Here is a 72,089-nt window from a genome sequence, read left to right as displayed (position 1 = left end):
CGTTATGGGAGAAAGAAGAAAACTATCGGTCAACTCCACCGAGGGAGGACAGACAGAGGTCTTTTTTAGGGGGACGGAGACATCATATCTCCCACAGATAGCACAATGTCCACGCCCCAGGGGAAAGAGGGCAGGTTGCCCCAAAAATAGGAAGCGGAAAAAGAAACACCCCAAAAAATCTAAGAGAGACAAAACAAAATCACCTATTCCCACACAAACGGAAGGTAATATTAAAATACCCATGGTGAAGATTTTCAATTTAAGCTCCCATATCCTCACACAAGACGAACAGTCTCTGTTACAAAGGGGCTTAAAATACGCCCCCACTAACCACATTGATCCTTTTGATATATTCGTAGATATTCAAAAATTCATTCGTAAACTTACTCTAAAAAAGTTTTTTCATCTTCAGAATGAATCAAATGACACACAGACGCAAATAACACCAGGCACCCCATTTCGACCGAAATCAATCTTTTTCCCACAACACTGCAAGGGCCCTTTAATAGAAACCTTCAGTACGGTGGTCATTGATGATTTAAACAAATTGGAAATTGATTATAGATCTCCTAATTTAACAAAGAGGGAAAAAAAAGCTTTAAAGGATCTCAAACAAAATAAGGAAATAATCATCAAGCCTGCAGACAAGGGGGGGGGGCATAGTGATTTTAGACTGTCATAAGTATGAAGCTGAGGTAATGCGACAGCTATCGGACCTCAATACATATATAAGGTTAAGGAAAGATCCTTCAGAGCAAATGCAGGCAAAACTCACTGCTCTGGTTAAACAGGCGGTTGAAAAAAATACGATTACAGAAAAAGAAGCCAAATTTATAATTAATGATGATCCTAGAACCCCAGTACTGTATATTCTCCCTAAAATACACAAGTGTATGGTAAACCCTCCCGGGAGACCAATAATTTCTGGGGTTTCCTCAATTTCCGCAAATCTGTCAAGATTCATCGATTTTTATCTGCAGCCTTTGGTTGTGTTAAACCAGTCACATCTTAAGGATACTGGAGATTTTTTAAAACTGGTGAAAACCCTTAAATGGGAAGATGGACTCCTACTGGTAACAGCAGATGTCGGTTCCCTCTACACCATCATCGAACATGGTGATGGTGTGGAGGCAGTAAAACATTTTTTAGATTCATCAGATATGGCACGAAATTTAAAAGAATTCTTGATAGAAGGAATCTTATTTATCTTGCAGAACAATTTTTTCCTTTTCAAGGATGATTATTTCTTACAGAAGAGAGGCACGGCAATGGGCACCAGGTTCGCTCCAAGTTATGCTAATCTTTTTTTAGGGTTGTGGGAGCTCAACAACATCTGGTCCAACAACCCTTTTGGAGCGAACCTGGTGTCCTATGCAAGATATATTGATGACGTCTTTTTTGTGTGGAAAGGGGGGAAAGAGATGCTTGAGTCTTTTTGTGAATTGCTTAACAGGAATACTAAGGGCATCGTCTTAACTTTTGATATACAGGAGACTGAAATCAACTTCTTAGATATTACGATATATGTAGAGGAAGGGAATATCCAATTTAAAAATTATACCAAACCTACGGACTCCGGGGGTTATATTCCCGTTTCCAGCTGTCATCATGACAACTGGATAAACTCCATCCCAAATGGACAGTTTAAACGTCTGCGGAGAAACTGCTCTAAGGATGCAACCTTCTCGACACAAGCAGAAGAAATGAGGGATCAATTCCTCGCTAGTGGATATGACAAAAGCCAGATTTTGAAAGCAGTTGAGTCCGCTAATACAATCAAATCCACAAATCCTCCAATTAATCAGTTGAGGAATGAGTCAAAAGGCAATTATGAGTTTGCATTCGTTACCCAGTATTCTAGGGAACATAAAGATGTAGAAAAGGTGTTACGGAAACATTGGCATATTTTAAAAAAAGATACCATTTTGGGACAGTTACTACCAGACAAGCCTAAATGTATATATAGGAAGGCTCCCAATCTAAAATCTGCATTGGTATCCAGTTTATATACTCCCACCCCCCAGATATCAACCATTAAGTCCATTGGTTTTTATCGATGCAGTAACTGCATTGGATGTAGAAACATCTCGGGAGATGGTTGTAAAAGATAGAACAGATCAATATTAATGGGATAGAAATAAAGGTGAAGGAATTTATAACCTGTAACACTAAAAACGTGATTTATGCAATTAAGTGTGAATGCAATAAGTATTATATAGGAAGAACTTCACGCCCTTTAAAAATTCGTTTAGGCGAACATCTCCGGAATATCAAGAATGGCGTGGAGACTCATGCCCTTTCAGCGCACTTTAAAAAAGAACATAATTGCGCAGTCTCTAAAATATCTGGTTTCTTTGGTATAAAAGCTGTAAGGGAAAATATAAGAAACAGAAATGTAGCCACATTACTTGCTAAAACTGAAATGAATTATATTTACAAGTGCAAAACTCTTATCCCTGGAGGGCTGAACAGTGACTTTGAACTGAAATGGTTCCTTTGATCCGATTGGTCCAGAGTCACTGTTCTACGTAAGAAATGAATGTGCAAAACAAAGATACACAAATGCACGTTATTTTGTTTTCCTTTTTCTCTTTCCCTTTCCCTGCTCTCCCCTTATTATGTTTAAACATTAATCATCCTTTTTAGGGCAGATGGAATGGGAGAAAAACGGAGGAGTTGGTAGCGGTTCGTTGCCATGGCTACACCAACCGGACCAATGGGAACATGGCAATACAGGCGAGCCTATGATCCCTTGTCACTTCCGCCCGTTTGCGGTCCACTGACACATGGGTGACACGCAAACACTTCCCTACTCACGTCACCTCCGCCTGTGGATAGCCGTCAGACGTACGGCTTGAATTCACCCACTTCCTCCTAACGGAGTTCACACTTCCGGGTCGAGTAACCATAACAACAGGTCCGTCCGGACAGTAGCATGAATTTACAGCATAATTCCCCTTTTCTTACATCTAGGGGAATTATAGGAGGACGGAAGCGCACAGAACATAATGACTCTGCGGGTTAAATTACTGGCTTTAACATCGAGGACGGATGTAGCCATGGCAACGGATTGGCATAAACTATTCACAATGGTTATAAAATCATGACAAGTGCAATGAAATGTTCTATCTTTGCTGTGAATATGATGGATTACATGTAATAGGACCTAATTTTAAGTTTTTATATGTATTTACCAGTTGTAAAATGAGATGTTTAGGATTATATAATTATGATGTCATTTCCTTTTAATGATGATTGGCTGTTCATCATTTAAATACTGGGTGTTTCACACTCCACCCATGTCTTGATAAAGGTCAGTTGGTGACCGAAATGCATTGACGACAGAAGGAGTGTGAACAGCCAGCATTTTTCCACACCATCTCTACACGCAAGACTATCTCTGGAAAAAGGTAATCCAAATTCTTTTTCAAAAGGAACATTTTAATTACCTCAGAGGTTAGTCTGGATGGTTGTGGTCTTTTTTTCACCTGGATTTTTTTAAAAGTTTTATACTTATGGTTTTTTTTATTTTATTTTATCCACCCATATATGCCATTTTGTGGAGTGTATCCTGTATTTTTATCATCCATCTTTCCCCCATTTTGTTTGGGGTTTTTGTACAATAAAACATTTTTATTCAACACACATACATTGGACATTATCCTTTTTTCTTGGAATATATGAAATAACCATTCAAGCCGAAGTATCTGGATAAAGACCTATCAGGCAAAAGATACCTTGATGTGTTTAACAACAGAAACAACATTGTGAGTTGGGGTACGCAAACCATAAGCATGTTTTAAAAGATACCTTGATGCACTTCCATTGTCCCGATTTCTAGTAAGTCGGGTACGTTTACATCACAACTGTCTAGCGGCAATATTTTGGAATAAAAAACACACACGTCTATAGTTGGGAAATTAATCCATGACCGACTGTACTACACATTTGCATTTTCCCTCCCCCCCTTTTTTTCTATGCATGAACTCTGAGGACAAGGTCCAAGTTATCTGAAGTGGTGCAGGGGAACATATAAAAGAAACCTTGATGTGCTTGATAACTTCCAGTGACATTGTGAGTTGGGTACGCTGATTTCTTACGGCTAAAAGATACCTTTATGAGTTTGATTCATCCTTTATCTATAGTGAGTGTGGTACGCACCATCTTGTTCATACACTAAATTACGGCGGACACGCCTGGTAGAATTAAACATTGTTCAGAAATTATGTTTATATAAAATGACTTTATGAAACTGTGTTACACTATATATCTTTCTTTTGTTTGAAAATTCCCTTACATATTCCATTATCCCGAGTGAAAAACAAGCATAGATTGGAACAAGAGAGAGAAACACGAAGACATCTAGTGAAAAGGAATGTAATTTTCCATATAAGGACTTTATGTTTAGTATTTCAAGCGCCTAAGGTTGTATATCCCCCATTTGTATTATAAATTGTGTATTTTCTTGGATGTTTGGTGACATTCTGGGGTGGTAAATTATCTAGGGCAGCTTCTAATAGCGCCGGTGCAGTTGAATTTTCCATTTTTTCCTTATTCATAAGTTTCTTTCACCAGAGGAAAATTCTAGTCATAGGCAGCTCTGTAAATTTAAAACAAAATATCCCCCGGACTCAATATGTTCTCCCTGAGGGATCAAAGATTGTCTACTTTTGAAAGAGCCTTCAGAGAGAATCTAGAGTCAATTGAACTAATTGATGGGGATTTGGAAGGTATGATGTCTAAATTGGAGGGTATTTTGTTGAAAGAAAGTAAATTATGGTGGGAGGTAGTAAGCTTGGAGAGATACCTAGCTCATAAATTAATTCCTAGAGGTCTAAAAATTAATAAAACCTCCACCTTCTCCACTGAAAATGAAAATTTTAAGATACAGTGGGATGAAATTGTTAAGAACTGCTCATTTTCCTTAATGGAGCTAATTGTCCAGGAAAGGAAAAGAGAACTCAACAAATTGGATGAGCAAATCAAGGAATACAAGTCCCTGATTCAACCCTATTCCAACTTAGAGGACTATAAAGAAATGGAGGGCTCCATAGAATCTAAACTAAAAAGAACAGAGAAATTATTGATTCAAAAGAAAATTAAGAAATTTAATAGAGATAAGGAAGAACCCCCAAGTTCTCTCCCAAAATCTAATAATGCTCTAAGATCATCAACAAATGAAAGGAGGACATCAGAAACAAACCCCAAAAATTTGAAAAAGGTTAGAAACAATAGATCTAATGACCAATTAGGAAAATATAAATATGATAGGAATTTGAGAACAAATAATAGAATGTACACAAAGGGACAATCTAGAGATCAAATATCCAAATGGAAGGAAAGAGAGAGTACTATCCGAAGATATCGAGGAAGAAATAATTATGAGGATGAGATACCAGAATGGAGAGTTCCTCCGTATAGACAGAGGAGAACGGCCATAAATAGAGACGATAGGGAGTGGGACATTCGGCCAATTTTTCATAATAGATACTCACCGTTATGGGAGAAAGAAGAAAACTATCGGTCAACTCCACCGAGGGAGGACAGACAGAGGTCTTTTTTAGGGGGACGGAGACATCATATCTCCCACAGATAGCACAATGTCCACGCCCCAGGGGAAAGAGGGCAGGTTGCCCCAAAAATAGGAAGCGGAAAAAGAAACACCCCAAAAAATCTAAGAGAGACAAAACAAAATCACCTATTCCCACACAAACGGAAGGTAATATTAAAATACCCATGGTGAAGATTTTCAATTTAAGCTCCCATATCCTCACACAAGATGAACAGTCTCTGTTACAAAGGGGCTTAAAATACGCCCCCACTAACCACATTGATCCTTTTGATATATTCGTAGATATTCAAAAATTCATTCGTAAACTTACTCTAAAAAAGTTTTTTCATCTTCAGAATGAATCAAATGACACACAGACGCAAATAACACCAGGCACCCCATTTCGGACGAAATCAATCTTTTTCCCACAACACTGCAAGGGCCCTTTAATAGAAACCTTCAATACGGTGGTCATTGATGATTTAAACAAATTGGAAATTGATTATAGATCTCCTAATTTAACAAAGAGGGAAAAAAAAGCTTTAAAGGATCTCAAACAAAATAAGGAAATAATCATCAAGCCTGCAGACAAGGGGGGGGGGGCATAGTGATTTTAGACTGTCATAAGTATGAAGCTGAGGTAATGCGACAGCTATCGGACCTCAATACATATATAAGGTTAAGGAAAGATCCTTCAGAGCAAATGCAGGCAAAACTTACTGCTCTGGTTAAACAGGCGGTTGAAAAAAATACGATTACAGAAAAAGAAGCCAAATTTATAATTAATGATGATCCTAGAACCCCAGTACTGTATATTCTCCCTAAAATACACAAGTGTATGGTAAACCCTCCCGGGAGACCAATAATTTCTGGGGTTTCCTCAATTTCCGCAAATCTGTCAAGATTCATCGATTTTTATCTGCAGCCTTTGGTTGTGTTAAACCAGTCACATCTTAAGGATACTGGAGATTTTTTAAAACTGGTGAAAACCCTTAAATGGGAAGATGGACTCCTACTGGTAACAGCAGATGTCGGTTCCCTCTACACCATCATCGAACATGGTGATGGTGTGGAGGCAGTAAAACATTTTTTAGATTCATCAGATATGGCACGAAATTTAAAAGAATTCTTGATAGAAGGAATCTTATTTATCTTGCAGAACAATTTTTTCCTTTTCAAGGATGATTATTTCTTACAGAAGAGAGGCACGGCAATGGGCACCAGGTTCGCTCCAAGTTATGCTAATCTTTTTTTAGGGTTGTGGGAGCTCAACAACATCTGGTCCAACAACCCTTTTGGAGCGAACCTGGTGTCCTATGCAAGATATATTGATGACGTCTTTTTTGTGTGGAAAGGGGGGAAAGAGATGCTTGAGTCTTTTTGTGAATTGCTTAACAGGAATACTAAGGGCATCGTCTTAACTTTTGATATACAGGAGACTGAAATCAACTTCTTAGATATTACGATATATGTAGAGGAAGGGAATATCCAATTTAAAAATTATACCAAACCTACGGACTCCGGGGGTTATATTCCCGTTTCCAGCTGTCATCATGACAACTGGATAAACTCCATCCCAAATGGACAGTTTAAACGTCTGCGGAGAAACTGCTCTAAGGATGCAACCTTCTCGACACAAGCAGAAGAAATGAGGGATCAATTCCTCGCTAGTGGATATGACAAAAGCCAGATTTTGAAAGCAGTTGAGTCCGCTAATACAATCAAATCCACAAATCCTCCAATTAATCAGTTGAGGAATGAGTCAAAAGGCAATTATGAGTTTGCATTCGTTACCCAGTATTCTAGGGAACATAAAGATGTAGAAAAGGTGTTACGGAAACATTGGCATATTTTAAAAAAAGATACCATTTTGGGACCGTTACTACCAGACAAGCCTAAATGTATATATAGGAAGGCTCCCAATCTAAAATCTGCATTGGTATCCAGTTTATATACTCCCACCCCCCAGATATCAACCATTAAGTCCATTGGTTTTTATCGATGCAGTAACTGCATTGGATGTAGAAACATCTCGGGAGATGGTTGTAAAAAGATAGAACAGATCAATATTAATGGGATAGAAATAAAGGTGAAGGAATTTATAACCTGTAACACTAAAAACGTGAATTATGCAATTAAGTGTGAATGCAATAAGTATTATATAGGAAGAACTTCACGCCCTTTAAAAATTCGTTTAGGCGAACATCTCCGGAATATCAAGAAGGGCGTGGAGACTCATGCCCTTTCAGCGCACTTTAAAAAAGAACATAATTGCGCAGTCTCTAAAATATCTGGTTTCTTTGGTATAAAAGCTGTAAGGGAAAATATAAGAAACAGAAATGTAGCCACATTACTTGCTAAAACTGAAATGAATTATATTTACAAGTGCAAAACTCTTTTCCCTGGAGGGCTGAACAGTGACTTTGAACTGAAATGGTTCCTTTGATCCGATTGGTCCAGAGTCACTGTTCTACGTAAGAAATGAATGTGCAAAACAAAGATACACAAATGCACGTTATTTTGTTTTCCTTTTTCTCTTTCCCTTTCCCTGCTCTCCCCTTATTATGTTTAAACATTAATCATCCTTTTTAGGGCAGATGGAATGGGAGAAAAACGGAGGTGTTGGTAGCGGTTCGTTGCCATGGCTACACCAACCGGACCAATGGGAACATGGCAATACAGGCGAGCCTATGATCCCTTGTCACTTCCGCCCGTTTGCGGTCCACTGACACATGGGTGACACGCAAACACTTCCCTACTCACGTCACCTCCGCCTGTGGATAGCCGTCAGACGTACGGCTTGAATTCACCCACTTCCTCCTAACGGAGTTCACACTTCCGGGTCGAGTAACCATAACAACAGGTCCGTCCGGACAGTAGCATGAATTTACAGCATAATTCCCCTTTTTTTACATCTAGGGGAATTATAGGAGGACGGAAGCGCACAGAACATAATGACTCTGCGGGTTAAATTACTGGCTTTAACATCGAGGACGGATGTAGCCATGGCAACGGATTGGCATAAACTATTCACAATGGTTATAAAATCATGACAAGTGCAATGAAATGTTCTATCTTTGCTGTGAATATGATGGATTACATGTAATAGGACCTAATTTTAAGTTTTTATATGTATTTACCAGTTGTAAAATGAGATGTTTAGGATTATATAATTATGATGTCATTTCCTTTTAATGATGATTGGCTGTTCATCATTTAAATACTGGGTGTTTCACACTCCACCCATGTCTTGATAAAGGTCAGTTGGTGACCGAAATGCATTGACGACAGAAGGAGTGTGAACAGCCAGCATTTTTCCACACCATCTCAACACGCAAGACTATCTCTGGAAAAAGGTAATCCAAATTCTTTTTCAAAAGGAACATTTTAATTACCTCAGAGGTTAGTCTGGATGGTTGTGGTCTTTTTTTCACCTGGATTTTTTTTAAAGTTTTATACTTATGGTTTTTTTTTTTTTTTTTTATCCACCCATATATGCCATTTTGTGGAGTGTATCCTGTATTTTTATCATCCATCTTTCCCCCATTTTGTTTGGGGTTTTTGTACAATAAAACATTTTTATTCAACACACATACATTGGACATTATCCTTTTTTCTTGGAATATATGAAATAACCATTCAAGCCGAAGTATCTGGATAAAGACCTATCAGGCAAAAGATACCTTGATGTGTTTAACAACAGAAACAACATTGTGAGTTGGGGTACGCAAACCATAAGCATGTTTTAAAAGATACCTTGATGCACTTCCATTGTCCCGATTTCTAGTAAGTCGGGTACGTTTACATCACAACTGTCTAGCGGCAATATTTTGGAATAAAAAACACACACGTCTATAGTTGGGAAATTAATCCATGACCGACTGTACTACACATTTGCATTTTCCCTCCCCCCCTTTTTTTCTATGCATGAACTCTGAGGACAAGGTCCAAGTTATCTGAAGTGGTGCAGGGGAACATATAAAAGAAACCTTGATGTGCTTGATAACTTCCAGTGACATTGTGAGTTGGGTACGCTGATTTCTTACGGCTAAAAGATACCTTTATGAGTTTGATTCATCCTTTATCTATAGTGAGTGTGGTACGCACCATCTTGTTCATACACTAAATTACGGCGGACACGCCTGGTAGAATTAAACATTGTTCAGAAATTATGTTTATATAAAATGACTTTATGAAACTGTGTTACACTATATATCTTTCTTTTGTTTGAAAATTCCCTTACATATTCCATTATCCCGAGTGGAAAACAAGCATAGATTGGAACAAGAGAGAGAAACACGAAGACATCTAGTGAAAAGGAATGTAATTTTCCATATAAGGACTTTATGTTTAGTATTTCAAGCGCCTAAGGTTGTATATCCCCCATTTGTATTATAAATTGTGTATTTTCTTGGATGTTTGGTGACATTCTGGGGTGGTAAATTATCTAGGGCAGCTTCTAATAGCGCCGGTGCAGTTGAATTTTCCATTTTTTCCTTATTCATAAGTTTCTTTCACCAGAGGAAAATTCTAGTCATAGGCAGCTCTGTAAATTTAAAACAAAATATCCCCCGGACTCAATATGTTCTCCCTGAGGGATCAAAGATTGTCTACTTTTGAAAGAGCCTTCAGAGAGAATCTAGAGTCAATTGAACTAATTGATGGGGATTTGGAAGGTATGATGTCTAAATTGGAGGGTATTTTGTTGAAAGAAAGTAAATTATGGTGGGAGGTAGTAAGCTTGGAGAGATACCTAGCTCATAAATTAATTCCTAGAGGTCTAAAAATTAATAAAACCTCCACCTTCTCCACTGAAAATGAAAATTTTAAGATACAGTGGGATGAAATTGTTAAGAACTGCTCATTTTCCTTAATGGAGCTAATTGTCCAGGAAAGGAAAAGAGAACTCAACAAATTGGATGAGCAAATCAAGGAATACAAGTCCCTGATTCAACCCTATTCCAACTTAGAGGACTATAAAGAAATGGAGGGCTCCATAGAATCTAAACTAAAAAGAACAGAGAAATTATTGATTCAAAAGAAAATTAAGAAATTTAATAGAGATAAGGAAGAACCCCCAAGTTCTCTCCCAAAATCTAATAATGCTCTAAGATCATCAACAAATGAAAGGAGGACATCAGAAACAAACCCCAAAAATTTGAAAAAGGTTAGAAACAATAGATATAATGACCAATTAGGAAAATATAAATATGATAGGAATTTGAGAACAAATAATAGAATGTACACAAAGGGACAATCTAGAGATCAAATATCCAAATGGAAGGAAAGAGAGAGTACTATCCGAAGATATCGAGGAAGAAATAATTATGAGGATGAGATACCAGAATGGAGAGTTCCTCCGTATAGACAGAGGAGAACGGCCATAAATAGAGACGATAGGGAGTGGGACATTCAGCCAATTTTTCATAATAGATACTCACCGTTATGGGAGAAAGAAGAAAACTATCGGTCAACTCCACCGAGGGAGGACAGACAGAGGTCTTTTTTAGGGGGACGGAGACATCATATCTCCCACAGATAGCACAATGTCCACGCCCCAGGGGAAAGAGGGCAGGTTGCCCCAAAAATAGGAAGCGGAAAAAGAAACACCCCAAAAAATCTAAGAGAGACAAAACAAAATCACCTATTCCCACACAAACGGAAGGTAATATTAAAATACCCATGGTGAAGATTTTCAATTTAAGCTCCCATATCCTCACACAAGATGAACAGTCTCTGTTACAAAGGGGCTTAAAATACGCCCCCACTAACCACATTGATCCTTTTGATATATTCGTAGATATTCAAAAATTCATTCGTAAACTTACTCTAAAAAAGTTTTTTCATCTTCAGAATGAATCAAATGACACACAGACGCAAATAACACCAGGCACCCCATTTCGGCCGAAATCAATCTTTTTCCCACAACACTGCAAGGGCCCTTTAATAGAAACCTTCAATACGGTGGTCATTGATGATTTAAACAAATTGGAAATTGATTATAGATCTCCTAATTTAACAAAGAGGGAAAAAAAAGCTTTAAAGGATCTCAAACAAAATAAGGAAATAATCATCAAGCCTGCAGACAAGGGGGGGGGCATAGTGATTTTAGACTGTCATAAGTATGAAGCTGAGGTAATGCGACAGCTATCGGACCTCAATACATATATAAGGTTAAGGAAAGATCCTTCAGAGCAAATGCAGGCAAAACTTACTGCTCTGGTTAAACAGGCGGTTGAAAAAAATACGATTACAGAAAAAGAAGCCAAATTTATAATTAATGATGATCCTAGAACCCCAGTACTGTATATTCTCCCTAAAATACACAAGTGTATGGTAAACCCTCCCGGGAGACCAATAATTTCTGGGGTTTCCTCAATTTCCGCAAATCTGTCAAGATTCATCGATTTTTATCTGCAGCCTTTGGTTGTGTTAAACCAGTCACATCTTAAGGATACTGGAGATTTTTTAAAACTGGTGAAAACCCTTAAATGGGAAGATGGACTCCTACTGGTAACAGCAGATGTCGGTTCCCTCTACACCATCATCGAACATGGTGATGGTGTGGAGGCAGTAAAACATTTTTTAGATTCATCAGATATGGCACGAAATTTAAAAGAATTCTTGATAGAAGGAATCTTATTTATCTTGCAGAACAATTTTTTCCTTTTCAAGGATGATTATTTCTTACAGAAGAGAGGCACGGCAATGGGCACCAGGTTCGCTCCAAGTTATGCTAATCTTTTTTTAGGGTTGTGGGAGCTCAACAACATCTGGTCCAACAACCCTTTTGGAGCGAACCTGGTGTCCTATGCAAGATATATTGATGACGTCTTTTTTGTGTGGAAAGGGGGGAAAGAGATGCTTGAGTCTTTTTGTGAATTGCTTAACAGGAATACTAAGGGCATCGTCTTAACTTTTGATATACAGGAGACTGAAATCAACTTCTTAGATATTACGATATATGTAGAGGAAGGGAATATCCAATTTAAAAATTGTACCAAACCTACGGACTCCGGGGGTTATATTCCCGTTTCCAGCTGTCATCATGACAACTGGATAAACTCCATCCCAAATGGACAGTTTAAACGTCTGCGGAGAAACTGCTCTAAGGATGCAACCTTCTCGACACAAGCAGAAGAAATGAGGGATCAATTCCTCGCTAGTGGATATGACAAAAGCCAGATTTTGAAAGCAGTTGAGTCCGCTAATACAATCAAATCCACAAATCCTCCAATTAATCAGTTGAGGAATGAGTCAAAAGGCAATTATGAGTTTGCATTCGTTACCCAGTATTCTAGGGAACATAAAGATGTAGAAAAGGTGTTACGGAAACATTGGCATATTTTAAAAAAAGATACCATTTTGGGACCGTTACTACCAGACAAGCCTAAATGTATATATAGGAAGGCTCCCAATCTAAAATCTGCATTGGTATCCAGTTTATATACTCCCACCCCCCAGATATCAACCATTAAGTCCATTGGTTTTTATCGATGCAGTAACTGCATTGGATGTAGAAACATCTCGGGAGATGGTTGTAAAAAGATAGAACAGATCAATATTAATGGGATAGAAATAAAGGTGAAGGAATTTATAACCTGTAACACTAAAAACGTGAATTATGCAATTAAGTGTGAATGCAATAAGTATTATATAGGAAGAACTTCACGCCCTTTAAAAATTCGTTTAGGCGAACATCTCCGGAATATCAAGAAGGGCGTGGAGACTCATGCCCTTTCAGCGCACTTTAAAAAAGAACATAATTGCGCAGTCTCTAAAATATCTGGTTTCTTTGGTATAAAAGCTGTAAGGGAAAATATAAGAAACAGAAATGTAGCCACATTACTTGCTAAAACTGAAATGAATTATATTTACAAGTGCAAAACTCTTTTCCCTGGAGGGCTGAACAGTGACTTTGAACTGAAATGGTTCCTTTGATCCGATTGGTCCAGAGTCACTGTTCTACGTAAGAAATGAATGTGCAAAACAAAGATACACAAATGCACGTTATTTTGTTTTCCTTTTTCTCTTTCCCTTTCCCTGCTCTCCCCTTATTATGTTTAAACATTAATCATCCTTTTTAGGGCAGATGGAATGGGAGAAAAACGGAGGTGTTGGTAGCGGTTCGTTGCCATGGCTACACCAACCGGACCAATGGGAACATGGCAATACAGGCGAGCCTATGATCCCTTGTCACTTCCGCCCGTTTGCGGTCCACTGACACATGGGTGACACGCAAACACTTCCCTACTCACGTCACCTCCGCCTGTGGATAGCCGTCAGACGTACGGCTTGAATTCACCCACTTCCTCCTAACGGAGTTCACACTTCCGGGTCGAGTAACCATAACAACAGGTCCGTCCGGACAGTAGCATGAATTTACAGCATAATTCCCCTTTTTTTACATCTAGGGGAATTATAGGAGGACGGAAGCGCACAGAACATAATGACTCTGCGGGTTAAATTACTGGCTTTAACATCGAGGACGGATGTAGCCATGGCAACGGATTGGCATAAACTATTCACAATGGTTATAAAATCATGACAAGTGCAATGAAATGTTCTATCTTTGCTGTGAATATGATGGATTACATGTAATAGGACCTAATTTTAAGTTTTTATATGTATTTACCAGTTGTAAAATGAGATGTTTAGGATTATATAATTATGATGTAATTTCCTTTTAATGATGATTGGCTGTTCATCATTTAAATACTGGGTGTTTCACACTCCACCCATGTCTTGATAAAGGTCAGTTGGTGACCGAAATGCATTGACGACAGAAGGAGTGTGAACAGCCAGCATTTTTCCACACCATCTCAACACGCAAGACTATCTCTGGAAAAAGGTAATCCAAATTCTTTTTCAAAAGGAACATTTTAATTACCTCAGAGGTTAGTCTGGATGGTTGTGGTCTTTTTTTCACCTGGATTTTTTTTAAAGTTTTATACTTATGGTTTTTTTTTTTTTTTTTATCCACCCATATATGCCATTTTGTGGAGTGTATCCTGTATTTTTATCATCCATCTTTCCCCCATTTTGTTTGGGGTTTTTGTACAATAAAACATTTTTATTCAACACACATACATTGGACATTATCCTTTTTTCTTGGAATATATGAAATAACCATTCAAGCCGAAGTATCTGGATAAAGACCTATCAGGCAAAAGATACCTTGATGTGTTTAACAACAGAAACAACATTGTGAGTTGGGGTACGCAAACCATAAGCATGTTTTAAAAGATACCTTGATGCACTTCCATTGTCCCGATTTTTAGTAAGTCGGGTACGTTTACATCACAACTGTCTAGCGGCAATATTTTGGAATAAAAAACACACACGTCTATAGTTGGGAAATTAATCCATGACCGACTGTACTACACATTTGCATTTTCCCTCCCCCCCTTTTTTTCTATGCATGAACTCTGAGGACAAGGTCCAAGTTATCTGAAGTGGTGCAGGGGAACATATAAAAGAAACCTTGATGTGCTTGATAACTTCCAGTGACATTGTGAGTTGGGTACGCTGATTTCTTACGGCTAAAAGATACCTTTATGAGTTTGATTCATCCTTTATCTATAGTGAGTGTGGTACGCACCATCTTGTTCATACACTAAATTACGGCGGACACGCCTGGTAGAATTAAACATTGTTCAGAAATTATGTTTATATAAAATGACTTTATGAAACTGTGTTACACTATATATCTTTCTTTTGTTTGAAAATTCCCTTACATATTCCATTATCCCGAGTGGAAAACAAGCATAGATTGGAACAAGAGAGAGAAACACGAAGACATCTAGTGAAAAGGAATGTAATTTTCCATATAAGGACTTTATGTTTAGTATTTCAAGCGCCTAAGGTTGTATATCCCCCATTTGTATTATAAATTGTGTATTTTCTTGGATGTTTGGTGACATTCTGGGGTGGTAAATTATCTAGGGCAGCTTCTAATAGCGCCGGTGCAGTTGAATTTTCCATTTTTTCCTTATTGCCAGAAAAATTGTTCGGGATTCAAAGAAAAATCCACAAATAACTTCAGCTGAAATACAGGACTCTGAAAAAAAGTGGTGTGGTTGTTTCAAGGTGAATTGGCTGCATGGTCAAGTCCCCAGAATAAAGCCATTACTACGCAAATGCCACAAAGCATCCCGCTTACAATACTCCAAACAGCACAGAGACAAGCCTCAAAACTTCTGGAACAAAGTCATTTGGAGTTATGAGACCAAAATTTAACTTTTTGGCCAGAACCATAAACGATACATTTGGAGAGGAGTCAACAAGGCCTATGATGAAAGGTACACCATTCCTACTGTGAAACACGGATGTGGATCGCTGATGTTTTGGTGATGTGTGAGCTACAAAGACACTGGAAACTTGGTCAAAATTGATGGCAAGATGAATGCAGCATGTTATCAGAAAATACTGGAGGAAAATTTGCACTCATCAGCCCGGAAGCTGCGCATGGGACGTACTTGGACATTCCAACATGACAATGATCCAAAACACAAGGCCAAGTCGACCTGTCATCGGCTACAGCAGAATAAAGTGAAGGTTCTGGAGTGGCCATCTCAGTCTCCTGACCTCAATATCATTGAGCCACTCTGGGGAGATCTCAAACGTGCAGTTCATGCAAGACAGCCCAAGAATTTACAGGAACTGTAGGCTTTTTGCCAAGAAGAATGGGCAGCTTTACCATCTGAGAAAATAAAGAGCCTCATCCACAACTACCACAAAAGACTTCAAGCTGTCATTGATGTTAAAGGGGGCAATACATATTAAGAACTGGGGTATGTAAACTTTTGATCAGGGTCATTTGGGTAGTTTCTGTTGTCATTATGATTTAAAAAGAGTAAACACAGTTGTTTGACAATAAATGGCTTCACCCAACCACTAACCATGAGTGAAAGAAAAGTTTGTGAGTTATCATTAATATTCTCTGACAAAATGGCTAGAAAATCACAAATTCTGCTAGGGTATGTAAGCTTATGAGCACAACTGTACATTGTCATACGTATATATATATATACATATATCAATTGAATTACATACACTATCACTCTATACTTTAGCCAGGAGACAAGCGCAGTGTGACGCACTTTCTTTTTCCACAGTTTAAAATAAACTTGAATGAAACTCCAAAGTATCAACATGAAATAAAAATTTTAAACAATCAGCTAGGTGGAGGTTTGTAAAAAAAACAACAAAGTATAGGAATCTCCTTGAAATAAATTAAAAAAAAGGAAGCATTTTTTTCTGGATGCAGAAGCTGTAATATCTGTGTAGGAGCTTCCTATATGTAGATAGACCTCATAATAGTCAGCAGTTAGTTATTCATGGGTAGTGAGCCACTATACAGTAGAAAACATCTTAATAAGATACAGTACCTCTCAAATAACATTCATACTGGCAGATGTATTAACCTGGAGAAGGCATAAGGAAGTGATAAACCAGTGATATGTGCAAGGTGATAAAGGCACCAGCCAATCAGCTCCAATATGTAAATTAACAGTTAGGATCTGATTGGCTGGTGCCTTTATCACCTTGCACATATCACTGGTTTATCACTTCCTTATGCCTTCTCCAGGTTAATACATCTGCCCCATATCACCAAAATAAATATGGTGCCAGTTACGTCAAAGGCTGAATGAAAAGGATACACATATACAGAACAATGGATGTACATTAACGTTCTTTTCTGGAAGATGTATATTATTACCAATTCAATGGAATAAATATATTAATTAGTAAGTAATGTTGCCCCTTTTGTTTATTATTACCCACAATGATTGAGTGAACTAATATCATAGACTTAGGAAAGGGAAGAGAACATTTATTATTTACTATGATTGAGTTAAAACAACAATGATGCAAGAAGTGCAGGTATGGATCATAGGAACAAGTGCAAAAGCAGTTAATCACGCTGTATATTACTTTAGGTAAACATAACATACTGTAGGTAATCCCCTTGACTCATACCATGATGGGCTGGTGGTTTCTGAAAATGATGTAGATTAGCCAGACCCTGGAATGCAGGCAGATTTAACAACACACCACGCAGTTTAGCCTTTAAGTCCACAGTAAGGGGTCCAGTCAGCAAGGCAAGGTGTCCACACAACGCATTTCACATTATCTCAGTAACCTTTTTCAAGCACGGGTGAAAGGAGACAATGAGATGCAAAGTATTTTATTGAAGGGGTAACCAAAAATAGGTAAATGGGTCCCTTCAGTGTTCCTCAAATCCATCCTATATAACAAAAGGTTAACACTGCTCCTCACCTCTATGGGGGAATTCAAGTGTTGTGAGCACCAGCGGCCACTAGATGGTTCCCAATGGAGCAATTAAATTGTTGCTCCATTTGGGTACGCACAGCCACCGGTGCTGAGATTACTGTTATGTTGTTCCATCATTTTGATGGGCTAGTAACTAGTTAGTAGTAAAGGCTGTGACTCGGATCACTCACATAGTACGCAGCGGTTTGTGCCAGTGCAGATAAGGGCTTTTTGTTTGTTGAGCATTGTCTATCTGTTTTTGCCTAGTCTTGTTTTATTATTGTTTTGAATTTCTAAAGCGCAGCGGAATTTGTTGGTGCTATATAGGTAAATGTTAATTTAAAAAAAAAAAAAATTATGTACAATATTGACTGTTATTTTAAATAAATAGATATTTAAAAAAAAATGTAGGTGATAGTATAAACTCTAACTCTATGCTGAAAATTTACTTCCGCACCCACAAAGCTATACAGTTCATCTGAGTTTAGTTCACAGAACAAGAAACTAATTGATGACATCATGATTGTGTCCTCAGCCGTCACCATGTTAGCTCTTGCACGCCAGAATACAATAATATTTAAAACGGCCATTCAGCAGAGTAGAATCAGCATTTTTCCCCAGTATTTCTCGAAACCTGTAAGAAAAGAATTAATTCAGGAAAAGTATTACAATACCAGGCTATGGAATTGCTAATCATTCCAAGTGAAGCTGCCGCCCAGAAAAGAAGATATACACCCACTAGAGTCTTAGCAAAGTGCTCAGCAACTGTGTACACATACGTAGCTCAATGCAATAATGGGGAACATCAACTCTTCTAGTGAGTCTATGGTCATGCAGACTGGCCATGGCAGTAGCGACGCTGACACCATGTTTCTCTACGTTCATGATCGCAGCTGAAGGCAGATACATGCCCCAAAAATGTGCGTGACTTATCTCCTCCAAAAGGTCACTTCTTGTCAATCACTCTTCATTAAAAATCTCACTGCAAACGGCATTGCAAAGGCACCTTGGCTTATGCATGGTGCTATGGTGGCACGTGCACAGTCTGCTGATGATCACCCAGTTGGCATTGCGTACAAACATGAATTGGGCCCAATTACAAGATCGCATCTACTTTTACAGAGCAGTGCAGACATGACATTTATGTTTGGAAATTAAAATTTTTGGAATAACAGGCCACATTTTTCCTTCATGAGACTAAACCGTATATATTTAGGTGAAAAACAGAGAAACTTTATTTTATGGAAGGTGTGGTTCTAAAGATGTAGATGCTCGGATATGATGATTACACCTCTTTAGGTTTTCCCATCACTTCTGCACACTTAGGTTCATTTCTAGTTTGTGGTTCTGCTGTCTCCTGGAACTACAGAGCAGCCAGGGACAAATGCAGGATTTCTACAGGGGAATTTACAAATGCATTCAACAATCTCCCACTCTGCGGAACATTGGATCATGTGAGGTAACATGGTAGAGTGGTAGAAGAACCCATACACACCCTAAACATATATATATATATATATATATATATATATATATAATAGAGAATGTGCAAGCGCCACAAGTGTTACAGATACACCCGACTAAAAAACACTCCCAATAATTTTGGGCGTCTGCCGTCCCTTAAGTATGCAGTAGTGGTGAGTTACTGTTGTAATTGTTTATGGAAAAAATGGTATAAGGGTACCGGCGACCACTGGTGTAAAAAAATGTTTCAAACCATGTATATAATAAAATAAAATATACAAATTTATTTGGTACAGATAAAATACAATTAGTATGAAGGTAAAAATAGAGGGGGGAGGGGTTGTGTTTTGTTAAAAACACTCACGCAATGTTCTAAGACCAAGAATTTTTGCATAAAAATGATAGTAAAAATAATAATAATAATTAACTAATAATGTTCTAAAATTAGAATAAATAAGAATAAAGGAGAGTCTTAACTTTGTAGGTAGAGGGTCACAGAGGGAGAGCCCAACGCGTTTCGTCCTCAGTTAAGACTCAGTTAAGACTCTCCTTTATTCTTATTTATTCTAATTTTAGAATTTTAGAATTTTAGAACATTATTAGTTAATTATTATTTTTACTATCATTTTTATGCAAAAATTCTTGGTCTTAGAACATTGCGTGTGTGTTTTTAACAAAACACAACCCCTCCCCCCTCTATTTTTAAATTTTTACCTTCATACTAATTGTATTTTATCTGTACCAAATAAATTTGTATATTTTATTTTATTATACACATGGTTTGAAACATTTTTTTACACCAGTGGTCGCCGGTACTCTTATACCATTTTTTCTATATATATATATATATATATATATATAAAACAGATACTCTCCCTTTTGCGCTATTAAACAGAAAGTGAGAAAGGATTGGGTTAAGGCTGCCAAATTCCACTAAGTCCCTTGTTAGGAGGGACTAAAAAGATACAAATATGTGCCAATAGAGGAATGGGCGCACTTGGGTTGTTTTTCCACCCAATATTCAACGGGGAAAAACAGCAGTCTCCCTAAGATATTTACTCCTAATTTGTGAGCATAAAACCACATTTAAGATGTTCCATGTAAAATTTATTACAACATAAAAGCAATGATACAAAACGGTATAGTATCTCTTCTTGCAGATAACACCATATAGTACAGAGGACCAGTTGAAATAACTTTGATAGATTCCTCCTTCTCCTTTGACAATTCGGAGATTTGATGTTTATGAACAAATAACCCGACGCGTTTCGTCTTACTCTAAGACTTCATCAGGGGTATGTCTCTAGTGCTTGATAAATACTGTTAGTGCATCAATAAAATGGCAATTACGTATTCTGGATACTTGAAAAAACCACACACCGGTGGGGTACACAGGTGAAAGTTAGATTAAGCCTTATGGTTAAGTGCTTGAATAACAAGTTCAAACGCATAGGCCTGAACGCAAGTTCAAATAGGTATGTGACCTTATGATTCAGGGATTTGGATAACAAGTTCAAATACACAGGTCTACCACAATTTCATATGCGTGTGTAACCTTGCCAGCAGCTACAATAGCTTCAAGTCACAACCACTGGAAATTGTGGTAGACCTGTGTATTTGAACTTGTTATCCAAATCCCTGAATCATAAGGTCACATACCTATTTGAACTTGCGTTCAGGCCTATGCGTTTGAACTTGTTATTCAAGCACTTAACCATAAGGCTTAATCTAACTTTCACCTGTGTACCCCACCGGTGTGTGGTTTTTTCAAGTATCCAGAATACGTAATTGCCATTTTATTGATGCACTAACAGTATTTACACTGATCCTATATTTAAATGTTTTAAATTTGTTTTAAATTTATAATGTCGATCACACTATGGTAACAATAGGATCTTAAGTCCTCCGGGCGGAAGTGACATCACTTCCGGGAACCTGATAGCCATCAATTTCCTGTTTGATTGAAAGATTGATATGGGTATAAATATAGGATCAGTGTAGCATGTATCACTATACTCCTGAGGAAGTCCAGGCCGTGGGCAAAGGACGAAACGCGTTGAGTGTTTTATCGTATGGACGACTAATAACAGATAAGCTGTCTTTTATCTTTCATATTGTATGGGCAACCACTTTTATTTATGACCAATTTTTTGAAATAAATGTGTTTTTATTTGTTATGAAACATATTGCACTATTGGTCCCTTTTTGCTTTTATCCTGTTTTATGTGAGATACAAACTTGGGAAAAGCACCACCAGGATTATCGTGATGAAAAATATCCCCATTACACACTGAAATACATGGTATTTTGCGATTCATTTAGGTGGTTGGAATTCCACCATACAAGGTACACCTTGAATTCACCAGGGTGTTATTTAAGGTGGAGGTCACATGTTTATGTGAGTTAATGCACTAGGAGGCGCCTATTCTCATCTTTTGTTATATATATATATATATATATATATATATAAATATACACACATTGCATTGCTATTAATTACAACTATAGGTGGTCTACAGAGTATAGGCTTTATAAAACATCTTTAAGTAATACAAATAACACAAGTGGTCAGGAAAACGTTAAACATCCCATGATAAATGCACAAACATAATATAACCAATAAAAGATAGAACTGCATTTTCTAAGCACACATTCTCCCACCTCATGGTAAGGCAACTGTCTCTTCTTCCTGACAGCTACTCTCTGGTCCAGTGCACTGACTGAGCGCTCTTATCCACACACAGCAAACTTGGTAGAAGAAGCTACATTGACTGGGCATGTCCAGCAGTTCTACTCTGCCTCTTAAACTGCATGTTGTGGTGGCAATTCTAGTAATCATATTATAAACTATTGATATAGTGGTCATAATTTGAGCTGCTGGCCAAGTGAAGGGGGATTTCCGGGCAACCGGAACACCCCCCCCCCCTTACCCCCCTGCGTTTGCCTGTGGCAGTGGTGCATATTTCAAATTTTATTAAATGTTACATTCTTCATAGTTCTGATTTATACACAGTTCCCATAAGTTTACAGCAGCCTTGCGATGTTTAACGTTTTCCTGACCACTTGCAGTATAAATCTCCCATTTCTCTCACAGCTTTCATCACAATCTGGGGGGAGGGTCTCTGAGTAGGACTACCTATCACAAGTTGCAAAGAAGATTATGCACATTGTGATTTTTCCCACTACATGAAATTAATAAAATAAATTTGCTGTTTTTGTAGTACAATCTAGAGGAAGGGGCATCCCCAAGTTGCAAGCAATTTGCAACTTGGGGATGCATCTTTATCCGGTACAGTATATTTGTTAAAACGTATTAACTGCAGTGAAACACATTTTTGTTGTATGAATTAATAGTCAGTCCGTCCACTATCTTTTATTATGACTATTTAATTGTAAGTCCTAAAATTGAATTCATTGATATTGGCTATTAGTGAAACCAGAAAGACTCCGGTAATAATAGAGCTTGGATTGTTGCTGACAAATTGAAGTGGAGGGGGAATGCTTCTTCCCCGGTCACAAATTAGTGATACTCTCTGAAGACGTTACGTCCTCTTTTTTTACTGCTATGAGCCCCAGTAATACTAGTTACAAGCTGGACCTGATGCTGTTTTCTACTCCACACAGTTGTAAAAGGAAAGACAAGAAGTCCTGGAATGGAAACCATGTACTGCGGCTGAGAGGAAATTCCATGCCCAAGCGCGTAGGAGAGGAAATTCCATACCCAACAAAGGAGGGGGTTCTTCACAGTAAGGACAGTAAGGATTTGAAATTCTTTGCCAGCAAAGGTAGTAATAGTGGAATCAGCCAATAAGTTTTGAAATGGGTTAGATACATTTCTAACCGAAAAAGATATCCAAAGATATAGCATCTAAAATGAATGTATCTGAATGTATAGAAAAAGCATGCATTCTATTCATCAACTATACTAAAAACGATCTCCACTTGAGTCATTATGGGTAAATCTATGGTTATATACAGAATAGTATAGGATCAAAAAATAAAGGTTGAACTCGATGGACAACTTGTTTTTTTTCAACCTCACTAACTATCAGATGTATTAACCTGGAGAAGGCATAAGGAAGTGATAAACCAGTGATATGTGCAAGGTCATAAAGGCACCAGCCAATCAGATCCTAAGTGTTAATTTACATATTGGAGCTGATTGGCTGGTGCGTTTATCACCTTGCACATATCACTGGTTTATCACTTCCTTATGCCTTCACCAGGTTAATACATCTGCCCCAAAGTGAAGACGGATAAAGAGTGATAAATGACCAGCCAACCAGCTCCCAACTGTCATTTTTCAAACACAGCCTGTGACATGACAGTTATGAGCTGATTGGCTGATACTTTATCACTCTTTATCCATCTCTACTTTATCTCTTGTTAAGACTTAATACATGTTGGCCACTGTTACTTACAGTGGGATGCGGTTATCATCCCAGCAGTCAGAACACCGACCGCCAACACCCCGAAGATATGTTCCACTTGTCACTGTTAGGGTTAGGACCCGGGGGGTGGGGGGAAGGGGGGTTAGGCATACCTTCCAACTGTCCTGATTCCAGCAGGACAGTCCCACTATTCGGAAACTGTCTCACTGTCCCATCAATGGACCACACTGTCCCACAGGCGGGGCAGTTTGGGAGACCCTGTTATTACTGCTGCTCTGCTCTGCAAAGCAGCTGGTGATCACTGAATAGATTCCATGCGCACGTGCATTGCACCTAACAGTGCAGGGAGGTGAGACGGGGGCTATCCAGCTGCTTAGGGAGTGTTGGGCAAACCCCCAAATTATGATTACGGGGGTCATGACGTGAGGCCCCACCCCTTCACCCGAGGCCCCACCCCCTTTTGAGGCACAGATGCGCCAGGTCCTGAATTTTGAGTTGTTAAAGTTGGGAGGTATGGGTTAGGGAGGGGGGGATTAGCCATAGCAACCCAACCCCCCTCCGAGTCTGAGCCCTAGCCGCCCCCCAGTGGACTCTTAGCACTAGCCTCCTCCCCAAGTAGGTTAGGGCTAGGGACAGGGGAGGGGTAAGATAAGTACCCCAACTCCTGTCAACATTCACATTGTCGGGATACTGGTGTCAGTCATGTGACCACCGAAATCCCGACTGCTGGTAAAATGTATCACACCGCTAACAGTAATTGCAGATGCATTTCCATCCCTCCTAAACACTAGAGGTGAGTGGAAAAGGATAGGGGTTATGCAGTGGCTGTGGTTAGCACTGAAAAGCAATAAACTACCCCTTATCTGTCTTCAGTACTTCTTCCATCATCCTCTAAAGGCCACATACAGACCTGCAACCAGTGCCTCCTAAATTGCCTGACAATCCTGACAATGAAGAGCTGACTGCATTAGCAGGTCAGAACCCTCAAATCGCAACTGTCTCACTGAAACTGGAACAGTTATGACTCATCAGGTGTAAGACAACTACTTGCTGGCAGGATTCTAAAGCCTCAGTTTCTGTCAATTTTTTAATTATTGCAAATAGAAGTTTTGGAGTTACACATGCTAATTCATTATCAGTGCCCTTGTATACACTTAAATTATTATTATTACGCTCATTTTACATAAAACTTATGTTTATACTGTACTTCTGCTCAGTCTTTATCAGAAATTCCGATGCTCCAGCTGGATCTTTTTCCGCAAACACCTGATACATGTATACTGCCTGTATAAAGCCCATAGTGTCTAATATGGACATCTGAACTGTGACTGGTATGTCCGTGATCCTGTAAGAGAAGAATCAAGAATGCATGCAATGTATTATTAACTGTGAGAGTGAGCAATGGCAGTTTTAGAGTAAGGAGCAAGGTCGGAACTGGCCCACAGAGGTACAGGAGGAAACCCTTGGTGTGCCCTACCAGGGTTTCAGGTTCCAGACTGTGCACTTGGATTATACATTATACATATGTTACATAATACTGCACAGGACTATGGTGTATTTTCTGCAGCGCATTCATCTGGTAAATTATTATGCATGGAATATATTTATAAAGGGGCCTAGACCATACATTCTCTAATGGTTAGCCAATCCTCTGTGTTGGCTGACCACACCCCCTCTGGAGACTGACCAAACCCCTAAGCATGGGCCCCTGCCACTACATTCCCCCGATGGGCCCTTCATGAACCAGTCCAACACCGGTAAGGAGCACAATTTAACTTCAGTGGCTCATGTAGAGTTGGACGAATGTTTGTGCCAAAAACACATGCCTAAAAGGCGGAAGAAAAAATGACATATTTTGTGCTTCTTGTAGAAATGGAGGAATATCAAGACATGTCCAGCGCTGGATAGTAGGAGAGAACAGTAGTGTATGCACCAGATCAGGCATGTCAACTCATGGTCATCCAGCTGTTGTGAAACTACAAATCCCAGCATGCTTTACCAGCTGATCAGTGGAAGGTATGCTGGCAAAGCATGCTGGGACTTGTAGTCTCACAACAGCAGGAGGGCCACGAGTTTGACATGCCTGCACCAGATTGACGCCAAAAGAAACCTGTTCTACTGTATATGTGCTTACTTCACACCAAGCCACTTGAAAATGGCAGTAATAAATGCTAAAGTATACAGTACTTTAATGAAATATTATATACATAAATCAATCAATCTTTACTGTATGTATGTCGGCAGAGTTATTCATAAATATTAAACAAATTAAATGCAGATACAAATATAAGATAAAAGATACTAATTTTTTCCACACGTGTCCCCAATATTGGCGATTTTTTTCATAAGTGCTATTTAAACCAAAATCCGTATAATTTTATTAACTAATATGTAGTTGTTATGTGGACTACTCAACTGGATGTTGAGTAGGATGTTTTTTAAGAATGAAGTTAGAACCGGAACTGAAAACCGTCTCTCCTTTCTTCACAGGTAAAAACACCATCCTCATGCTTGTATATCTGAGTCTATCATCTCTCTCTGGCTACACTTTTCACACCCCAAAAAAGTTTGTCTGCAAATGTCTGTGATCTGTTTTCAATGCAAAATCCCCTCTGTTAATTAGCTCAACTTCTGATTGCACACCTCCCCCACAGGGGTACAGGGGAAATCACCAGTGGACCCCACTGACTTGGGTCCCACCTCCTGCTCTAAGGATCAGGTTCCAGACTGTGCACTTGAATTATATACATTATACATATGTTACCTTATGGTGTATTTTCTACAGTGCATTGCTGTTATGAATCTGTTATTAATCTGGTACATTATCATGCATGCAGCAGCTGAATTTACTGTATATATTTATGAAGGGGCCCAGACATTGCACTCTCTAATGGTTAGTCAAACCAATGAGGTGGCAGGCCACACCCCCTCTGCAGTTTGGCCACACCCCTAACATAGGCCCCTACCACTGCATCCCCCCGGTGGGCCCTACATGCCCCAGTCCGACACTGCCTCCCCCTTTGCCAACTGATATAGTGTGTAGCATTTAAGAGCAATATTATCAAGGCCTGCAGTCAGGACTTGGCCTGCTTGCATTTGTGAAGTATGCATTTGTTAAAGATTTATTTTAAGGATGAAGTTAGAACCAGAGTTTGAACTGGATTTGGACTACGCTAGAATCTCTAAATAAACTAGTTCTCCAAACACTGCAACTCAGGACCACTATGTGGCCTCTCCTGACCTCTGCCATGAGAACACCAGGACCAATGCCTACTACTCCTCTGTCCAAGAACATTATGACTGCCCCTGGGACTACCCCTTAAGCTGAGCAGGGAACTGAGGGGCGTGCGCACCAGAACCAGACTTTCCAATGGAAATGACCCAACACATTAGTGTGCTCCCCACATTCTCATACCCACCCGCACTGCTCTCATGAGACCAGGACATTTATAATTTTCGCAAAATAATGTTAGTACAGTTTTCCTGCAAATGTGTTTTTCTCTTCTCTTTCTTCTTACAGTGTACTTCCACCCCACTGTGTGCTATTCCTCTAATGTTTACCTCCATTGGTTGCACACCCTACCAGCAGTAACCTATGCAGTGCGCCCCACATGGCTGCCTCAGATGGTTCCTTCGTGTGCAGGGTGTGCTTCATTTGGATATTTTCATGCAGGGCATAGCATACTCCTACACACGTGTCATTTTTCCCATACATGCATTTGGCCCTTGTATGGCTCATCTCCCACTGTGTAACCTTCGTAGTGCACCCAACATGGCTGCCTTATCTGGTGTGCTTGTGGATGGGATGAAAAATACATGGACCTGATGGTTTTGTTGGAACCCTACTCTGAACTTTAGGACTCTGTAATTTCCCATTTTGTGTTATCTCTTCTAGGTAATCCTACGCAGTGCCCCTAAAATGGGTGCTGCACCTGGTACCTTGTGAGGGTGGAATACACAACCCTTGGAGGTTATTACCCAAAATGCCTACACCAATCATGCATTATGTTTTCTGTGTGCTTAAGCTCTTTTTATGTCTGTGTGGTTTATCTTTTGATGTATTACTTAAATATTCTGTATTATGTGCATAGTTTGAGTTCAAGTTGGCGCCGGCGATGGCTGCCTCGGTGCAGCTCTGCCAAGCAGCCTTCGTTTTTAGTCTTACATGTATAATATGTCTAATATGTCGAGTCTATCGTACAGTTGCAATGTGCAGTATGAACTCATACGTGTAATGTTTGTAATGTATGCTACATTTTTCCCCCTTCTTATGCTATGTATTCCCCCTTCATGTTGCTGCTTGGCAATGCATTGTACCACAAAAAAATCTTAGTGTACATGAGTACACCTGGCCAATAAAGCTGATTCTGATTAAGAGGGTTACCAGGTGGTACTTGGTGACGCTCACGCAATTACCCTTGCCCCGCAGTCTTTTTAAGCCTCCTGCGATGCTAGGCTTCACCTTTAGCAGCTGCCTTTCCGGGGTGAATTAGATCCACCCCAAACTCAGATGCCCCCAGGTCTTATGTAAGGACAAGACGACTATTGGAGGCTGGGCAAGAGTAAATGCAGTACAGTAAGACGTTCACTGGACACAACCTTAGTAACCCTGCTAAATGCACAGATGGAGATAACAGAATGCACGTGAGTGCAACAATGCACAGGGTGAAATAAAAATCAGACACAGATGGTATGTAAATGAAACAATGCACAGGATGATATAAGTAAACAAATAAAAGAGGTAACTCAGACTCTGAAAATAACCAATTCAAAATCCCAGGACTTAGTTTAAACTGTCTGATGTGGATTCTGAAGAAGCCCGGAAATTGGAATTGGAACAGAACCCCCTAAAGGAGAGCAGAGATCCAGAGACACTGAGACTGGCTTCAGAGCAGGATTACACTGCATGCAGTGATAGCAGGCTTGGCAACAGGAACAGACAGCATTCTCAGCTTGTAACAGCAGTTTTGTTAATACAATTATACTGAATAAGGGTTAATTAGCTCGTATTTACAAAATTTGAACTTTAAAAAAATCAAATTGGGGCCATTTTTAGAAAAAAAAATGATGCCGTTAAAAATACATACAGTATATATATATTTATATATGTATTAAACATACATACTGTAAAGTTTATGTTTTTTTTAACTATATAAAACATAACTCATGCACTTTATTCAAGAACACCGAAGTGAAACGTGCATTGTGTGTCTTCCCGGGAGGGGGGGTACCTTTGTGCAAAATTATCCTACCACAAATTCAAGACTGTGTAGAGATACTTTGCTGCTCTTTATTTTGTGGCTCTCTTATCATTTGCTTGTCCTTTACACAATCCTGCACTGCTTATGCTTAATAACATCAGGACGTCTGATAGAGATTACAGCATTGGCACAGAATCCACATCAACTTCCTTCACTGTGCCCTTGCCTATGCATTTGCAAAATGGAGGAAGCAAATTCCAGTAGAGGTAAGTACACAGAGACTTATGTATCAAAGCTTGGAGAGAGATAAAGCACCAACCATTCAGCTCTTAACTGTCATTTCTCAAACCTTTTTACCCTATAACTCACTGTTGGCTGGGAGGGAAAGAGATCAGGGGAAGACGAGGCTGCGACAGTGCAGCCAGCCCAGGCTGGTAGGTGATGCTATCCTATTAGGATCACCTTCCACAGCCGTCCCCTGCAGCCGGGGGAGAGAAGGAAAGCTACAGAGGGGGTGTCTGTTAGGTTGACAGTTCTAATTGCATAAGGTCAACATGATAATGTCAGCTGGCAGCATGTCTACACAGATGACATGTCTACATGAAAGAATGTCCCTTATGGCCTATTCGTCACTTACCTAATCCCAGTGGCAGCTGCGCCTTCTATGTCCCAGCAGTCACGTGAGCAGCTCTTCCTGTGCAGACGTCGGACGAGCAGTGATTCTGGTAAGCATTTATCCCCTATCCCTAACATCTAACCTCCAAACCCTTCCTCTAATGCCTAACCCTAGTCTCCATTGGGCAAGTGTGAAAGGAAGAAAGGGGGGGATTGTAGAAGTGGGGTGAAGGGTCCATGATGTCGTTGTAAAGTGTATTATGTTTATGCAATATACAATATAGTACTACGCTATATTGCTTCCTTATTTACACTTTAAATGCATTCTGGATGACAACTACAGATGAGCCTTTCTGTTTTGCTGAAAACCAAACACACCAAAACTTTGGGGGTTCCTAAATGAATTAAGTCCTGGCTTGGGTCACTTTGGGGGTTCCATGTCAATCTGAGTCCTAGCTCAGGCCATCCCGACAAGTTTGGCTCTTAGATCCTGCCAAGTTTGGCTCTTGTCAGCCAGACTCCACTGTCAGCCCAAAGCTAACCTTGAAGAATGCACCTAACATGTTAACCCAGGGGCCATACAATCACTATGTATACCTGCAGAAATATGATTCCTTTGGTGAGATATATTGTTGAAGCCTGTAATCTGCAAAGACCGTAGAGCTGTCTCCAGCAGGGAGAGACTCAGTCCCCTTGTAACCCCCCGAAGATATAACCCCATAATTGTAACATAAATAGAACTTTGTACCCTACACTAAGAACTATCACAGTGAGTTAACTTGCAGCAGGGTCCCAGATGTCCAGCTTCAATTGTGATATAACCCTTTGTCCTTCCCAAGAGATATTCTTTGATCTCCCATGGCTCCCTCAGACTGCTCTGAGACAACCAACCCAGGCCTGCAATAATGTGCCAGACAAGGTGGGGCAACTCGAGAAAACTTCATTAAGCATGTACCCAATCATGTTGGGGATCATTATCTGAACTCAGACCTGTCAAAGCAACATCACTGGGCTGCTGGACTGAGGTTAAATGGTGACCTCTCCCTGCCTAGAGCCGACTAGAGATCATGGCTTCTGCTGGTCTGGTCTAAGACTGCAACAAGGATCAGATATATGAAGCTTCTGCAGACCTTTTCACTTTGTGCAACCACCAAAATGGGAGACAATATTAGACTTGGTCTCTCCTCTGGTGGTAATGGAGCAGAACATAGGATATCAGAACATGGACAAGGGACTTGGTGAATATAGCTCTGTTGGGAAGAGTAGTTTAGTAGGTTGTTAACCTTTTGGTGAGTGTTAGCTCTTTTAAGTGTTTTATCCTCTGTGTGCATTTTGCAAAAATAAAAATGTACATTCCGAACCCACAGAGGTACTGTGAGTCTCAGATATCACATAAGGCTGCCCTTGGGCTGATCAGTTAAGTTGAACAGTAAAGGAGTTAAATATTAATAATGGAAATTTTGATCTTGGGCCCACCTGAAACTAAAACACGTTTGGTTCAACCAGAGCTGCCATCAAGGGGGAACTACTGGGACTCCAGTCCCAGGCTCTGACATGGCAGCGGTGTATGGATTGGAGCAAACCTGAGGCTGCTATAGAGGGGCAACTCCGGCAGCATTTTGAAATTGCAACTGCAGCATCTGATTGGCTGCTGGTCCGTGAGCTCCTAATTGTCTCATCCCCTGATGTGATGAGGTACCTAAAGAAAAGGATACCTGTGCTCACATTATGGGTAACCCTATCTCAAACCAGGGAAGCTTCAGAACTGCTAGGCAGGTGGTCCAAAGAGTATTACATGCAGGGAGACTCCCTGCACCTTTTTAATACTGTCAGCCATGTGGTTCCTTAGCTATGTTAGCGGTTCTCCTGCCACTGTAGGGGTCAGTTTGCTATCTGAAACTGATATTGTTTCCATTACCTGGATATTGTCATTCTTTGATGCTCTGACCTAAAGGCTACTAGAACCCATTACAGCCTTAGTTTCAGCATACTACTGTTTTTTAGGATTCAGTATGTTTTACTTATTAGTGCCTCTAAGGGGTACAGACTGCTCCTGTTAATAACTAAATTCACAACAGGGTATTTTTGGAAACTTGCTCACTGCTTACCACTTCTTGTCATGTAGTGGCACAGCCTCATATATATGTTGATATTGATGTAGCATGTATTCAGTGGACTTTACAGAATACTTGAATAAAGAATCCCATACCTGCAAAGTTGGAAAAATCAGTTCAGTTAAAAAGATAAATTGGCTTATACAGACTTAGGAGCACATTTGCAACTTGGTCAAAACTATTTTGGACCGCAGGTGGGGCAAATGTAATATAAGTAGACAGTAGGGAAGCTGCCCAGTATTTGTTGGCTACAGAAAACATCACAGTTAGACACTTTGGGGCTTGTGTGGTATTACAATAGGCTAAATTTTGTACATTTTTTAACCACTTGCCTGGCATGGTTGCATCAGATGCCACCACACCAGGCTGGGCTTTCTCTGACATGGTCATATCTGATGCAACCTAGTCATAAATGCCAACTGGATGGCTGCTGGAAGATAAACTTCTAGCAGCCACCAATCTCAGAGGTACTTCCCAGTCTAGATCCCCCCTCAAGTGTGTCCTGAATCTGATCACTTTGGCCAGACCTGCACTTCTCTGCAGCCACCAGTGTATACCGGGCGGCTGCAGCAGAGCAGCCACTGGAAAATCCAGCTCTGTCCCCAGAGTTACTACCAGCAGCTGCAGATAGCAGCAGCTGCAGGTAACCACAGCGCTGCCCTAAGTTTGCATACTCAGCTGCTGCAGAGCAGCCACTGGTAAATCCAGTTCTTACACCAGTATGCATACCCAGTGGCTATAGATTGCAGCAGCCGCTCTGAAAATGTCAAGTTAGTAGCACTTATGCCCCCCCAGTGTATAGCTGCTTAAAAAAATTGCTGAACATTGTTTTAGCAGTACACAAAAAAATAAGGATATTTGTAAATATCGCTAAAATAAGAAACATTTTTTATTATGGTTGACTTTTATCAATTAAGAATATCGATACAGGACCTCCAATTATAGCCAATTTTCATAAATAGTTTAAAAGTTTAAGTTCATACACAGTATACCATAAAAATGACTATTTTTATGGTATACTGTTTAAAGAAAAAAAAAATTAATAAAAATGTTTTGAATAAGTTTTAAATATGTGTTTGTCACGCATGCAACTGCACTCAGAACTCCATCCAAGTTGGTCGGTCATAACGTTGGTGGTTTTTGCACATTATCCTAACAATAAAACATTTCAATCTGCCACCACCAAGGGGATTCTGTGAAATAACGCTTCCCAGTGCAGCCACTTCGTCCCAGCTCACAATATATACTCTTTAAAAAAAAAGTAGCATATGCCTCTCAAGGCCACTGGTCTAAGAACACAGAACATCAGAACTAGAAATTAGGATTTAATTTCAAGAATAACTTCAGGATTTACAGTTACAAAAAAGGATTTCAAAGAGTATATGATTATTTTAAAAGTAAACACAGATTTCAGACAATTTCAGAGAAAATAAAATTAGGATGAAAATAAACCCAGAGTACTAACATCATGCAACTTGAGAACTCTTGTCGTGAAGAAGTCAAGTTACTTAGAAGCAGTCGATACATAACCAGTCACTCAGGACTCTCCTTAGGTAATGCACACTGGATTCAGCTACAGTAAACAGCTGCAGATTACAGTATATCCAGTCCTGCTCCTTGGCCCCAACTTTTATGGATTTTTAACCCTTTCAAAACCAGAAGTGATTGTCTGTGCCAAGGTATCCTAAGGTCCTTTGTGTGCTCATGACCTAGGGTTTTCCTGGTCAAACAAGCAGGGGCCCCTTAATTACTTGGTTCATTCTGTTTGAAGCCTAAGATCTGGGACTTATGGTATTAGTAAAAAAAAATCATTCCTGGGCCAAATGTCTTCTTGAGAGATTACTCTCACCTTCCTTCAAAATAATTCAACTCCTCTTTGATTTGGCAGTGAGATACAGTAGGACCAGCTACACAGGCCCTCCTGCTGGTTATGTAAACATATATTTGCTTTTATAAATCCAAGCGTCCCCTGACTCAGTTCATACAGTTTTACAAATGAAATTTTCCATACAGAATATAAATTGAAACAGCATGTAATTTGAATAATAACATGTTTTGGGATCCGATAACGTGATGGATACTGACAATGTTCTTGACCTAATTCAATTACAAAAAAAAAACCCTGAAGATTTCCGAAAGGTTTTTGGAAAAAATAATAGCCAGGTAATTGGTTTGAGGTTTTTTTTTTGGAAGATTTGAGGAACCCCCTGCCCTGGCACATACCACAAACACCACAGGAATGTATGACACAGATAAGTTGCAAAAGTCACCCTGACACATCTATTAAAAGAGTTTTGGATAGCTGCTGTTTTTGTATATTTTATATCAAAAGTAACTTTGTAAGATCAATAAAGGAAACCACATACAAAATGTGCATAGAAATATAAATCAAACAGTTGGCAATGTACATACAGTAAAACTCTAAATGGCATGTAATACTGTAATCAGCAAAAACAAAATTATCGCATAGCCAGTGGCATATTTCTAATGGGTGCAATGTGTGCAGGTTACATGGGCCCCCAGGGTGACCACACCGCACACCCTGCTCCCATTTTTTTCAATACTTACCATCCAAAGCCCCACGTCGGCAGCAACAGTGCTGCAGGAATCATTTGAAAAATGTCATGGTGGCCATTTTCCTTGGGTTTTGCGCTTGTGCAGTAAGAAAATCTCTGGGAAAATAGCCACCACAACATTTTCCCGGAGACCTGCACATGCGCACTAGACTCTGGGACAACTCTAGGAACCCCTAGTGACCCTACAGTCCAAAGTCTACAGTGCTGCTGGCAGTAGAGCAGGGGGACCAGACGGATCCTGTACACAAGCATCCTCCTCTCTTAATATGCCCCTGCACATAACCCATCTCTTTTCTGTTTTTCCTTTCTAGAACATTCCTTCTGAGTACAAATAACATACAGGAATTTGCAATCACTGGCTGTGTAATGGCCACATAAACAACAGTATTACAAATGATTTCCACATACACCGTACTCAGCATTAGACAATAGTTTCCCCAGTCTATAGTGAACTGATAATGTCGCAAATCAGAGTCTTAGTCCCACTTATCCTGTCCAGTGCTGTCACATAATGCTTGCCCACAATTCTCCTGACCGTAAGCATTTCAACATTACCTGGTGTCTTTGTCATATTCTTGCAAGCACTCTGCTGCAGACAGCAACTGAGCTCCAGCAAGCATCCTGTAATACCCTCTGCACCTGTTCTCATCAAGTACTCAGTTTCCATGAAGCATCTGCCACTCTATCAAGTACCACTATATCCAGATCTCCTGTTACCATACCATCAGTTTCAGGTGTATGGTCTCTGGTTCTGGGTATATGGTTGCTGGGCTATTGGTGAGTTTCAGGTTCCAGTTCCAGTTCTGCTTACTAGTCTGCAGGTTTAATTTCTGGACTGAGTTCTTGAATCCAATTCAAGTTATGTCCAGTTCTGAGTCTCCATTGCCTGTGCACTCCTGAGTTTCCAGTACTGGGTTCCAACTCCAGAGTCCGGGGATCAGGTTCTGGGATTGAGCTCTTCACGGTAGTTTCCAGGCTGTATCACTCTGGATTCCAGTCCGGACTCCAGTCCAGTTTCTGGTCTAAGCAGCCTTACTTACATTGTCATCTTGCTCTTTTCAAGTTTACATGGACTTATTTCTATCTTACTGCTTATAAGCTATCATCCTGCTGCTGCATTCCCTAGCAGCACCTGGGGATTCCTGGAGTTACCTCTGCCTCTCCTCTCAACAAGTATTGTATACATCAGACTTTACACCAGCTTCTGAGATGGACTCTTGTATACTGGACAATTGTTGGTACCATTAGTGGTGGTGATTTGTTCTTTAGGTTCTATTTGGTGGTAGTTGAGGTCTGTGCTGAGTTTCTGATGGTTTGGCCAGCCATGGGTGCTATGGGTGTGGGTTCGGGGTTTGTATTCTTTAATTAGGGTACATATCCTTGTTCAAGAGAAGTTCCCTATTTATGATTTTCCAGTCATATTCAAAGGATCCTGAGTTTCCTCTAGTGCAGTTGCCTGAGTTTCTGGTAGGAGGTTCCAGCTACATGTACCCGGGGTCCTTGTCCAGAGCTGAGTTCCTCTCCTTGGTATAAGAGGCTGGCTAGTTGGTTTCAGTTGTCTGGTCAACGCCTTCAGTTGACCAGAGTCATTTTCCACTTGTTGGACCACTCCAGTTTATATGGGCAGACATTATAAACAAGCTCCAAGGTATCTCTGATCCTTGTTAGTCCATCCAAGGCCCTGCCTTGGATCTGAACCCCATGTTTGTGACTCACTCTTTATAGAAAATATAACACTGTAAATGGTTGCCTCACAGGCTACTTATCTCACATGTCTCCAAAGTATGTGTGTTTCTCTGTAAACTCTCCTCTCAGTATATCCAAAATGGAATCTTGAAACACTTTCTCCTCTATGCTCCCCAGTCACTCAGACTGTAATTCTCCCCTTCAGATGGGCTCTAACAATCCTGTGCTTTGTGATTCTTTTCATAGTTTTCTTCAGACAATTCCTGCTGTCTCTTAGGATCTTTCATTTGATTGTTTCACCTTCACAATGGCTGCTTCTTGGATCTCTACTTGGGCTATGGGCACATAGAGCTCTCAGTATTCCTACTTGTACATGACCTCTCTGCCCTCTACTTCTCTGGACAAAGCACTACACTCTGCCTCTGTCTGTGGAGTCTCTTCTAAGGGGACTCTCTTTTTTATCTCTTCTCTATGAAGATATCCTAGGGGAAGTCATTCACTCTCCTTTTGCTCCTATCCTTTTTCCTGACATCCTTGTTTTAGTCCTTTGTATGCTGGGGTACTGTAGTTTCCTTGCAGGGACATGCAGTGATTTAAATGGCTGAGGAGGCACTGGCTAGTACCAGAGCCAGATTTACACACAATATACTGTATAAGCCAAAGGGTACATGTGGGCATTATACACAGGTGCTGCAGTATAAACTCCTGCAAATTTAGTGAGTTTTGATCAAAGATGTGCGGAAAAAAATAAGATTTTACTCACCGGTAAATCTATTTCTCGTAGTCCGTAGTGGATGCTGGGAACTCCGAAAGGACCATGGGGAATAGCGGCTCCGCAGGAGACTGGGCACAACTAAAGAAAGCTTTTAGGTCACCTGGTGTGCACTGGCTCCTCCCACTATGACCCTCCTCCAAGCCTCAGTTAGGACACTGTGCCCGGACGAGCTGACATAATAAGGAAGGATTTTGAATCCCGGGTAAGACTCCTACCAGCCACACCAATCACACCGTATAACTCGTGATACTATACCCAGTTTAACAGTATGAAAACAACTGAGCCTCTCAACAGATGGCTCAACAATAACCCTTTAGTTAACAATAACTATGTACAAGTATTGCAGACAATCCGCACTTGGGATGGGCGCCCAGCATCCACTACGGACTACGAGAAATAGATTTACCGGTGAGTAAAATCTTATTTTCTCTGACGTCCTAGTGGATGCTGGGAACTCCGAAAGGACCATGGGGATTATACCAAAGCTCCAAAACGGGCGGGAGAGTGCGGATGACTCTGCAGCACCGAATGAGAGAACTCAAGGTCCTCCTCAGCCAGGGTATCAAATTTGTAGAATTTTGCAAACGTGTTTGCCCCTGACCAAGTAGCAGCTCAGCAAAGTTGTAAAGCCGAGACCCCTCGGGCAGCCGCCCAAGATGAGCCCACCTTGCTTGTGGAATGGGCTTTTACTGATTTAGGATGCGGCAGTCCAGCTGCAGAATGCGCCAGCTGAATTGTGCTACAAATCCAGCGAGCAATAGTCTGCTTAGAAGCAGGAGCACCCAGTTTGTTGGGTGCATACAGGATAAATAGCGAGTCAGTTTTCCTGACTCTAGCCGTCCTGGAAACATAAATTTTCAAGGCCCTGACTACGTCCAGTAACTTGGAATCCTCCAAGTCCCTAGTAGCCGCAGGCACCACAATAGGTTGGTTCAAGTGAAAAGCTGATACCACCTTAGGGAGAAACTGGGGACGAGTCCTCAATTCCGCCCTATCCATATGGAAAATCAGATAAGGGCTTTTACATGACAAAGCTGCCAATTCTGACACACGCCTGGCTGAAGCCAAGGCCAATAACATGACCACTTTCCACGTGAGATATTTTAGATCCACGGTTTTAAGTGGCTCAAACCAATGTGATTTTAAGAAACTCAACACCACGTTGAGATCCCAAGGTGCCACTGGAGGCACAAACGGGGGCTGAATATGCAGCACTCCTTTCACAAACGTCTGAACTTCAGGTAGTGAAGCTAGTTCTTTCTGGAAGAAATTCGACAGAGCCGAGATCTGTACCTTAATGGAGCCTAATTTCAGGCCCATAGTCACTCCTGCTTGTAGGAAATGCAGAAATCGACCTAGTTGAAATTCCTCTGTTGGGGCCTTTTTGGCCTCACACCAAGCAACATATTTCCGCCATATGCGGTGATAATGCTTTGCAGTTACATCTTTCCTGGCTTTAATCAGCGTAGGAATGACTTCCTCCGGAATGCCCTTTTCCTTCAGGATCCGGCGTTCAACCGCCATGCCGTCAAACTCAGCCGCGGTAAGTCTTGGAACAGACAGGGCCCCTGCTGCAGCAGGTCCTGTCTGAGCGGCAGAGGCCATGGGTCCTCTGAGATCATCTCTTGAAGTTCCGGGTACCACGCTCGTCTTGGCCAATCCAGAACCACGAGTATTGTTCTTACTCCTCGTTTTCTTATTATTCTCAGTACCCTTGGTATGAGAGGCAGAGGAGGGAACACATAAACTGACTGGTACACCCACGGTGTCACTAGAGCGTCCACAGCTATCGCCTGAGGGTCCCTTGACCTGGCGCAATATCTCTCTAGTTTTTTATTTAGGCGGGACGCCATCATGTCCAACTGTGGCCGTTCCCATCGATTTACAATCAGCGTGAAGACTTCTGGATGAAGTCCCCACTCTCCCGGGTGGAGGTCGTGCCTGCTGAGAAAGTCTGCTTCCCAGTTGTCCACTCCCGGAATGAACACTGCTGACAGTGCTAGTACGTGATTTTCCGCCCATCGGAGAATCCTTGTGGCTTCTGCCATTGCCATCCTGCTTCTTGTGCCGCCCTGTCGATTTACATGGGCGACTGCCTTGATGTTGTCTGACTGGATCAGTACCGGCTGGTGTAGAAGCAGGGATTTTGCCTGACTTAGGGCATTGTAAATGGCCCTTAGTTCCAGAATATTTATGTGTAGGGAAATCTCCTGACTCGACCATAGTCCTTGGAAGTTTCTTCCCTGTGTGACTGCCCCCCAGCCTCGAAGGCTGGCATCCGTGGTCACCAGGACCCAGTCCTGTATGCCGAATCTGCGGCCCTCTAGAAGATGAGCACTCTGCAGCCACCACAGCAGAGACACCCTGGTTCTTGGAGACAGGGTTATTAGGCGATGCATCTGAAGATGCGATCCGGACCATTGGTCCAACAGGTCCCACTGAAAAATTCTGGCATGGAACCTGCCGAAAGGAATTGCTTCGTAAGAAGCCACCATCTTTCCCAGGACCCGCGTGCAGTGATGCACCGATACCTGTTTTGGTTTCAGGAGGTCTCTGACTAGAGATGACAGCTCCTTGGCTTTCTCCTCCGGGAGAAACACTTTTTTCTGGACTGTATCCAGAATCATACCCAGGAACAGTAGACGTGTCGTCGGAACCAGCTGTGATTTTGGAATATTCAGAATCCAACCGTGCTGGTGTAGCACCTCCTGAGATAGTGCTACTCCCACCAACAACTGCTCCTTGGACCTCGCCTTTATTAGGAGATCGTCCAAGTACGGGATAATTAAAACTCCCTTTCTTCGAAGGAGTATCATCATTTCCGCCATTACCTTGGTAAACACCCTCGGTGCCGTGGAGAGTCCAAACGGCAGCGTCTGGAATTGGTAATGGCAATCCTGTACCACAAATCTGAGGTACTCCTGGTGAGGATAGTAAATGGGGACATGCAGGTAAGCATCCTTGATGTCCAGGGATACCATGTAATCCCCCTCGTCCAGGCTTGCAATAACCGCCCTGAGCGATTCCATCTTGAACTTGAATTTTTTTATGCAGGAAAAAGAGAGAAACCCAGTGGCGCAAAAGTGAAAAGAACAATTTAAAAGCACATCTTCCCTGTAAAAATGTCCTCAGTATTTTCTTCAACTTAGATAGTTTTCTTTTTGAAGATCCACTCTGAAGTAAATTGTACCTCGGACAAAAGGATAATTTCCTTAGTGCAACACTGTGATTATAAGTGGGTAACACTCCTATAAAGCATATAGTGTTTACACTCACATTCAATTAGATATATAAATGCCCATAATCCTCCACATCTGGAGTAAACTTCTTTTAGTCCTTCATCCAGTATGAAACTCAAAGGTAAAGGAAAGGGGTTTAGTGCAACACCGTTTGTTAAAAACAGAGATAATTTATTCAAGGTCGCACTTACAGGATATAAGATTCATATAAGCATATAACAAAATCCCCAAGGGAAGATTGAGTTCTCACGGTAGGTGGAATAAACTTCTTTTAATCCTTCATCCAGTTGTAACTCAAAGGTAAAGGAGAGGGGTTTAGTGCAACACCGTTTGTTAAAAACAGAAAGAATTTATTCAAGGTCGCACTTACAGGATATAAAATTCATATAAGCATATAACAAAAAACCCCAAGGGAAGGTAGAGTTCTCACGGTAGATAGAGTCCGAGCCAGCCGGTCCAGGATCGTCGTAGAGAACAAGTTGTTTCACCCTCACAATGGGTAGAAGAAATGTCCAGAAAGGTACCACCTGCTTAACGCGTATCGGACACTGTAGAGTCCTTCATCAGTAGCATGGTGGTCAGCAGCATAGTTCACATATTTATACCCCAGTGTTAATGGGATACTCCTCTTGCTCCACCCCCTCCCCAATGACACAGTGGGCGCCTAAATTTGAACTAACAAATCAGAAAAAACAGAAATCCGGCATAAAGGTGTACTTCCGGTAACGGTAGTTGCGGTGACGTCACTTCCGGTATCAGCGGAAGTGACGATCGTGCGTTCCATCGCACGATCGTCACTTCCGCTGATACCGGAAGTGACGTCACCGCAACTACCGTTACCGGAAGTACACCTTTATGCCGGATTTCTGGTTTTTCTGATTTGTTAGTTCAAATTTAGGCGCCCACTGTGTCATTGGGGAGGGGGTGGAGCAAGAGGAGTATCCCATAAACACTGGGGTATAAATATGTGAACTATGCTGCTGACCACCATGCTTCTGATGAAGGACTCTACAGTGTCCGATACGCGTTAAGCAGGTGGTACCTTTCTGGACATTTCTTCTACCCATTGTGAGGGTGAAACAACTTGTTCTCTACGACGATCCTGGACCGGCTGGCTCGGACTCTATCTACCGTGAGAACTCTACCTTCCCTTGGGGTTTTTTGTTATATGCTTATATGAATTTTATATCCTGTAAGTGCGACCTTGAATAAATTCTTTCTGTTTTTAACAAACGGTGTTGCACTAAACCCCTCTCCTTTACCTTTGAGTTACAACTGGATGAAGGATTAAAAGAAGTTTATTCCACCTACCGTGAGAACTCAATCTTCCCTTGGGGATTTTGTTATATGCTTATATGAATCTTATATCCTGTAAGTGCGACCTTGAATAAATTATCTCTGTTTTTAACAAACGGTGTTGCACTAAACCCCTTTCCTTTACCTTTGAGTTTCATACTGGATGAAGGACTAAAAGAAGTTTACTCCAGATGTGGAGGATTATGGGCATTTATATATCTAATTGAATGTGAGTGTAAACACTATATGCTTTATAGGAGTGTTACCCACTTATAATCACAGTGTTGCACTAAGGAAATTATCCTTTTGTCCGAGGTACAATTTACTTCAGAGTGGATCTTCAAAAAGAAAACTATCTAAGTTGAAGAAAATACTGAGGACATTTTTACAGGGAAGATGTGCTTTTAAATTGTTCTTTTCACTTTTGCGCCACTGGGTTTCTCTCTTTTTCCTGCATTGTATTTTCATGGTTTTTTGGTGAGCCATTTGAGTTATCTGGGCTGCATTATAAGTGTCTGTGCGCAACTGTTTTCTTCTAGTAATTTTCCTTCCTATCTATTGAATTTTTTTATGTATGTGTTCAACGATTTCCAATTTAAAATGGGTCTCACCGAACCGTCCGGTTTCGGTACCACAAACAGTGTGGAATAGTAACCCCGTCCTTGTTGAAGTAGGGGCACCTTGATTATCACCTGCTGGGAATACAGCTTGTGAATTGCCGCTAGCACAGCCTCCCTGTCTGAAGGAGTAATCGGCAAGGCAGATTTTAGGAACCGGTGGGGTGGAGACGCCTCGAATTCCAGTTTGTACCCTTGAGATACTATTTGCAGGATCCAGGGATCCACCTGTGAGCGAGCCCACTGATCGCTGAAATTTTTGAGGCGGCCCCCCACCGTACCTGGCTCCGCCTGTGGAGCCCCACCGTCATGCGGCGGACTTGGAAGAAGCGGGGGAGGACTTTTGCTCCTGGGAACCTGCTGTTTGTTGCAGCCTTTTTCCCCTACCTCTGCCTCTGGACAGAAAGGACCCGCCTTTTCCACGCCTGTTTTTCTGAGTCCGAAAGGACTGTACCTGATAAAACGGCGCCTTTTTAGGCTGTGAGGGAACATGGGGTAAAAATGCTGACTTCCCAGCAGTTGCTGTGGAAACTAGGTCCGAGAGACCATCCCCAAATAACTCCTCACCCTTATAAGGCAAAACTTCCATGTGCCTTTTTGAATCTGCATCCCCTGTCCACTGGCGAGTCCATAAGCCTCTCCTAGCAGAAATGGACAATGCACTTATTTTAGATGCCAGCCGGCAGATCTCCCTCTGTGCATCTCTCATGTATAAGACTGAGTCTTTTATATGCTCTATGGTTAGCAGAATAGTGTCCCTGTCTAGGGTGTCAATATTTTCTGACAGGGAATCTGACCACGCAGCGGCAGCACTGCACATCCATGCTGACGCAATAGCTGGTCTAAGTATAATGCCTGAGTGTGTATATACAGACTTCAGGATCGCCTCCTGCTTTCTATCAGCAGGTTCCTTGAGGGCGTCCGTATCCGGAGACGGTAGTGCCACCTTTTTAGACAAACGTGTGAGCGCTTTATCCACCCTAGGGGGTGTCTCCCAACGTGACCTATCCTCTGGCAGGAAAGGGAACGCCATTAGTAACTTCTTAGAGATTACCAATCTTTTATCAGGGAAAGCCCACGCTTCTTCACACACTTCATTTAATTCTTCTGATGGGGGAAAAACTACGGGTAGTTTTTTCTCCCCAAACATAATACCCTTTTTAGTGGTACCTGGGTTTATATCAGAAATTTGTGACACCTCTTTCATTGCTTCAATCATGCAACGAATGGCCTTAGTGGACATTAGACTAGACTCATCGTCGTCGACACTGGTGTCAGTATCCGTGTCGACATCCGCGTCTGCCATCTGAGGTAGCGGGCGTTTTAGAGCCCCCGATGGCCTTTGAGACGCCTGGACAGGCAAGAGCTGAGAAGCCGGCTGTCCCGCATTTGGCATGTCGTCAAATTTTTTGTGTAAGGAGTCGACACGTGCACGCAATTCCTTCCATAAGTCCATCCACTCAGGTGTCTGCCCCGCAGGGGGTGACATCCCTTCTATAGGCATCTGCTCCGCCTCCACATCATTATCCTCATCAAACATGTCGACACAGCCGTACCGACACACCGCACACACACAGGGAATGCTCTAACAGAGGACAGGACCCACAAAAGCCCTTTGGGGAGACAGAGTGAGAGTATGCCAGCACACACCAGAGCGCTATATAATGCAGGGACTAACTGAATTATGTCCCCTATAGCTGCTGTTATATATACTGCGCCTAAATTTAGTGCCCCCCCTCTCTTTTTTACCCTTTTCTGTAGTGTAGACTGCAGAGGAAAGCCAGGGAGCTTCCCTCCGGCGGAGCTGTGAGGGAGAAATGGCGCCAGTGTGCTGAAGGAGATAGCTCCGCCCCTTTTTTGCGGACTTTTCTCCCGCTTTTTTATGGATTCTGGCAGGGGTAATTATCACATATATAGCCTCTGGGGCTATATATTGTGGTATTTTTGCCAGCCAAGGTGTTTTTATTGCTGCTCAGGGCGCCCCCCCCTAGCGCCCTGCACCCTCAGTGACCGGAGAGTGAAGTGTGTATGAGGAGCAATGGCGCACAGCTGCAGTGCTGTGCGCTACCTTGGTGAAGACTGATGTCTTCTGCCGCCGATTTTCCGGACCTCTTCTTGCTTCTGGCTCTGTAAGGGGGACGGAGGCGCGGCTCCGGGACCGAACACCAAGGCCAGTTCCATGCGGTCGATCCCTCTGGAGCTAATGGTGTCCAGTAGCCTAAGAAGCCCAAGCTAGCTGCAAGCAGGTAGGTTCGCTTCTTCTCCCCTTAGTCCCTCGCTGCAGTGAGCCTGTTGCCAGCAGGTCTCACTGTAAAATAAAAAACCTAATTATATACTTTCTTTTTAGAAGCTCAGGAGAGCCCCTAGTGTGCATCCAACCTCGGCCGGGCACAAAATCTAACTGAGGCTTGGAGGAGGGTCATAGTGGGAGGAGCCAGTGCACACCAGGTGACCTAAAAGCTTTCTTTAGTTGTGCCCAGTCTCCTGCGGAGCCGCTATTCCCCATGGTCCTTTCGGAGTTCCCAGCATCCACTAGGACGTCAGAGAAATAGGCACTGCCTCACCTGCCATAGACTTTTTGCTCCAGAGTTTTGACTATAAATATGATTAGAATAATACAAAGAGGGCATGTCTAACATATTATTTGTATTTTTCATATACTTTATACAGTCAAATATCTTTCACAAACATTATTATAACAGGAAAGGCTCTGCCTCACCCCACCACACACCACTGTTTCCTTGTTATAGAGTCTTCTCCAGTTAAATTTGTAGACTCCAGGTGTCTTTGTACTTACAACATGGCAGAGTGGGCTACATAATACAACACAAGCATCAAAATGTCTAACTATGATGATTTCTGCCAACTAATATAAGGCTCCATTTAGTACCCATGTAAGGGAATGAAGGAACTAAAAACACAAAGCAAAAAAAAAATGTACATCCAATCAGTGACCAGCCTTTAAAATCCCTATAAAAACGAGATGTAGTAAAAATGTCGACAATGTAATGTCAAAAGGAAAATGATGGCCTTATAACTTTAAGCATGATGCTTTACTATCATGTTTAAAGTTAATACAATTGACATTATGCTGTTCACATTGTGACTGTTAGCAGCATAAATATTGATAAATCAAATATATCCTATGAAAATGTTCATGATCTGTTCACATGTGAAGACTGCAGTTAAGACCTCTGGCCTTCATGCCAACATCATTGACAGTTTCTGACCTTGGCTAGTAGAGTAGATACAAAAACTTAATAAATGGAAACTGTCAGTAATAAAATGTACATGAAGGATGATCACAATTAAGAGATTACTCATAATACACCAGTATGCTTAAGTATAAATTAACGGTCAATGCATTCTATTTCAATTACAGTTATTTTTCAAAATATAGATATATATTTTTGCCTTACCTCTGTCATTAGCGCTGATAGGTCTTCTGACAGATTCCCATATTCAATATCTGTGTAAGGATGGAAAGCATGGACAGCAAGGCAGCCATTGGTTTTGAGCACTCTAGTTGCTTCATGGACAAATTTATCAACCTCGAACCAATGAGCAGCAAGACCAGCATTCACTAGGTCCACAGAGGCATCTTTCAGTGGTAACTTCTCAGCTTGTCCTACCCTAGAGAGGACTTGTGATGTCATTGATGCTCTTTAGTTTTGTTATAGTTTGTGATATCTGGATGGTTGAATGTCTGTATGGTACTCACATGTAGGATGCATTCTCCGCTAAAGCGTATTGTCTGGCCAAATTAATTTGGGATTCACTGGTGTCTATTCCCAGAACCTTCTTGAAGTGAGGAGCTAGAGGCAAAGTGTACCGGCCTGTCCCACAGCCAACATCCAGCGCCATTTCAGGAGACTTCCCTTTCTGCTAAGGAGAGGGACAAAATACACTTAGTGCACACTTGCTGCTCTCAATATGTTATTATTACTGTTTTTTACTTACATGGTGCCACAAGGGTTCTGCAGTGACGTACAGAGCACATAAACATAAACAGTATGATCAAAAGAAGCAAAAAAAGAGAAAAAGTGTAAAACATTGCAGAACATGGAATATAAGGTGTATATACATTGCTGCATCATCAGTCATAATACCCAAATCAGTAGCATCGGCTGAACCAAGGTTTGGTGCCATTGTTGGAGGTGAAGAGGAGATGATGGTATAAGTGAGGGTAACGTGTGGGAAGTTACTAACTTTGACAGCTGTATGGGAGCACACAGTTATCACTGAATAAAAAGAAAATACACCCTACAATTACAGTTTATTTTTATTATAGTCATATTACATAGATTCTCCACATAATTCCATTTAACATAACTGAGAAGTGCCGTACTTCTTGTTCCATAGAGATAAAATAAAACATAAAGCATGAATGCTAATTTGCTAACTGTAAAATATGCAGACACATAGAACATTTATTTTTATGCAAATCTGCCTATTCATCTGCCTGGGGTAATATTGGTGTAAAGAGGGCTGACATCAAAAATTCTGGGGCCCGGGACTCGCAAAATAGGCAGCTCCCCCCCAAAGAAAATAAATTACATATAACAAACAAAATATGCGCACACACACACACACACACACACACACACACACACACACACACACACACACACACACACACTGTCTTTCCCACTCAATCTCCCATAACTTACCTATCACAGGCTGGCCAGAGCTGTACCAGCCTGGTCCCATGTAGCTCCGCCCCCTTTTCATGACGAGATCTGGCACTGTCACAAGAGAGGGGAGAGGACACTGCAAGCTTCTATTGAAAAGTCTCTATCAAAATCGCCGCCGCCTCAGAGGAGACAGTTATTAAAGATACTAGAGGAGCCTCCTCTAGTATCTTTAATAACTGTCTCCTCTGAAGCGGCAGCCATTTTGGGAGGGACGTTTACAATAGAAGCTTGCAGCGTCCTCTCCCCCTACTTTGACAGTGCAAGAACATGGTAATAAAGAGTGGGCGGAGCATCGCGGTGGCATGAGCGGCCCAGGCCCTCTCCTCCTGTCAGAGAGGCTGGGCCCGGAACATCTGTGCCCACAGCACCCCCCTGATGGCGGGCCTGGGTGTAAAGACTTTTATTTACAAACACCATTTAAGGACTCTCATGGTTGCACTTTCTGGATAGAGTACAAATGTCACTAGCATATTTACTATAAATGTTGTTAAACCTGCTGGCTTAATTTTAACTTTTTTGAGTATTTCCAATAGAATTGTTAGAAATACGAGCATTACTGTATATCCCATAATGACAAGTCCACAGTTTTCCATCTTTGCAGCTTCCTGATACAGGTTGATTCTCCCATATCCTAAATTCTGTGGGAGCAATGCATGTGTATTTTATTGTTTTCTTGTGTGGGTCATGAATGTCCTTTATTTTTTTCTGTGGGGGCCAATGTGTGCGTGTGTGTGTTTTCTTGTGGGGACCAATGTGTGTGTTTTCCTGTGGGAGACCAATGTGTGTGTTTTCCTGTGGGAGACCAATGTGTGTGTTTTTCCTGTGGGGGACCAATGTGTGTGTTTTTCCTGTGAGGGGGGGCAATGTGTGTGTTTTTCCTGTGGAGGCCAATGTTTATTTTTTTCCCTATGGGGGCTGATATATGTGTGTGTTTCTGCCCAGCAAGGGGCAATGCCATACTGCATGCGTGGTGCAACCTCATGATGCATCTGCATTTTAATTGTGGATGCATTGATTTGTGGTTGACCCCTGCCTGCGCAGCCTGGCTGCTCTGGCAGGTGGTCTGGTACATTTTTTTTCTTTGGATATGCGTGTGATGTCACGCAGCCACCCCAAAAATGCTGCCAACACCCCCCTCGTTTGGCCCACCACACCCCCACCAAATGCGGCCAAATGTGGCCGCAAGGATGCGGCCACAAGGAGAAGTGTTGCGCATGCACACTACAGCCGTTGTGAGTGCGCAAACCAGACAGACACGGCCACTGCTTACAGATGCACCGTTGCATCCATCTCTGAATTGCCCTCTTAGTGCACTGTTTCCAGTGTCTGTGATTATGCATATGCAGGACCATTATGCATGATGGTAGCCTTACACATGCATAGTGAAACTTAAATCAAATGTTTGCTTTCATACCCAGAAATAAAAAAATAAAATAAAAAAAGTAAATAGAATAAATACAAATATAACAATTTTATATATAACTATATATATATATAAATGCAGGAATGGTTGTGCAATCAATGTCCTTAATTCTCCTGATTTATAGTCCACAGTTCAATCGATGCAAGTGCTGGCACTTCAATAAACAGCGTAACCACAGCTGTACTGTTCCAATGTGCACTAAAAAAGAGTGAAGGCGCACTCAATGAGCAGGTATAACAGGTAATTTAATACAATGATAAAAGCTCACATACATCTCAGTTTAAGACAGCCGGCTCACGAACAAATCCATAGTGCCTCCGGATAGCAGCTGGTGAATCGTTCTCTGCCGCTCAATCAGCAAATGGTCTCCTCAGCGTGTATGCTCATGGACTCAGCAACAAACTCCGATCGCTCAGAGCTGTCCTTCCCGGCCACGCCCAACGCGTTTCGTCACAGTCCGGCAGTGACGAAACGCGTTGGGCGTGGCCGGGAAGGACAGCTCTGAGCGATCGGAGTTTGTTGCTGAGTCCATGAGCATACACGCTGAGGAGACCATTTGCTGATTGAGCGGCAGAGAACGATTCACCAGCTGCTATCCGGAGGCACTATGGATTTGTTCGTGAGCCGGCTGTCTTAAACTGAGATGTATGTGAGCTTTTATCATTGTATTAAATTACCTGTTATACCTGCTCATTGAGAGCGCCTTCACTCTTTTTTACTATATATATATATATATATATATATATATATATAGTATCCAAATAATCCGGCACTCTTGTTAATGTCCAGCTGCCTGGGTGCCATTGTCAAACATTGTACAAATGATGGGAGTCAGAGCAATGTATGCTCAAGACAGACAGACACGGCACTCCAGGACTACTAATAAAGATATTTAATGATCCAGCTTATACAACAACCTGCATACCATCCAGTCCAAGGTACATATATCCGCAAGGACCAGTGGCGCGATGTGTGTAATCAAAGCACAAGCATATTACAATGCGGCATTTCAATGAAGTAGAGATGGAGGTCCTATCTAAAGGGCTATCATTCGTCCCGATGCCAAAGCTACAGCCACTACAATGGAAAGTAGAAAAATATAATTTGAATAGGACCTTAAAATTGAAAGAATTTTTTGCTAAACAGTCTCAACCAGCTACACCTACTTTAAATCCACCTATTATACGAATGCCGGAAAAACTTAAGAAGATTCTTCCCAAATCTACATTTGACCCGCAATCAAACAATGCATCTATACGTACGTTTATGCGGCTGGTGGAACAGGACTGTGATAAGCTGATTGAAAAACCATTGCCAGTTCGTGATAACCTTACCAAAGGTCAAAGGGAGGCACTTACTCAACTGGCGGCTAACAAGAATTTAGTATTTCGTCCGGCCGATAAAGGTGGTGCATTAGTGGTACAAAATTTGAAGGATTATAAGCAAGAGATTGTATCACAGTTGGCTGATGATTGTACGTATTATCAGCTAACATGTGACCCAACTGCTCAATTTACCAGAGATTTAACACATTGTTTAGATATGGCTGTATCGTCTAATCTCATTCCAGCAGATATCAGAAATGCGTTGATTCCGTCTCATCCAGTAGTTCCTGTACTATATACTACACCCAAAATTCACAAAAATATGGTCAAACCCCCAGGCCGACCGATTATATCGGCGAGGGGATCACTATTCCAACCAGTGGCAATTTTTCTTGATGATATCTTTCAACCGTATATTCAGCGCAATTCTCGTTATCTGTTGGATACGAGCACATTGTTAAGGCGGATAGATGAATTACCTTTATTGGCAGATGATACATTACTCTGTACTATTGATGTGCAGAGTTTATATACATCTATACCGCATGAGGGAGGTCTGGCGGCCGTTGCCCAGTTCCTTAGGGCTCAAGCTGATTATGCCGGACCAGACATTTCTTTATGTGTGCAATTATTGGAAATGACATTAAGTAAAAATGACTTCTTATATGATGGGAAGTTTTACTTGCAGCGACAAGGGTGTGCGATGGGGTCCAGTGTGGCCCCATCGTATTCAAACATATATATGTTTGGTGTGGAGGAAGAATTGTTTTTTATAGATACGGAAATTTCCAAAAACATCATTTTCTTTTGCAGGTATATAGATGACCTATTGGTCGTCTGGCAAGGTTCCAGGGAGTCTCTGACATCTATTATTGAGATCCACAATCAGAGGGAGCATCCTATTAAACTTACCTACTCAATATCTGTAGATACCATCCAATATCTAGATGTTCAATTGACCGTTAAAAATGGTAGATTAATAACATCATTATTTTCAAAACCTTCAGATAGGAACAACCTGTTGCACTTTAAAAGTTGTCATCCGTATCCTCTGAAACGCGGTCTCCCCTACTCTCAATTCATTAGGGCCAAGCGCATTACCTCTGATCCAGCAAAAGCGGCGGAGCAAATTGACAATATGTCTGATAAATTTAAAAATCGGGGTTACCACCCTACATTGCTCAAAGCAGCTAAAACTAAGGCTTTGGCATTGGACAGACACCAACTATTATATCCCCAGAATAATCCAGCATCTGAGTCTTGTATCCCTTGGGTACAGGAATTCAATGCAGTAAGTGAAACTATTAAGACTTCAGTGAAAAAACATTGGGATATCATACAGTCAGATCCTGATTTGAAGTTGTCTGATTCTAGAATCATGCCCTGTTATAAAAGAACTAGAAATTTACATGACATTTTAGTCAGAACAGATATATATGATCCTAGGCCCCAATCGATTTATTACGGCATGAGAAAGGGATGCTATAGATGTACATGTACGACATGCCAGTTTTTAATACCAGGTGACAAATTCCAACATCCTCATACAGGTAAAACCTACCACATCCAACATAGACTCACTTGTGGGTCCAGGTTTGTGGTGTACCAACTGATATGCCCCTGTGGGCTGTCATATATCGGTAAAACCGAAAGAACATTTAAGGAACGTATGGCAGCCCATAGGTCAGCAATTAAGGCAGCCATTAATACTGGTAAAAGTGAACAGCCTGTCGCACGCCACTTTAGTATTGCACGCCATCCGTTAACCACGGTCAGATACAGAATGATCGATCAAATCCTACCTTCATTAAGAGGTGGCAACCGAGGGTTAAAATTGCTACAGAGGGAAGCCCAGTGGATCCAGAGATTGGACACTGTGGCTCCACGAGGTTTAAATGAATATCTAACTCTCAGTCATTTTAGATAAACATGATATTTGCCGTAGTTTGGAGATATCTCTATATTGTACTAATTATGCATTTATCCATTTGTATTGGTTTTATACAGGGTCCACGATCAGTTATATTGGACTATGATTGATATTCTTGTAGCTAAACTGTGTTCAAGTGCATTGCATATGGTTACCATGGTGATGGGGAGCACATGGATGACGTCTAGTTCACGCCGCTGGGCGGGTACTTGTCCCGTATTAGGAAGGACGGCGTCTTGCACCTGGTGAGAGTCTGCTATATATGTAAGTACTATCTTTGTATTTGTTAAGCCTGAGGAAAATGTTAATACATTGAAACGTTGCTGTATCCCTGCTGTCTGAGTGATTATTTTCAAAGCCGCCTTGGAGTGCTGTGCCATTCTCTGCATGTATATATATATATATATATATATATATATATAGTATCCAAATAATCCGGCACTCTTGTTAATGTCCAGCTGCCTGGGTGCCATTGTCAAACATTGTACAAATGATGGGAGTCAGAGCAATGTATGCTCAAGACAGACAGACACGGCACTCCAGGACTACTAATAAAGATATTTAATGATCCAGCTTATACAACAACCTGCATACCATCCAGTCCAAGGTACATATATCCGCAAGGACCAGTGGCGCGATGTGTGTAATCAAAGCACAAGCATATTACAATGCGGCATTTCGGACCATGCAAGGCCCTTCATCAGGTAATGCTGGTGCTGGCAACAGACGGTCAAACAAACATACAACAAATAACTTACCTATATAGCGTCCCCATGCCGGCGTCCTCGGTCCAGGAGCAGTGTGGAACTTCCGGTCAGGGTTAGACGCCTGAATGATGACATCATCGGGAAGCGGCGGTAACCACAGCAACCCGACGCTCGGAGTCACAGACGCTGTTCCCGGCTGTGTTGCCTGGCAGGGGGAGGCCATATACTGAAAAAACATTTAGCAAAGTGTGAAAAACCAAAACAGGGGAAAATCCACTTGAAAAAAAGAAGATTAAAGTGCTAATGTGCCAGGGTGAGCCATGCTCTAATGGCTCCATCCTGAAAAACACTACTAATCACATCATCATACAATAAAAGCTGACATTTGAACGAGGAAAGCTAATGCATCATGGTACATGCACAAAAATAAATGGTGTCTGTGTGGATACCATATGTACCTCCCAAAGCATTTAATCTAAACCCTCAACCCTCATTCAGACCTCACCTAATCTTATCTTATTCTTCAAGTAAATGAGTAAGAACTATTTGTATTGTAGATAGTTCCAATTAATCTTCTCATTAAGTCCTAAAGGATGCAATGTATTTAACCTAATGATCCACTTGGCCTCTAGTCTATGAAGGGCTAACACTCTATCACCTCCTCTAGGTAATTCAGGAATGTGATCAATGATCTGATAACGAAGCTCTGATAATGTATGAGCTTTTTCGCAACAATGTCCGGACACTGGTTGTTCATTGAAATTACCTGCTAATGCCTGACTAATATTAGAACGATGAAGAGCCATTCTTTCCCGTAAAGTACGGGTAGTCAGACCCACATACATTAATTTGCAAGGACAGATAATAAAATAAATTATAAATCTAGTCGTGCAATTTAAGACATGTTTGATGTTAAATTTGTGTTTGGTAACAGGATGGCTAAACGATGATCCTGTGATAAGAGCTGAGCATGTAATGCAGGACGGGCACCTATAACAGCCTGGTTTTTTCACTGATCCAAAGATGCCTGGTTTAGGGGTATAGTTGGTAATGTCAGATTTAACTAACATATCACGCAAATTGCGGCCCCGTTTATAACTCGTCATGACCTGTGTGTTCTGAAAACACGGTAGGGATTTATCTGTCTTGATTATAGGCCACAATGCTTTGCTGGCACGGGGTATGACAGGACTGGCTGTGGAATATCTCGTGGACCAAATGAACTTATTCTGCTCATCTTTCTTCTCAGCTGGTTCCTGGAGTATAATCATCCGATCTTGACTTAAAACACGATCCTTAGCTACTCTCAAATCCCTCATATTATATCCCCGACTGCAAAACTAATTGACAACCTTTTCTAAGGCCTCATCTAGCTGTTCAAGATCACTAGTGATGCGAGCCACCCTGAGCATTTGAGAATAGGGCAATCCCTTCTTTAATGCCACTGGGTGGTGACTACTAGCATCAAGAAGTGAATTCCTATCTGTGTCTTTATAGAACACTGTGGTACTCAATGTACCGTTTTTCAGATGGACTGTAACATCCTAATAATCAATTTGATCAGGTTTACACACAGCTGTAAACTTGATAGGGCCAGGCATCTGATTAATGCTATGCATCATTTCCTGAAACGAGACAGCATTGCCCTTCCATAACATAAATACATCGTCTATATATCTAGTGAACCAAATAATGTTATCACTGTATATAGCATTTTCAAAAATTAATTTCTGTTCTTGATCGAGCATAAATACATTGGCATATGCCGGTGCCACACTACTGCCCATGGCACAGCCAGCTCGCTGTAAATAAAACGTACCGTTGAACAAGAAATAATTTTTTGGTAAGGACCAACTCTAATAATCTAAGGAATAAGATTTTATCCAAGCCAAAATCAACATCAAGATTGCTAATAAATCTATCCATGGCGTCTAACCCCTCTCTATGTGGGATAGAGGTATAGAGGGAGGTGACGTCCATGGTGCACAATAACGTATCATCTGGCAATCCATCAAACTCTCTGATCTTTTTCAGGAACGTAGTAGTGTCCTTCAGGTAAGTATGTCGTGTGATCACATGAGGTTGGAGGAGGGCATCCAAGAATTCTGCTGTCGGCTGGTATAAAGATCCCCTAGCCGACACAATAGGGCGACCCGGGGGATTGACAAGGCTCTTGTGGACCTTAGGCAGTGTATATAGGCAAGGAATGATGGGGTTCTTAGGGATCAATGCATCCTTGAGCTTGAGGTCCAGCAATTTATCTGAAACCGCCTGGTCTAAAATCGTGTTAAGTTCTTTCTGAAATCTATTAGTCGGATCATTCTCTAATTAAATGTAAGTATCGGTGCAAGCCAGTTGTCTCATGATCTCCTGGACGTACTGTACTCTATCTTGCAGTACAATACCCCCACCCTTATCTGCCGGGCGGATTATGATGGATGAATCTTGACACAGATCTTTCAAAGCTTTCCGTTGGTCATATGATAAGTTGTTATAATGTCAGCTTTTATTGTATGATGATGTGATTAGTAGTGATTAGTAGTGATTAGTAGTGTTTTTCAGGATGGAGCCATTAGAGCATGGCTCACCCTGGCACATTAGCACTTTAATCTTCTTTTTTTCAAGTGGATTTTCCCCTGTTTTGGTTTTTCACACTTTGCTAAATGTTTTTTCAGTATATGGCCTCCCCCTGCCAGGCAACACAGCCGGGAACAGCGTCTGTGACTCCAAGCGTCGGGTTGCTGTGGTTACCGCCGCTTCCCGATGATGTCATCATTCAGGCGTCTAACCCTGACCGGAAGTTCCACGCTGCTCCTGGACCGAGGACGCCGGCATGGGGACGCTATATAGGTAAGTTATTTGTTATATGTTTGTTTGACCGTCTGTTGCCAGCACAAGCATTACCTGATGAAGGGCCTTGCATGGTCCGAAATGCCGCATTGCAATATGCTTGTGCTTTGATTACACACATCGCGCCACTGGTCCTTGCGGATATATGTACCTTGGACTGGATGGTATGCAGGTTGTTGTATAAGCTGGATCATTAAATATCTTTATTAGTAGTCCTGGAGTGCCGTGTCTGTCTTGAGCATACATTGCTCTGACTCCCATCATTTGTACAATGTTTGACAATGGCACCCAGGCAGCTGGACATTAACAAGAGTGCCGGATTATTTGGATACTGTATTTGATTGGGGGTATACCCCTATGTATCAAGGCACCTACCGATATTTAAATCTTTTTCCACATTTTGGCATTTGTGATTTATGACCACTATTGGTGGAAATTATCCCTTACATGGAAGTTGCTGACATGGACAGAGTGGAGGCCGGTCCATCTATGGATACATCATCACAGATTTGTGATACACTGAGCTTTAGTAAAGCACAAGCTGACCGCATTTTATTCGCTGAGGATTGTGTGCCGGAGGCTTTGGATGATACAGTTGATGATGTATTTAAACAGTTATTACGTTTGAAAAAACGAGAGACGGACTATCTATTGCACGGCTCCACCTTGTCAGATTATTTCAGGCAAAAATTGATCCCGCGGGGCTTTCGGGTCCGCAATACCCCGACAATAGGGAGGACCAATCCTGAGTTCTGTCGTCGTTGGATCTCTGTATTGAATAAATGCAGCTTCGACTTGATGCTTCTCGTCATAGAGGAGTCAGGCCGTGAACTACAAGTTGCGAAGTCCAAGATTGAGGCTCTGAATTCTACACATGCAGCGATCATATCTGACCAGAGCCACGCAGCCACCTGGGCTAAATTGACGCAACAAATAGAAAATCACAGAAAAGAATTGCTCAAATTTAAGAAATCAAAACTTCAGGTGGCGCAAATCGACTATGAGGATTTTCAAGTCTATAGATGGCTGACGGGTACGGACTCCGCTAAGTCCAACTATAGAGCTCAATCACGCAGCACAATCCGACAACGCCCTGATAAAGGACATTATTCATCAAACAGCGACAGCGACTTTGTGGTCGCGGACTCAGATGATGCTCTTTCTGCTAAACGTCCCCCTTTAGGGGCTACCACCAGGGCCAGGGCAGAGGCTGGTCCAAGCCCACGAGACGGGGTGGACAAAACCAAAGGGACAACAAAAGGAAACAAGTCCAAGAAAACTTGATCTTTAATTTATCTTCAAGACATTTAACATCTTTTGAGGAAGAAGTACTGAACAAAGGACTTTCTTTTGTCCCTACCAATTACCATAATCCCTTTGAGTGGCAGGCCGATATGCATCAGATGAATAGGAAGTTACGTCTAAGAGAATTTTATCAACACACAAGCAGCCAATCACAATCTGACCTAGCTAATCATATTATTCGGAAATATCATATCTCTAAATTTGATCCCATTTCCCACAATGCATCAATAAAAACGTTTGGACGGTTGATGGACGACTCAGTTAACAGGTTCATCAGTACTCCACAACCTATTTATAACAACTTATCATATGACCAACGGAAAGCTTTGAAAGATCTGAGTCAAGATTCATCCATCATAATCCGCCCGGCAGATAAGGGTGGGGGTATTGTACTGCAAGATAGAGTACAGTACGTCCAGGAGATCATGAGACAACTGGCTTGCACCGATACTTACATTCAATTAGAGAATGATCCGACTAATAGATTTCAGAAAGAACTTAACACGATTTTAGACCAGGCGGTTTCAGATAAATTGCTGGACCTCAAGCTCAAGGATGCATTGATCCCTAAGAACCCCATCATTCCTTGTCTATATACACTGCCTAAGGTTCACAAGAGCCTTGTCAATCCCCCGGGTCGCCCTATTGTGTCGGCTAGGGTAACTTTATACCAGCCGACAGCAGAATTCTTGGATGCCCTCCTCCAACCTCATGTGATCACACGACATACTTACCTGAAGGACACTACTACGTTCCTGAAAAAGATCAGAGAGTTTGATGGATTGCCAGATGATACGTTATTGTGCACCATGGACGTCACCTCCCTCTATACCTCTATCCCACATAGAGAGGGGTTAGACGCCATGGATAGATTTATTAGCAATCTTGATGTTGATTTTGGTTTGGATAAAATCTTATTCCTTAGATTATTAGAGTTGGTCCTTACCAAAAAATTATTTCTTGTTCAACGGTATGTTTTATTTACAGCGAGCTGGCTGTGCCATGGGCAGTAGTGTGGCACCGGCATATGCCAATGTATTTATGTTCGATCAAGAACAGAAATTAATTTTTGAAAATGCTATATACAGTGATAACATTATTTAGTTCACTAGATATATAGACGATGTATTTATGTTATGGAAGGGCAATGCTGTCTCGTTTCAGGAAATGATGCATAGCATTAATCAGATGCCTGGCCCTATCAAGTTTACAGCTGTGTGTAAACCTGATCAAATTGATTATTAGGATGTTACAGTCCATCTGAAAAACGGTACATTGAGTACCACAGTGTTCTATAAAGACACAGATAGGAATTCACTTCTTGATGCTAGTAGTCACCACCCAGTGGCATTAAAGAAGGGATTGCCCTATTCTCAAATGCTCAGGGTGGCTCGCATCACTAGAGATCTTGAACAGCTAGATGAGGCCTTAGAAAAGGTTGTCAATAAGTTTTGCAGTCGGAGATATAATATGAGGGATTTGAGAGTAGCTAAGGATCGTGTTTTAAGTCAAGATCGGATGATTATACTCCAGGAACCAGCTGAGAAGAAAGATGAGCAGGATAAGTTCATTTGGTCCACGAGATATTCCACAGCCAGTCCTGTCATACCCCGTGCCAGCAAAGCATTGTGGCCTATAATCAAGACAGATAAATCCCTACCGTGTTTTCAGAACACACAGGTCACGACGAGTTATAAACGGGGCCGCAATTTGCGTGATATGTTAGTTAAATCTGACATTACCAACTATACCCCTAAACCAGGCATCTTTGGATCAGTGAAAAAACCAGTCTGTTATAGGTGCCCGTCCTGCATTACATGCTCAGCTCTTATCACAGGATCATCGTTTAGCCATCCTGTTACCAAACACAAATTTAACATCAAACATGTCTTAAATTGCATGACTAGATTTATAATTTATTTTATTATCTGTCCTTGCAAATTAATGTATGTGGGTCTGACTACCCGTACTTTACGGGAAAGAATGGCTCTTCATCGTTCTAATATTAGTCAGGCATTAGCAGGTAATTTCAATGAACAACCAGTGTCCAGACATTGTTGCGAAAAAGCTCATACATTATCAGAGCTTCGTTATCAGATCATTGATCACATTCCTGAATTACCTAGAGGAGGTGATAGAGTGTTAGCCCTTCATAGACTAGAGGCCAAGTGGATCATTAGGTTAAATACATTGCATCCTTTAGGACTTAATGAGAAGATTAATTGGAACTATCTACAATACAAATAGTTCTTACTCATTTACTTGAAGAATAAGCTAAGATTAGGTGAGGTCTGAATGAGGGTTTAGATTAAATGCTTTGGGAGGTACATATGGTATCCACACAGACACCATTTATTTTTGTGCATGTACCATGATGCATTAGCTTTCCTCGTTCAAATGTCAGCTTTTATTGTATGATGATGTGATTAGTAGTGTTTTTCAGGATGGAGCCATTAGAGCATGGCTCACCCTGGCACATTAGCACTTTAATCTTCTTTTTTTCAAGTGGATTTTCCCCTGTTTTGGTTTTTCACACTTTGCTAAATGTTTTTTCAGTATATGGCCTCCCCCTGCCAGGCAACACAGCCGGGAACAGCGTCTGTGACGCCGAGCGTCGGGTTGCTGTGGTTACCGCCGCTTCCCGATGATGTCATCATTCAGGCGTCTAACCCTGACCGGAAGTTCCACGCTGCTCCTGGACCGAGGACGCCGGCATGGGGACGCTATATAGGTAAGTTATTTGTTGTATGTTTGTTTGACCGTCTGTTGCCAGCACCAGCATTACCTGATGAAGGGCCTTGCATGGTCCGAAATGCCGCATTGTAATATGCTTGTGCTTTGATTACACACATCGCGCCACTGGTCCTTGCGGATATATGTACCTTGGACTGGATGGTATGCAGGTTGTTGTATAAGCTGAATCATTAAATATCTTTATTAGTAGTCCTGGAGTGCCGTGTCTGTCTTGAGCATACATTGCTCTGACTTCCATCATTTATATATATATATATATATATATATATATATATATGTGAAACCGCACATCACTAATTCCTTTCTTTTATCCTTGGGTGCCCGGTTGAAAATTTTTTATATTCAATAGTCCTCACCATGAGGCTCCAGCAGGGGCTATAGTGAAGTAGAACCAGCACTTCATTTAAAGTAATACCAATCTTGAATAAGCAGCATGTGAGCAAAGAAATGACCAATACTTATCAGTATTAAAGCTCCAGCATAGCCTGGGGAACAATCTCCTTCCCAACGAACGGCCGTTTCAGGCATCAGGGTAGAATCCACTCTGTAATGCCACATACACAACTTTATATAACCTAACTAATTATCAACACATTGTGCTCACCTGTCGCCAGATGCTCCCAGCTTTCCCGCCATCAGACAATCCACTCGTGTCTCCCAGCGCAACATTGTGACGTCACCCGGAAATGACGCACATGATGCTGATCCCCGCGTTGCTCGGCAACGAGAAGTGAGTCTCCCAGCAACCAGCACCAGTGTGGCACCGCTCTGCACCATCACCAGGAAGTGACGTACACGCCACCAGTACCTGCGTTGCTTAGCAACCGGCAAACTCAACAAGTAATGGTGCACCACACAGTGTTGACGCGAAGGGTGTCACCCCACAGTTACATAGCAAATATACAGTACTGTATATATTTCTATTATATTTTCTATATACAGTATGTATACAGATAGATATATAGGGGCCGATTTATCACCAACCACATCATCAAATGTGAATGTGAGGTGATAAAATCGACCCAATCCGCAATCCGATAATTGATTACATTGCACGGATGTATCAATTATCGCATCCAGGGACAGAGCAGCTTCCAGCTGGTGAGACTGACAGAAGCATGCACAGATCAGTCAGCTTCTGTATGGAAAAGTAAAAAATTGTTAAAAATAAAAAAAATGTAGGCCCCCCAAAAGCATAACCAGCCCCAGGCTCTTTGAGACGGTCCTGGTTGCAGAAATACTGCAAAAGAATTGATTAGGGGTTCCCCATATTTAAACAACCAGCACCGAGCTCTTGGACTGGTCCTGGTTCCAAAAATATGGGGGAGAAAAGACGTAGGGGTCCCCGTATTTTTAAATCCAGCACCGGGTTCCACTAGCCAGGGAGGTGATGCCGCAGCTGGGGGACACTTTTTTGTATAGGTCCCTGCGGCCACAGCATCACACCCCCCAGCTAGTCACCCCTTGCTGTGTTCCCTGGGGAAGTGGAGGCCCCTATAATAAAGGGGTCCCCCCTCCAGGCACCCAAGGGCCAGGGATGAAGCCGGAGGCTGTCCCTAGTTTGTAAAAAATGAATATTGTCTTTTGCTGTGGAACTACAAGTCCCAGTAAGCCTCCCCTGCCTACTGGTACACCGTGATAGTAATATTTTATTTACAAATACATGCACACTCACACATTCTCACATACTTACCTAGTGTCCCACGGAGCCCCTTGGTCCCCTTGTCAAGTAGAGTACATGGGTTGCTGTAAATAAATATTTTATACTCACCTAATTCTGTGTTGATCGGTCCTCTTCGTTCCAAGTAGGAATCCCAGGGGTTAAAAAAAACTGCGACAACCCGAACCAGCGGACACGTAGAAGTGTATGTTTACACATACACTTCTACTATGTGAATGGGGTCATCCCATGATACTAATATCATTACAGGGACCCCCCAGCCAATGAGGAGCGTCTGCCATAGCAGCAGCTTACTGATTGGCTCTGTAATCCCAGGGACCAGCCAATCGCGGCTTGCCCATTGTAATGAATGGAGATGCTGTGCTCCATTCATTACTATGCTGGGCGCCGCTAAATTGCTGAAAACACAAGAGTCAGCCCCAATTGACCTTGTGATTTCCTTTCTAACCACAAGATCAACTGGGGCTGACCCTTGTGGTTTCAGCAGTTTAGCGGCTCCCACCATAGTAATGAATGGAGCACATACACTTCTACCTGTCCGCTGGTTCGGGTTAGTGGCAGGGTTTTTTTAACTCCTGGAATACATACTTGGAACAAAGAGGACCGATCAACACAGGATTATGTGAGTATAAAATATTTATTTAGAGGTACCCATGGACTCTACTTAACAAAGGTACCAGGGGGCTTCATGGTACACTAGGTAAGTTTGTGTGAATGTGTAAGTGTGCATGTATGTGTAAATAAAATGTAACTATCACTGTGTGTGTGTCTTGTGTTTTTTTCGGGTATTTCTTTTGTTGTGGAACGACAGGTACCAGCAGGCCTTTTAATGACCCACATGCTGGTACTTGTGGTTCTCCAAGTACCAGCATGCAGGGGAGGCTTGCTGGGACTTGTAGTTCTACAGCAAAAGACAATAATCTTTTTGACAAACACTATGGCTATCAGCCTGGCACCCACCGCCCAGAGATGCCAGGGACAGCCTCTGGCTTCACCCCTGACCCTTGGGTGCCTGGAGGGGGGCACTACTTTATTTTAGGGGTCCCCACTCCCCCAGGGAACCCCAGCCAGGTGTGATTAGTTGAGGGGTTGTTATGCTGCGGCTGCAGGGACCTACATAAAAGTGTTCCCCAGCTGCAACGTCACCTCCCTGGCTAGTGGAGAGCTGGTTTTCAAAATATGGGGACCCCTACCTCTTTTGTCTCCCGTATTTTTGGAACCAGGACCAGTCCAAGAGCCTGGTGCTGGTTGTTTAAATATGGGGAACACCTAGTCAATTTTATTCCCACATTTTTGCAACCAGGAACGGCTCAAAGAGCTCCTGGCTGGTTATACTTTTGGGGGGCACCTGCACATCATTTTTTAACATTTTTGTAACTATTTCTTTACTGTTCCATACAGAAGCATGCACAGATCACACTAATCTATGCATGCGTCTGGGTAAGTGCACAAAGTAATGAAAACATGTTTTAAAAAACACGTTTTTATTACTGAAAAGGCATGTTTTAAAAAATCACAAACAATCGCATGCGATATCTGTTTTAGAGCTAAAAATCACACCCTATTGCATTATCGATTTTCTAAAAAGAAAACCCGCAAATCTGAAATGTGCGATTTTAAATTGCACATGCAAATCGCATCCTATTACATCCCGCCTTGGATGACTGTGCCTACATACTTTGAACTGAGTTCTGTTTTTGTACTTAAGCCCCTAAGTGTTGTACATGCATCTGAGCATCCAAAAGTGTGCTAATCTATTATACAACTACTTTCACAGACAGTAAAATATTTTGTCCCACACAAAGTAATAATAAAATGTGTCATGTATTAGATAAGTGTCCATGCACACAGTGTGGAACACATTCAATAAATAATGTACATTGGCAGCCTATACTTACTTTATCTTTCACGTAAGTTAAAATCATATCCATTATATTATTGGAGACTGGGATCATGTATTTATGATAAACTGACGAGAATTCCTTCTTTATGAATAACTGAACTGCCATGTCTGATGTAGTTGGCTGGAGAATATGGTGACAATCTGTCCAATGAATTGAAAAAATAACACTTCAATGTAATATATTGCTTCACAAAAAATACTATGCCCATCTAAGATAATACGGACATCTATAAAATAATGTGATATTAATTTCAGCAGTCTTATCTAGAATAAATTAAATATACCATAATAAATATCAGCACAGAGTAATTTTTAAATAGTCATATAAACATTGAATCTATAATGTGCAATACATGTGAAACTACTTGCTTGTCTTCAGAAATGTGAGGTAATACATCCTTATCCTACTCTCATACCACAACCTTAATTACACATTGAACATAAAAATATAGCCTGCTTTAGTACCCAGTTCCAGTATATTCCTTCTCTGGTTGTGCTACAACACCCAGTTCCTGTATAATTCCGCAGACTGCTCCAGTTGAACTTCCAGCACCCAGTTCCAGTATATTTCTGCAGACTGCTCCAGTTGAACTTCCAGCACCCAGTTCCAGTATATTTCTGCAGACTGGTCCAGTTGTGCTTTTAGGACCCTGTTCCAGTATATTCCTGCAGACTGCTCCAGCTGTGCTCCTGCAGACTGCTCCAGTGTATGCCTGTAAATCTTCCAGCTACTGGCAAATACTGCTAATCTTCTACAGTAATAAGCTATCCTGCTAGTCTGCATCTTATGGTGCCCATACACTTATGATATAATCGGTGCTATCCTTCGATTTCGACCTCATCTGTGAGAGAAATCGAAGGATTGTATGCACATTTTAGTACCTTGAGACGCGATGCGCGGTCACGCCGGTCGAATATCGCTTCTCAAGATATTATGTGCTGCACTTAATATTTCTCGCATCGCAGTGCGATCGCATGTGGTTTTAAACACACATGAGATATATCGCACTGCGATGTGTGATGGGCACCCGCCAGGAGTGGCCAGTGGCCACTCCCACTCTGCGGTGACGTGCCCATCACGTGATTACCATGCGATCTATCGCATGATCGCATGGTAATCACTTTGGCAGCACAGGTGCGATTTCATCGCACCTGAACTGCCGGTGCGATGCCCCGCGATGTCGCGTCGTGGGGCATTGCACAACTGTATGGCCAGCATAAGTAAATGTCCTTCTGACTTCCTCTGCATTATCAGTCTCCTGCTACCACTTCCAGTGGGCTGCATGATGAGTAGCATTATTAAGCCATCCAGCTTTACTCACACTCCAGCACATACAGTTAGCCTAGCCCAAGGAGTCCTGACCTAAATCAACAACCTCCTAGTGCCATGACAGCTATTTTTTAAACACCTTTTTGCCCCTTGCAAATTACTCTATGCAGATATACGCAATAACAACATAATGAAAAATTGCAAACCATATTACACAATACATTTACAGCTAAAAAAAACCTAGGGCCTGATTCATGTTTGTAAGTAAAGCAAATTATCAAGCAACTGGGCAAAACCATGTTGCACTGCAAGTGGGGCAGATGTAACATGTGCAGAGAGAGTTAGAGTTGGGTGGGGTGTGTTCAACCTGAAATCTAGATAGCAGTGTAAAAATAAAGCAGCCAGTATTTACCCTGCACAGAAACAAAATAACCCACCCAAATCTAACTCTCTCTGCACATGTTACATCTGCCCCACCTGCAGTGCAGTTGTTGTTAATTTGCTTTACTTACAAACATGAATCAGGTCCTTTATCAGATGAATTGCATGCAGGTAAATTAGCAGCTTTATCTCCTACCAAAAGGACACAAGTCTCATGTCTTACCTTCACAAATGATGTAGGCAGCCAGGACACCACAGGGGACAATGTGAGCTTCTCTAACTTAACTGATTTCTATGTAAATATATATACAGTAGCTAGTGCTTCAGGTCATATTGAACCAGTGGGGACAAATGAGGTCAAGGCAGCCAGAAACCCATTAATAATATGAAAGCATTGCTATGAACCACCTTAGGCAAGACAAATACAGACTTCATGTTTGCTTGGCTCTCTCTCATCATATGACTTGTCCTCATAGCTATATGGGGCATAATACTACAATTATCATTTTCTCAAACCAGCAAAACTGGATGAATTCCAAAGCACACAATTTTTGTTGTTGTTTTTTTATATACAGTACTGTGCAAAAGTTTTAGGCAGGTGTGTAAAAAATGATGACTATGTGCACTGTGCTATATCTATGTGAAGCAGCTCAATATGTAATAATTAACATTTAAGGAGAAACGAGCGCTAGAATGAAAATAATAAATGTGGCACCTGTAAAGAAAAATATATTAGTGAGTATGTTTACGCTCTCATCTTGAAAGAGTGTGTTTACAAATTAGTGAGTCCGCAGCTTTGGCTGTGCCTGTTCCATTCTAACAGACCTTACCTTTATGCTGTAACCAGTGGGCGGGGGGTATGCGGTTAACATACCGCTTGTCGGGGTCCTGACTGTCTCAATACCGACTAGCTTTGGAACAATACCAAGGTATGTGAGTGTTGATGTCACTGTCAGTATATTGGGGGTCATTCCGAGTTGTTCGCTCGTTATTTTTTTTCGCTACGGAGCGATTAGTCGCAAACTGCACATGCGCAATGTACGCAGTGCGCCTGCACCAAGTAAATTTGCACAAAAGTTTGTTATTTTACTCATGGCCTAACGGGGTTTTTTCATCCTTCTGCTGATCGTAGTGTGATTGACAGGAAGTGGGTGTTTCTGGGCGGAAACTGACCGGTTTCTGGGAGTGTGCGGAAAAACGCAGGCGTGTCAGGGAAAAACGCGGGAGTGTCTGGAGAAACGGGGAGTGGCTGGGCGAACGCTGGGTGTGTTTGTGACATCAAACCAGGACCGAAACTGACTGAACTGATCGCAGTGTAGGAGTAAGTCTCGAGCTACTCAGAAACTGCTAAGAAATTTCTATTCGCAATTCTGCTAATCATTCGTTCGTAATTCTGCTATGCAAAGATACACTCCCAGGGGGCGGTGGCTTAGCGTGTGCAATGCTGCTAAAAGCAGCTAGCGAGCGTACAACTCGGAATGAGGGCCATTATCCAGGCTGAAGATCACAGTGTGTCACCATAAGTGTGCGCTGTGATTCAGTTCTATATTAAACTTAGGAACAATGTCAAATGCAATATTGCAGGTCTAGATGTGCTTAGAGAAACTATATACCCCAAACATCATATGCTCCCAGTGTGTTATAGGCAGCTCACTGATTAAAAGATATAAACAGCCAGTAGGTATACGTTTCCAGTATAACCTCACAACGTATCACCATGAGCATGTATTATACATTTACTCCATATGACAAATAGTTCCAGATAGATTCAGCAGTTCACCAGTTTGCAAACAAAGTATAGAAATACCAACAGTATGATGTCATTTTCAGAAAGGAGTATTCATAGACTGTGCTCTGTGCATTATAGGTGTATATCTATCCTCTACAATGGAAACATTTTTTTTAAAACATAGTAGCATGAAAACCCAAATGGGTACATACGATACCAAGTACTCTTGGAGTAGGTCCAGTTTGTGCACTGCTTGGTACCTTAGTCAGACGGCCGTTTCACCCATAAAAAGGCTTGTTCACTATCCAAATCTCTCCCGCAGGTTTCTTTGTGCCATACTCTCTCATCCCATGTCCTCTGTCACAGCATATTACAATGTGAAAGCAGAAGTACTAGCACAAATCTTTCCTTCCTTCATCACGTATAACTCTTCTTGCTAAAATCTGAATTTTTATGTACCCTCTCGTCCGAAAGTGCCGTTCAAGTCTCTGCAATACCAAGGCCACAGAGACACGTGAGCACACTCATTTTGGAAAGTAGAAGTGCATACTTTATCTCTCACTTAGTGGAACAGATAATCTCTCATTCAGCAGATTACTGCCTGACTTCACCAGATATGTCCAATCTCATCCGATCTTGGAAGCTAATCAGTGACAGGCCTGTTAGTACCCTGGTGGGAGATCATCTGGGAATACCAGGTACAGTAATATTTCTTTGGTGAACAGCAGAAGTAGAGGTTCCACACCTTATGTGAGAGGTTATCAAAATCTTTCTGTCCAAATTCAGCAGGCTCCTGCTAATCACACATAACTACATATACAACTCACTGATCAATTTTATGCGATGACAGATGCATGTGTTCAACGTCTCACCAAGTTGATGTTACTCTCCATTTTATGCAACTGAACTTACTTAGGCAGATAGCTTAATCCCCAGTTTGATACAGGAGTCACAATTTTTGTTAAGCTCAGAAAACTCACAACCTCTGAGAAGCCGCCTTGTGAGAATTTGTCACTCTTAGATCTAATTGTATACATATTAAGAGTTCCCATATTAACAAACTGCTAACATACAACAGTCTGACATTTTTCAGGAAGTGCCCACAGGTCCGTTTTACCTCTACTGGGTAGACCAACTGATATACCTTTGGAGTATTCTGATGGTATTATACAGTATGTAAATCAGGGATTCTAAACCCCACATTAGGACTGGCAAAACCATCCACAAGATTCTAGATATTTTCACCTTTGGCTTATTCAAGTCAAGAATTGTTTTTATGGCCTTTAAATTTATGTTTTGACACTTTGATATTTTACACTTGTGGAAATACATATTTTTACTTCTCTTATATATCACTTTTCTAACGATTATTATTAAAAATTACATTTTATCTATCATTTCAAGGGTGCCCCCCCAAAAAGTCTTTCTTTTTTCTTCTTTGCATAAAGCTGTTTTGCAGGTAAGGGGTTTGGTCACACCAAATATTGATTTGATTTAAATTTATCTTCTGTTCATTCACCTTGCATTTCATTAATTGATAAAAAAAACAACTATTACCACTTCTATTTTTGAAAGCATTCTTACTTTGCAGCACTTTTTCCATACCTGCACCAAAACTTTTGCACAGTACGTATATGACAATTTTTTTCTTTGTATTAAATTATATATATGGTTTTATTTGTTTTTTTTATGAAGGATTAAGTATTCAAGTTCTTCATTGGGAATAAAATATATTTTTTTATTTAATCAAATCTTCTCAAGTGCTGTTTTTTCTTTTGTTTTTTACAAAATATTTTTTATTGAAACATTGCAGATACTATACAATCAAGACATAACATACAAAGTCTTGCACAGGAAAATAACATGAGGTAATCATCTATGTGACATACTGTACATCAATCACAGTTAAACCAAATACATAATATCTTACAAAATTACGTACATAAAGGAGGTGCAAGACAAGTTATACCTTCATAATGCTAGAATCTAATGCTAGAATCTAATGCTAGATAATATATAGAATGAATGTGCAAAATCCAGACCATTTGGGGGGTAAAAAAGGAAATATATAAATAAATAAAAAATAATAATAAAAAAAAAACAGAAATCCTGCAAAACCCTCCCACTCAGGGATCATTTGAGTCAAGTGCAATAGGGGGGTCATTATCTATCAGGCGTAATAGGTACCAAGAGTTATTATGGAGACAGTGGTGAATTTGGTGTCTCATTTCAATGGATAATGTGGCGATATAACTCTCCCACATATTAAAAACTGTTTCCCTCCTTTTCCAGGCTTACTTCCACCCAATTCATACGAAGCAAATAGAATAGTTTTGAGCTAAACAAGAATAATGATGGGGGCGATTAAGAGATCATTGAAATATGAAAAATCTCCAAATCTATGAAATTCAGCCACTAGATTTGGAAGGGAGATTGTTGGATTTGAAATCAGAGCCAATAGGTCATCAGCAGAAAGGGCCAGCTTATATTCTTGTCCCCCTACTAATAAGCCAGAAATATTTGGGTTTAGTCTTATAGCTCTGGCAAGAGCCTCCATACTTAACACAAATAGTAGGGGTCATAAGGGGCAGCCCTGCCTTGTACCGTTCCATATTGCAAAGGAATCTGATAGTGAGCCATTTATCCTTACTTTCACTGTAGGCAGGGGCGGATTGGCCATAGGGTCTACAGGGAAGATTCCCAGTGGGCCGACGCACCCGTGGGGCCTGTTTTGTTTGAGGACATGTGGTCCTATTTATAGACATAATGAATAAGATGCCAAACAATTTGCATATATGAAAATGACTTTGCCACTTAGCCTGTGATTGCAGATGATCCAGTGTATGGTCTGTCTGCCTGCTTGGCTGACATATAAGATTGAGTGGATAGTGATTGGGATATGGTTGGTGTAATAAGCAGGAAAATATATCTTTCTAAAGAATTATATAGTTTCCTAAATTCTAAAGGTGTATCATATAATGTGCTCATAACATTTAATTTTATTTCCTTTTAACTTCCCCTTGATGCTGGACATCCCCACTATCTGGAAAGTCTTGTGGGGAGGGTGCTGCTGCCATGGCCCATGGCTAGACCTTACACCTCTGGTGCTGCCCAAGTGGGACCACTAGTACAAATTTTTTACAGGGTCGCTTTTTGTTTCCAATCCGCCCCTGACTGTAGGCATATCATATAAGGCCATGATTCCATGGAAACAGGTGTGGCCCAGTCTCAGGTGGCATAAAATTTCAGTCATAAATCCCCAATCAACCCTATCAAATGCTTTTTCTGCATCTGTTGATAATAATATAGAGGGTGATGGGGATAAGAAAGCGTAGTGAATCATGTTGATAACTTTAGTGGTATTGTCTCTGGCTTCACGAGCCAAAACGGAGCCAACACGGTCTCCATGAATCAATCTAGGCAATAAGAGTTTTAACTGATTTGATATTAGTTTGGTGAATAACTTTATATCTATACTTAATAAGTAAATTGTAGAGATGAGCGGGTTCGGTTCGTCAAGATCCGAACCCCCTCTGAACTTCACATGTTTTACACGGGTCCGAGGTAGCCTCGGATCTTCCCGCCTTGCTCGGTTAACCCAAACGAGGCCGAACGTCATCATCCCACTGTCGGATTCTCGCAAGATTCGTATTCCATATAAAGAACCGCGTCGCCGCCATTTTCACTTGTGCATTGTAGATTGAGCGGAGAAGACGTGGCTACGTTCTCTGCCTGAAAAGATTAATATCTGTGCTCAGTGTGCTGCATTGTGGTGACCACCAGTATATTATAGTAATACAGTCCAGTAGGCCATTGCTGTACCTTGCAGCTCCGTGTCAGACTCAGTTCTAGTATCCCGATCAGTGCTCAATATCTGCTGCATTGTTGTTGTGACCAGTATATAGTAGTACAGTGCAGCATTTTGGTGACCACCAGTATATAGTAGTACAGTACAGTAGGCAATTGCTGTATCTTGCAGCTCTGTGTCACTTCTAGTATCCATATCTGTGCTACATTGTTGTGACCAGTATATAGTAGTACAATGCAGCATTTTGGTGACCACAAGTATATAGTAGTACAGTACAGTAGGCCATTGCTGTATCTTGCAGTTCTGTGTCACTTCTAGTATCCATATCTGTGCTGCATTGTTGTGACCAGTATATAGTAGTACTGTGCAGCATTGTGGTGACCACTAGTATATAGTAGTATAGTACAGTAGGCCATTGCTGTATCATGCAGCTCCGTGTCAGAATCAGTTCTAGAATCCTGATCAGTGCACAATATCTGCTGCATTGTTGCGTGAGCAGTATATAGTAGTACAGTACAGCATTGTGGTGACCACCAGTATATAGTAGTACAGTACAGTAGGCCATTGCTGTATCTTGCAGCTCTGTGTCACTTCTAGTATCTATATCTGTGCTGCATTGTTGTGAGCAGTATATAGTAGTACAGTGCAGCAATTTGGTGACCACCAGTATATAGTAGTACAGTACAGTAGGCCATTGCTGTATCTTGCAGCTCTGTGTCACTTCTAGTATCCATATCTGTGCTGCATTGTTGTAACCAGTATATAGTAGTACTGTGCAGCATTGTGGTGACCACCAGTATATAGTAGTACAGTACAGTAGGCCATTGCTGTATCTTGAAGCTCCGTGTCACTTCTAGTATCCATATCTGTGCTGCATTGTTGTGAGCAGTATATAGTAGTACAGTGCAGCTTTTTGGTGACCACCAGTATTTAGTAGTACAGTACAGTAGGCCATTGCTGTATCTTGCAGCTCTGTGTCACTTCTAGTATCCATATTTGTGCTGCATTGTTGTGACTAGTATGTAGTAGTACAGTGCAGCATTTTGGTGACCACCAGTATATAGTAGTACAGTACAGTAGGCCATTGCTATTGATATAATAATATTACTGGCATATAATTCCACACATTAAAAATGGAAAACAAAAATGTGGAGGGTAAAATAGGGAAAGATCAAGATCCACTTCCACCTAGTGCTGAAGCTGCTGCCACTAGTCATGGCAGAGACTATTCAATGCCATCAATGTCGTCTGCCAAGGCCAATGCCCAATGTCATAGTAGAGAGCATGTAAAATCCAAAAAACAAAAGTTCAGTAAAATGACCAAAAATCTAAATTAAAAGCGTCTGAGGAGAAGCGTAAACTTGCCAATATGCCATTTACAACACGGAGTGGCAAGGAACGGCTGAGGCCCTGGCCTATGTTCATGGCTAAAGGTTCAGCTTCACATGAGGATGGAAGCACTCATCCTCCCGCTAGAATAATGAAAAGAGTTAAGCTGGCAAAAGCACAGCAAAGAACTGTGCGTTCTTCTAAATCACAAATCCCCAAGGAGAGTCCAATTATGACGGTTGCAATGACTGACCTTCCCAACACTGGACGGGAAGAGGTGGCTCCTTCCACCATTTGCACGCCCCCTGCAAGTGCTGGAAGGAGCACCCACAGTCCAGTTCCTGATATTCAAATTGAAGATGTCACTGTTGAAGTTCACCAGGATGAGGATATGGGTGTTTCTGGCGCTGAGGAGGAAATTGACATGGAGGAATCTGATGGAGAGGTGGTTTGTTTAAGTCAGGCACCCGGGGAGACACCTGTTGTCCATGGGATGAATAAGGCCATTGAAATGCCTGGTCAAAATACCAAAAAAATCACCTCTTCGGTGTGGAATTATTTCAACACAAATGCGGACAACTGGTGTCAAGCTGTGTGTTGCCTTTGTCAAGCTGTAATAAGTAGGGGAAGTATGTTAACCACCTAGGAACATCCTCCCTTATAAGTCACCTGGAGCGCATTCATCAGAAGTCATTGACAAGTTCAAAAACGTTGGGTGACAGCGGAAGCAGTCCACTGACAACTAAATCCCTTCTTCCTCTTGTTCCCAAGCTCCTGCAAACCACACCACCAACTCCCTCAGTGTCAATTTCCTCCTTAGACAGGAAAGCCAATAGTCCTGCAGGCCATGTCACTGGCAAGTCTGACTAGTCCTCTCCTGACTGGGATTCCTCTGATGGATCCTTGAGTGTAACTCCTACTGCTCCTGGCTCTGCTGTTGGTGCTGTTGGGAGTCGATCATCATCCCAGAGGGGAAGTCGGAAGACCATTTGTACTACTTCCAGTAAGCAATTGACTGTCCAACAGTCCTTTGCGAGGAAGATGAAATATCACAGCAGTCATCCTGTTGCAAAGCGGATAACTCAGGCCTTGGCAGCTGTGTTGGTGTTAGACGTGCGTCCGGTATCCGCCGTTAGTTCACAGGGATTTAGAGAATTTCTTGAGGTAGTGTGTCCCTGTTACCAAATGCCATCTAGGTT

At 41.4% G+C, this 72,089-nt stretch overlaps 1 protein-coding gene across 1 annotated transcript; it reads right to left on the bottom strand.

The window, feature by feature from the left end:
• Window positions 1-18,248: 18,248 nt before the first annotated feature.
• LOC134943361 (putative methyltransferase DDB_G0268948) lies at window positions 18,249-62,502 on the bottom strand. The gene is made up of 6 exons (XM_063932252.1): window positions 62,369-62,502; window positions 45,523-45,686; window positions 45,221-45,434; window positions 31,607-31,707; window positions 24,890-25,027; window positions 18,249-18,461 (listed from the first exon to the last, which is right to left on the bottom strand). Exons 1-6 carry the CDS (start codon window positions 62,477-62,479, stop codon window positions 18,374-18,376), a joined length of 816 nt encoding a protein of 271 aa, XP_063788322.1. The 5' UTR covers window positions 62,480-62,502; the 3' UTR covers window positions 18,249-18,373.
• Window positions 62,503-72,089: the final 9,587 nt, after the last annotated feature.

The sequence above is a fragment of the Pseudophryne corroboree genome, chromosome 7 (assembly GCF_028390025.1).
Source record: "Pseudophryne corroboree isolate aPseCor3 chromosome 7, aPseCor3.hap2, whole genome shotgun sequence".
Classification (NCBI taxonomy): Eukaryota; Metazoa; Chordata; class Amphibia; order Anura; family Myobatrachidae; genus Pseudophryne; species Pseudophryne corroboree.
Note: the sequence above shows the minus strand (reverse complement) of the source record. Positions and strands in the feature narration are given on the sequence as shown.

Bases quoted from the DNA above. Each gene is read 5' to 3' on its own strand.
- LOC134943361 (XM_063932252.1), bottom strand. From the start codon at position 62,479: ATGGCAGTTCAGTTATTCATAAAGAAGGAATTCTCGTCAGTTTATCAT. The intron at 45,687-62,368 runs GTAAGTATAGGC...CCCTCTCCTTAG, and splicing joins TAACTTACGTGAAAGATAAA to CAGAAAGGGAAGTCTCCTGA. The intron at 45,435-45,522 runs GTGAGTACCATA...AGTCCTCTCTAG, and splicing joins GCGGAGAATGCATCCTACAT to GGTAGGACAAGCTGAGAAGT.